We start from the raw sequence: 71247 nt of genomic DNA on the forward strand, positions 1-71247 counted from the left end.
TATAATATGCAGTGAATACATATTTAATATTGTAACTTTAGCAGTCTATTATAATTTACACAAATATTGTATAGTAATTTCATGCATACATACACGTAATAATATAAAACTGTATTTAATTAGCAAAAATAGCACAAAACAATTAGCATTGTTATTACACTTAAATAATAAAGAAAATGAAAAAAAGCAAAATTTTCCACACAATTAGCACAAAATATGCACTTTTATAATATATAGAATAAATATATAAGAGCGAAGTTTCCACACTCTAATGTAATTTGTACATGTATACATTTACACACACTCAAATCCACAAATACACGTAAAGAAAAAAACAAAACTCAACTGAAAAATAAAAGCATACACATGCAGAAAACAAAAGCAAACTTATGAAAAAGAGTATGCACACACGAAAGTCCAGCCCAAGAAGGAAATTGACTGACCCAAAATAGGGGCCAGTCAAATCTAAATAGCCCAGTACAGCAGCAAACCAAGACAGAAAAAAAAACTACACAAATCTAAAAGCACGATCCAACAGTCAGAAAATCGATTGACCACAAAACTAAAAGTCAGCTGACTGAAATCTAGCTAAAGTGATTTCAAAAGTATAAAAATGGTTCCTCAACTTCAAAATCAGTAAATCTTAGTCTTTTGAACCGGATAAGTTTAGTCCTTTGTACCCCTTAGGATGGTTTGGTGTTGACGTGGACACGATTTTAACTATGTTTGACCGCCATGTTACATAGGTTTGACCGCACATCAATATGGACAAACTCGCTGTGGCGCCGTCATTGAGCCACTAGAGGATTTTCGTCGGATTGGAAAACGCACACAAGCAACACATTTAAGCGACTCGTCGAAGTAGCGGAGTCGGTCGTGAATGTTGGGATTGTTGTAGTCGTCGTCGCCATTATCCGGCACGCCTTGACTCTCGCCGGGAGATGAGCTCGTGCATCAGCCGTGTACGCCCGGAGCTTGAGAAGCGCCTCATTCATTTGACGTGCGTGATGGTATGCCTCGATAATTTGGCAGGACGTAGCTGCATCATTCTGCTTTAGGAACCCTCCAAAAGTGGATATTGGCCTTTAGGGACAGTTTGTTTCAAGGCTACTTCAGTATGACTAGGATGACGAGCACCGCAGCGACCGCGGGCACCGTGCGCGGCGCGGCGCGCGGCGCGGCGACCGTGCGGCTCGGCGCGCGTGGCCAGCGCCCGTCGAGGAAGGAGGGCGACGCGGGCGATCCCGACGACACGAGATGGGAGGTCTCGTTTGCCCCGGATTTCCGATCCCGTCGCTCGATCTCGTTCCAACCTGGGACCCTGCTCCTTCGACACGAGGCGCTCCGGCTGGTGCGACGCCGACGGATGGACGGTGGACGCGCGGGCGCTTCGGGAAGGAGAGGGCGTGTATGACGGTGATGCCCTCTCCCTTCCGTGCCACCTGGTCAGGGTTGACCGGCGGTTTCCCCAGTCATGCATGCCCCCGACTGCTCCTGGGTCTGGCTTGCATGAGGGTGGGGCATGGCGACAGACAGCCTCTCGGTGCGCTCCACCTGGCAAGAGTGCGGGAGAGAGAGGGCCAGATCCATGGCCGTCTGACCGCCATGAGGGCCCAGTGGTACTGTTGGGCACGGGGAGGATAAGAGGACGCGGGCGGATCACCGACCACAGGGAGCGGGCGGATCACCCACCACAGGGAGCGGGCGATTCGCATCTCCAACATCTCTTCTCCCACCTCTGGGCCAGATCTAGGGTCCCCCCCCATTCCACCTGCTGATTCGTTCCAGTGGTGGCCAGGGAAGGTCGCCGGGGACGCGCGGTCCTTCGCTCAAGTGGCGGGCGGCTCGGCTGCGTCTCAAGACGACGAGATGGCGGATTGGGGCGGCGGCAAGTTTGGGGGTTGCGAGGGCGCGGGCCGCGGCAGCACCGGAGGAGCGCGCGCCCAGGCTCCATCCAACCAGGGGCGTAACCTGGTGTGGCAGCGCACAAACCCCCCGCCGCCGCCCGGTGGTGCCAGATCTGGAGGTGCGGCGTCAGGGAATCGATGGGATGCGGCGGCGAAGATGCAAGGCGGGGGCCCCAGGGGCCAGTGGCCTATCTACACGAACAAGACGGCGGCGAAGGACGGAGATCTGGCTCCCCCACCAGCTTCGCATGTTCCTGTCAACAAGGGCGCGGAGGAGCGCTGCCTCAACTGCAACCTCCCAGGTCACTTTGCTCCTCGCTGTCCTACCATTCGTTGTGAGAAATGTGGCAAACTTGGACACATGGCGCAACTATGTCAGATCCCTCAACCCTGGGAATGTGTTCCTTTCATGTGCGGTTTCCAGTCCCCTGGCTAGGGTTTCTTCTTCATCCCTGATTGTTGTGCGGATAAACAGGCCAATGAGAAAACTAACACGGTGGTGATTACCTTGGTGGAGGGTATGGCATCTGTGAAAGAAATTGAGACTGAGTTCAATGGCTTCTTTGCCCAAAAGCCTAAGAAATGGCGGTGCACTGCACGCCAAATCAGCCCCACGCAGTTTGTGATGAGGTTTCCTAATGCTCGTGAAGTTGAAAGAGCTTGCTGCTATGGTAAAAAACTTCCTATTCTGGATGATTCAGTCATGGTCTCTATCTCACCTTGGTCAGCGTCAGTGGGTGCCAAAGAAGACTTGCAGAAAGCCTGGGTTTGTGTTCGCAATGTTCCTTTAGAGAAACGATGTGTTCAACATGTCTCATATGCGGGGGCACTTGTGGGGGTCACTTTGGAGGTGGATAAAGCTACTCTACATAAACCTGAGTATGCTCGAATCCTTCTGGGGTGCAGGGAAGTGGAAAAAATCCCACCGTCTGCTGAGGGAATGTTGGGTGAACAATTCTATGATTTCTATTATGAAGTTGAACGTGTGGTGGTGGGTGCTCCTGGTGCGAGTCAGTATTCCATTCCTGTTGACAGTAGTTCTCCTTCTGTTACAAAAAAAGCCAGATTTGAATTCCAGGCTTCCACCTCATATGAACAAGGAGGGACAAGTACTTCTGCTGTTGGGGATTCCTTTTGCCAGAACTATTCTGCTACCACTCGTCTGTCTGCCGTTTCTGAAAATGAAGAGGAAGAAGAGAGTGATGAAGGAAATCATACCGAGCTTCTGATTCATACCATGGCTGAAGAGCATGAGGCTTTGAACTCCTCTGGACAGAATGATGTGAGCACAGACAGCAACCTTGACAGGAATGAAAATGTCCCCTTGGGTGGTTCTCCGAGGCATGATGAGAAGCTGAGCCCAGGTGCTTGGGCCTTGACTCCTATCCCTCCCTCACCTGCATTTCTGTGTTATGATGGAAAAAATGATGTGAGTACTATTCCTCGTTTGTCAGACTATGTGGCGTGGCCTAATATGCCTCGGGTTGTTGAGCTCGAGGAGGGATCGAAGGAAGGCAGTGAGACTCGCAGTCTGTATACTGTTGAATCTCCTACCGGATCTCCTATCCGTGAAATGCTACATGTGTCGTCTAGGCCTGAAGGTCGCAATCAGTATCAAAAGCTCGCTAGGGTGGAGGAGAGGGCTACAGATCGCATGAAGAAGCGTAACTTTGAAGGTACTCTCCCACCCCCTGTTGGCAACCAATTTTCTGTTCTGTCTGATACTACTATCATGTTACGTGCTTCGCTCATGGGAGTCAATATTCCTGATGATAATTTTAATACTGTTGATATCCTTTGTGAACTTGAAATATCTAGGCAATTGCTGCATGAGAAAAAAACTAGTCCTAGGGATATTACCATCAAAGATGGCTTAGGCAACGCTGCTCCTCTTTCTTTAACCTGGGATGATCAGGACATGGAAGATGATGCCCCATTTATTACGGTGTGCTCTAGGAGAAAAAAGAAAAAGTCCCCTAAGAAAGATAAAGTGGTGATTTCGTCTCCTAACATCACAATTAGACCTGTGACTCGGAGACAGAAGAAAGAGGTTGAGGGTAGGTCTACTCTGAATCCTAGTAGACCTACCAGGGTAAGAGAGAAACCTGGACGTTATAAATTATAGGGGTCTTTTGGAACTGTAGGGGGGCGGGAAAAAGTGGTATGGCTTCCTGCCTCACTGATATCATTAATGCCAACAAAGTGGACTTCATTGGTTTGCAAGAGACCATGAAAAAGAATTATAAGCCTTCCTTTTTTAGGAGGTTCGACACCCATTCTAAATTTAGATGGGAATGGATCCCATCAATTGGGAAGTCCGGTGGGATTTTATGTGGCTTGAGGATAGAAACACTTGAGGTTTTAGATGTTGTGTGTGGTAAATATATATTGCAGATCAACCTTTTTGATAAGGTTAAGAGATGCGAATGGGCTTTGTTGGTGGTTTATGGTGCAGCCCATGATGAAAATAAACCTGAGTTTTTGGCTGATTGTCTTCCTTTTGTCATAAGATTAATACTCCATATTTGGTGGGTGGTGATTTTAACATCATTAGACACTGTGGGGAAAAGAATAAAAAGACCCCTTTATCCCATTTCTCAGATGTTTTTAATGTTTTCATTCATCTACCGGGCCTGAGGGAGATTTTCATGACCGGTGGCTACTTCACATGGTCTAATAAACAAGACCATCCCACTTTGGAAAAACTTGATAGGGTCTTAATGTCCTCTGACTGGGAAGACTTATACCCTTTAGTGTCGGTTGTAAAAATGGTCAAGGACTTATCTGATCATAATCCTTTGCTGATGGATGGGGGTGTGGCTCCGTCCAGGGCCCCGGGTAATAGGTGCTTTAAGTTTGACAACGCCTGGTTGTGCAATCCAGAGTTCCTACCTCTTGTTGCTGAAATCTGGGCGAAACATGTGTACACGGACGACCCTATTGATGTTCTGAATATTAAGTTGAAGAGGATGAAGAAGTTTTTTAAAGGGTGGGGCTCAAATAATTTTGGCAATAGTAGGATTAAGAAGAACCTACTTAGACTGGAGCTTCAGGAGTTGGAGCTTTTAGAAGAGCAATCTGATCTGTGTGGGGAGGCATATATGAGGAAGTTAAGTATCCTGGTAGAACTTAATAATATTTACATGGAGGAGGAGGAGTCATGGCACCAAAAGTCTACCAAAAGGTGGCTTCTGAAAGGTGATAATAATACCGATTTCTTCCATAAAGTGGTTAATGGGAGACGTAGGAAAAATACGATGGGTTCTCTTGAATGTGGTTCGACTACTATTGAGGGGACTAAGAATTTATTATCCCATGCTACTAGATTCTATAAGGAGTTGTTTGGACCTGCACCCGGCAATATGTGTAGTATTGATGCCTCTTTGTGGTCTAGTGAGGAGAAAATATCCTCGAGTGATAATGATGAGTTAACCAAACCCTTTTCCCTTGAGGAGATTAAAGCTGCTCTTTTTGGCATGGAGCCTAATCGTGCACCTGGCCCTGATAGTGTGCCTGCTGAATTCTACCAGCACTACTGGGATGTTGTTTGCATGGATCTCTTTAGACTTTTTGAGTGGTTTCATGAAGGCAAGCTAGATGTGCAGCGTTTGAATTATGGCATTATCACCCTTTTGCCCAAAACCTCTGAGGCCAATAGAATACAACAATACAGACCTATTTGCTTATTGCGCTGTCCTTATAAGCTGATCACCAAGGTCATGGATAGGAGAGCAAGTGTATATGCCTCCAAGCTGTTTAGTATTCAACAGAACGCCTTCATAAAGGAGAGCGACGTTATGGATGGGGTCCTATCATTACATGAAGTCATTCATTATACTCATGTGAAAAAGAGGACGGGAATTGTTCTTAAGCTTGACTTTGAAAAGGCCTACGACAAGGTCAATTGGGATTTCCTTCTTGATTGTCATAATAAGAGAGGTTTTAATTCTAAGTGGTGTGGGTGGGTGTCTCAGATTCTTCGCGATGGCATGGTTAGTGTCAAGATTAATGATGAACTTGGGCCTTACATTAAAAGTGCCAAAGGGGTGCGTCAGGGTGACCCTCATTCCCCTTTTCTGTTCAATATGGCCGCTAAGTGTTTGACCAAGATGGTCCTGGCTGCCCAAAAAAAATAAGTTGTTCGAGGGGCTTGCGCCTGATCTTATTGAGGGGGGAGTAGGGATTTTGCAGTATGCAGACGATACAGTAATTTGCTTCTCCCATGATGTGGACAAGGCAGTGAATGTTAAGCTGCTACTCTATTTGTTTGAAATGATGTCTGGACTAAAAATTAACTTTGATAAAAGTGAGGTTTTTTCGATTGGAGGGGATAACGGTATTGACCAAATTTATGCTGGGATGTTTGGTTGCCAGATTGGCAAGTTCCCCATGAGATATTTGGGGGTCCCAGTGACGTATACTATGCTTAAAACTGTGGACTGGGATTTCCTAGATGCTAAGCTCCTGAAAAGATTAGCTGCCTGGATTAGTTATGTTGCTTCGTCTGGTGCTAGATTAACTTTGGTTAACTCTAGCCTAGATGGGATTCCATCTTATTTCATATCTATGTTCCTCCTTAACAAAACGTTTATTGAGAAGATGAATAAACAATCGTAGGCGTTTCTTTTGGAGGAAGAAGAAAGATAAGCGAGCCTATCATTGGGTTAAGTGGTCTAGAGTCTGTCGCTCTAAGAAAAAAAAGGGGAATTGGGTATTAAGGATCTCCATAAAAAGAACATTAGTCTCCTTGTTAAATGGTGGTGGAAATTGGAGTCAGGTGATGGGCTGTGGCAAAAGATTGTACAGGCCCGGTACTTTAAGCGCAAGACGGTGGCTAATGTGCAGACCCGATTTAACGACTCCCCTGTTGGAAAGCTATTATGAAAGTTAAACAGGTTTATATGGAGGGCAGAGGGATTCGTGTTAATATGGGCGACCTGGCTAGGGTCTGGCACGACCCCTAGCTATCTGAGAATCCTTTGAAAGCCTGTTACCTTTCTTTATATGATATTTGTCAAGAGCAAGAATGTACCCTAGTAAATTTTGCTGCTAATAACTTTGTGATGGGATTCCGGCGTAATCTCTTTGCCGATCTTTCTGATCAGTGGGCTGATGTGGTGGATGGGGCCAAAAGGCTATCTTTGAATGGTTCACCAGACCAAGTTGTTTGGAAGTTTAATAGCAAAGGAGTTTTCACAACAAAATCTGTTTATGAGTGGCTTGAAAAAGATTTATCAGGTCCTGATTACAAGTGGATCTAGAAAGCTAAGATTCCTCTGAAGATTAAAATCTTCCTTTGGCAACTGTTCCAGAATGCCATCCCTACCAGGGATAACCTGCGCAAAAGAAACTGGTCTGGGAATCCAATTTGCTCATTTTGCCATGATATTGAAACTGCAAATCATCTTTTCTTTGGGTGTGTGTTTGCTTGTTCTGTTTGGGGGGTGATTGGGACTGCTTTAGGAGCATCCTGTACTCCTAGATCTATTTGGCAGAGCTGGGCATGGCTCTATAAATATCTTCCTGGGGGTAAAAAACATTACATGACTATTGTTGCTGCTATCTGTTGGGGTATTTGGTGCACCCGCAATAAGGCAACCTTTGATAAATGTGTCATTCACTCTCCGTTGGAGGCTGTTTTCACTGCGTGCTCCTTTTTGATGTATTGGTCAGGTCTTGTGAAAGGGATCGACAAGGAAAGAGTCCAGGCTGGAGTGCAGAAGATGGTGCGCGTGGCTGCGTCGTTGGCGGATCGTTCTACTCCTAGGGGGAGGCTTATGCTGGGGAATGGAGCGGGAGCTTGAAGATGCTCTGGCCAGTGATCTCCGTTGTTTATGATCTCACTGGGGTTTGATGCCCGCTGAGATGTTTTGTGGCTCCTTTTGGTGGTGGCGTCTCGTACTTTTCTCCTGATGCGTGAGGTGCTCGTAGTGTTGTTCGTTTCGAGGATGGGATGGTCGGTGTCAACAGGTTTTCGCCCCGTGGTAGATGACTCGTTTTAGAGCCATTTGTTGCGGGTTTCCTGTTGATGCCCCAAGTCGCTCTCCCCTTTCGGTCTCCTTTTGCTTAGTCGGTCGCTGGTAGTTGAGTGTGCAGTGGCTTGATAACAAACTAAGACTGTTGTATTTCTGTTAAGCAATTAATGGAAAGGGGTGTGAGCCCGGTTGGAAAAAAACTAGCTTGCTGGGACCGCAACACAAACAAGCCCGAAAGAAAAAACGAGAGAAAGAAAAAGAAGCAAATGCCGACGCCGGCAGATCAACAAATCAAAGATGGCCGACACCTGCTGCACCCTCCGAAGAAGTTCCACCGCACTCCTAGCACTCCGAAGCCTCGCGTATCAAGCAACACCTTCAGGAAGGAATGCGACGCTACTGCCCGGACAAGTCCTAGGGTTTCCCTCGGTACGCGGATGGCAGTGGGGAAGGGGTATCACCGACACCCGTCAGGAAGATCCAGCGACGTCCGTGGGCGTACCCGCGCCGGTGACGGACAAGCCGCCAGGGATTTCTCCCGCCCTGAAACAACCACCGCCACCCCGAACAATTGGAAGTGCACCGCCCACCAGCATGTGCCACCACGGTCACCGAACCAACTTCGCCGTCTCACTGAGGCCAGCAACACGAAACCTGGAGGGAGGACGAGGAGACAACGTCCCTGGGAGAAACCACAACGTAGCCGACAGGAGGGGACAGCCTCCACCGCCGTGCGGCGGCCATGTCCTTGAGCAGCCTCGACAATGTAGAGCACGGAGACGAATTGTCGGAGTCAAGCCCGGACGTGAATTGTTTGAGTAGCAGCTGATAGGGTTGTGCACAAAGTTGTCCATGGACATGCTCCGTTCACCTCAGGACGCACCGGCGATCCTCGAGTGGTGACGGTCGTAACCTGCAACGTGTCTCCGTTTCGCCTGCTGTGCAAAGCCGCTCAACGGAGGCACCACGGCGCTGGGCGGGGTGCTGGGCATGGCCTTGCCGTCGAAGAAGGGAACGTCGGAGCCTGCTGTGCGGCACTCGACGCCACCGTCCAAAAATGTGGCAGACGCACGATAGTATTCGATAAAATGACAATGAAAACCATGCCACGTCATCAATAAAACCACTCAAAGCGGGACGAGGGACAGTTTGCTGGTTCTGGAGTTGAAGAACCATTTCTATACTTTTTTGTTATTCTAAAAAATACTTTTTTCCTTAAGGTAATGGCAGGGGCAACTGCTATTAATCCTGAACTAGTAGTTGGTCAGCCCAAGGTGCTTGTTTCAATAGCAAATCTTACCGTTGAGTAGATAGAAAACAAGTTTTTATCCGATTTTTGGTAAACCAGTTTAAATATTTGAGCCAACTGGAAAGGAGGATTGGTGATACATAATTAACGACAAACATGGCAGTTCATTATTGTATGCAAGACTTTTAGAAAAATAAAAGTAAAAACAAAATAATTGGGCCAGCAATGATGTTCCAAATAGAGATAGAGTATAAATTCCCCAATTTTTCTGCGATGAATCTAGCATACATTTTCAATTGTGCTCCATTGCATACCTATTCAATTCCACGGCGGGCGGGCTGTGCTATGCCGTCGCGACCCTTTATGGACTTGGTCAGAGAAGTCTGTGTGAGTATCACCATATCTCTTCGTCCTTCACCACTTACGCGCTGAGTAAAGCTCACATATGTTGACGAATTCAAGAGACAAAAAAGTACGTAGGTCCAAACATATTGACAACCCACTCTAGAAATCACCAACCTGTAGCTCTCAAACAGAAAATACTCTTATAAACGGTGATCAATATTGAAGCTTTCTCGCATCTACTACTACATAGCTAGCTATATATACCTTGGCTTGGCATGTCACATTCCATCATTCACGTCTAGCTAGCTCTCCCATCCCGCAAGATCGTCAACACCGCATTGCAGGAGATATAGCCTCGCCTGAAATGGCATCCAAAACCATCGAGATCCATCGCGTCGGCGCGGAGATATTCCGGGGCGACGATGCCATGTGCAAGAAGAAGTGCGTGGAGGTGCTCGAGGAGCTGGGCCTCCCCACGGGCCTGCTGCCGCTGGAGGAGATGGAGGAGTTCGGGTACAACCGCGCGGCGGGCTTCATGTGGCTGCTGCAGAGGAAGAAGACGGAGCACACGTTCAAGAAGGTGAAGCAGACCGTGTCGTACGCCGGCGAGGTGACGGCCTTCGTCGAGCCGGGGAAGCTGAGGAAGATCGCCGGCGTGAAGACCAAGGAGCTGTTCCTGTGGCTCAGCGTGGTGGAGGTGTATGTTGATGAGAGCGTGACGGCCCCTGGTAACAAGGTCACCTTCAAGACCGGCACTGGTCTATCTGAGACCTTCGATGCTGCTGCTTTTGCCCTTGGAGAATGAATAACTGTGTTGTGATATAGTTGCAGAAGTTTGTGCCAGTACTGCCAGATACTTATAAACCCTTGCGATGCTTGTAAGCTGTCCTTCTTGTTCCATACCTGAATTTGAATAAAAGTGTCCAGTTCCTGCCTCCCATGCTATTCAGCACTGCGAGACCAAAGGCAAATCCTATTCCCCCGAGCAAATGCACCCCTCAGGAGCTCTTTGTGCCGGCCGACTGTTGGGCTGCCGATGTTATTTTTATTTTATATTTCTTTTTCCTATTTTGGTTTTCTGCAGAAAAAAAACATCCTTCCTGTCTTTTTCTTTCCGATTTCTACCAGTTCATTTCATTTCATTTTATTCTATTTTATTTTATTTTTTCATTATTTCTTATGTTATGTTCAGTATGTTCTCTTTAATATATATTCATGACTTTCCAAATAATACAGGATGAAGATTTTTTACAGTATTAGATGAACATTTCTGCGATGCAGGACGAACATGTTTCAATGCACCATCCACATTTCCCAAATACTCAACAAACTTTTTTTTATTATGTGCAAAATTATTTCAAATACATGAAAAACATTTTCTAGATACTAACAAACATTTTTAATACATTATTACATTTTTCAAATATGTGATTAACATTTTTTAAGTACATGGTCAACATATTTTCAAATATGTCATGAAGATTTTTGTAAATATGCAGTGAATTTGTTTTTCTAAAATTTGTCACGAATGTTTTCTCACTCATGAAGATGCACATTTTTTCATAAACTGTATTCAACTTTATTTATTTATTTATTAATAAAAAATTGTAATCTTTTTTTCAACACGTGGCATGGCCCCAGCTCTCTCAAAAACTGCGGAGTGCTCGTTGGCTCGCTATCCCCCGCCCCTATGTGGGGAATATAGGAGCTGTCGAGACCGAAGGTACCTCCGTGCTCTCGTTTCACAAAAAAAAAAAAAGGTACCGCCGTGCAATAAATTGGGCCCTAGTTGATCATGAACTCTGCCGGCAGCAATGGCCGCATGTGCTTCCAGCCAGTACCGCCCAAAGAAAAGAAAAAAGGGTCAAGAACGGCAACCTAATTTGTTACCCAGGAATTCCGTTGTGACCATAAGTTTCCTCAACCTGGAACCACCACCAGCAGCAGCAGCCCATGAAGGAGCACCACTCGCTATGCTCATAGGTGTAGGAACCGTGGAAGCAATCCCTCTGGATGGCAACAGATTAAACCGCATTTTACAAGCAAAAAGACATTAATTGGATGAGGAGACGATCAATGGATTCAGGGAGGTGACAATTGCAGAGAGGGCAAACTAGAAAATGGACCAGGCCTCCACTTGGGAGGCGATCTGATGTAAAGCAACGATTACGCATCACCAACCGACAGTAAAACAGAGATGTTCCGCATACTGTCTCTCCTCCATGCCAAGGAAAAACATCATGTAGGCCGGTCGGGACGACTAAGCATGTTTGATGTAAGAGCAACTCCAACGGGCTGACCCAAACGGACGGCGCATTTGTTTGTTTTTTGTCCGTTTGGGTCGGCCGCCCGCCCGTCGTCCGCTCTCTTTTAGATTTGGGTCGGCAGCGCGCCCAACGCGCCGTCCCATTTCATGCCCGCATTCAACTTTTAAATAAAAAGGACCCGCGGCCGATCATTCCAGCGGCCGTGTCTCATGCCGGCATCATGCCAGCGCCGGCGTACAATGCCGGCTTCAGAAAATATCACCACAATTCATGCTGGCGCACTCGCCAGCCGGCCGGCACACATGCTAGCACACAAAAAAGGGGACTTGAGTTCGACCACACCATCTCGGCTCCCGTGGTCATGCCGGCATACAAAGAAGATGGCCCTCGCCGCCATAGATCGCTCGTCGGCGAACTTGAGCATGTCGGCCTGCATCTTCTCGAACCACGGCCTCTTCCTTGGCGACACGGTGTTGAGATCCACCTTCATAATCTCCACCCCGGTCATCATGCTCGCAAGAGCCACTTCTTTCGCCTTGGTCTTGGCGTTGGCGGCCTCGATCTCTAGCATCCTGGCTTGCTTCTCCGCCTCGAGCTCGAACATCTTGGCTTGCTTCTCGGCGTCAAGATCAAGCCTCCTCCTTTGGATCTCCATGAAAGCATCCATTTGCTCCGCCTTGAAACGCCGGCGCTCCTCCTCCCTTGAGTCCTTCTTATTCATCATGCAGTCCACGCTTGCAATCAAGGCGTTGGTGGCCGCATCTCGCTTGTCCTCCTTCTTGGAGTTTGTCTTTCCCCGCGACCGTGCCGGCTCGCCCTCCCCAACGTCCTCCACGACTTTCTTCCCCCCACGTGCCTTGAGTGCGGCATATTGTGCCTTGAACTTCTCTTCGTCCTTGATGACCCGATAGCAATGGGAGAGGTTGAAGCACTTGCCATTGTGTTGAACCTTGAATGCCTCCAAAGCTTGAAATGCCTACAAAATGTTTCCATGCAAGCACATGGGCAAGTGATAGCAAGGATGATCTTGATGACACAAAAGAGGGTGGCTTGCTTGCTATCATACCATGTCTTGCATGCCGATGCCGCTCACGGGGCGGGCCTTGACGCTTTCAAGGGTGGCGCAAAACATGTTGCACTCTTGTTGGATCATCCTCCACATCTTGGAAATGGAGACCCACCCGCCGTGCTCACAAATTGATAAAGTGGAAACTTCTTGCGCTCATGGAACTCTCGGTGCACACGAGTCCAAAAGGTCGAATGCTTTTGCCCGACGCCCGTTTTCGGGTCTTGTCCAATGTCTCGCCAACACTCGCAAAGAAGCTTGTCTTCGGCCGCCATGTACGCCTTCGTACGCTTGCTCTTGCGCTTGGGCTTAGGACCGGCGGCTTGGTTGGCGAGCTCGTCCTCGAACAAAGGCTCCACGTCGATGTCGCACTCGTCCTCTTCCTCTAGCACGTAGTCGTCCGGGAACTCGTGGTCGAGGGGGAAGCCGTCCAGGTCGACGCCGACTTGATCACGCATGAAGGTTGCCTGGTCAGGATAATAGCCAGCGGCCGGCGTGAACGCCCCGCGGCCGTCCTGGCTTTGTGTCTCGTCGGGATCGTAGCCAGCGCCTGGCGCACCGCCCTCAAAGATGAGGTTTTTCATGAATTCCTCATCAACGGCGGACGGCATTCCCTCGAACAGGTTACGGGCGTCTGGGAGCGCGCGGGCGGCGTCTGCCGTGCGCGTTTCCTCGTGCCGCCGGACGACGAGCCACCAACCACCGGGGTGGCGTTGAGGTCGATGGGCGCTGGCGCATGCGTGGAAAGCGCGACCACGCTCACGTCGGGTGAGCACTCCCCGGAGAGGTGGGAGGCCTGCGGGTAGACGTGGAAGCCGGGGACCGGGTTGCAAGCCGACGCGCGGGGTGACTCGGGCAGCACCATCCGAGGAAACGCCGACGATCCGGTGCTGGCCGCGGCGACGGCGGCTTGGACGAGGCTGTGCTGGCTAGGGTTTACCCCTAGCATGTAGAGCGCCTTCCTCGTTGCCGCCGCGGTCGGACGAAATGGGTCGCCCCATTGGAGTTGCTCTAAGTGTCCATTGGTAAAGATTATATTCTCATAAGTTCTGGCAAAGACAAGATCATCCTTATCAGAGGTAGGAGGCAAGTCATCTGAATTCCGTGCCAACGGGTTAAGAATTCAGCAGTTGACTGCGTTTTACTGAATGAACATGGCCAGCAAGCACTTTCCTGTTCATCACGAACACATTCTACTGATTATGAACTCTTGCCTCCACGACCGAACGGAGCATGGCACCATGGGCCCAACCTAAAGGGTGCACCGGTGTGATAGATGGCAATGGACCGAGAGCATTTGATAGATGGCAATGGACCGTTTTGATTAGAACAACCCGGTGGCTACATTCATGCCTAATTTGGGAAAATTTTCATGCAGGTTCATGTATGAACTTGACTAGTTTGTTGTAAAACCTCAAGTTAGTAGGAATGAGAGACCCCCCGCAGAAGAAAAACAGGAATGACAGGGATGAAAATCAAGCAATGCATTGCCTTCCTCAGATTATTAGGGCAGCAGCAGCGGTAGTTGTTGGAAGACCGCTGTCTAGGGAATGCTTAGAGCTCCTAACTTTGGACTTACATGCACGCAAGATCGGTATCATGAGCGAGACAGTGGCCGGCCTTGGTTCCATTATGCAACACCAATGGGCCTATATTTTGAACCAGCTCGCTAGCTGGTACTCTTGTAAGTTTCAACTCCCCGTCGGCATCAGTAAGGATGTGGATTGCTATTCAGATTAGCTTCTAATCTGACAACCAAGCAAATTAAGCCATATACTATACATCCATTTGCACGAGCACCCGCAGACCGATCGACGTGGAGTACACGGTTAGTCAACGTCTTACGTGGCCAATTATCAAGCACTTGCACAATTACATGGACCTAAACCCACTCTTTATGCATTCCTTATCCTGTCTAGCTATGCTTCTCCACCCAGTGGCGGAGCTTGATGAAGATTCTTGAGGGGCTAATCAGAGTTGAGAGGACGAAAAAGATAAGTTATGCATTAACTTTGAAAAATCTTTGATATTTAAGCCTAATAATTAGGTGTACACTCAAGAGTTTTCATAGGGTAGGGGGGCAATAGCCCCATGAAGCCCCCGTGATAATGCTCGTACTCCCCTGGAGGTTGTCTTCACCGCTTGCTCATTTATGTTATATTGGGCAGGGCTGGTTAAGGAGGACAAGAAGACGAAGTTTTAGGTTGGGGTGAGGAGGCCAGCTCATGTGACGGCTGCTCTGGCGGGCAGATTGTATTCGTGCGCTCCCATTTAGTCTTGAAATGATTATCTTCTGCATCTTATTTAGTGTAGCCTTTATCCACTGGGGTTTGATGCCCGCTGGATTAATTCTGTTATCTGCTGGTCCTCTTTTACGGAGTCAGGTGTCGTAGTCCCATTCCCTAAAAACCGTCTTTGCTTGAGCAGTGGTTTGCAGTGTCGTCGGGTTTCCGCCCCATAGCTGACGGTCCGTTTTAGGATCATCATGCGGTGAGTTTCCTGACGATGCGCCAACTCGCTCCCCCCCTTTCGGTCTCCTTTTGCTGGTAGATGTTCTATGTGGCTTGGTGCTTGGTGAGTGAAGGTTGTGATGAACTAATACTCCGGACAGACTGATGTATTTTCGTTGATTGCAAAATTAATGTAAAGGGGTGTGAGCCCGGTTGGAAAATGATAAACATCTTTGTCGGAGCAACAAACTTGTGCATGTCCTCGTTTGACAATTGATGGGAGAAATTTTTTGCAACAGGTCAGCTGTGCATGTAGTAATAGTACTAGTATAGTAGTACTACTACCATGGTCATGCTCATCAGCTCATGCATAGAGAAAGTGAACATCCACCAAGTACGCAGGTGCGGAGGTGCCTTCTGTAGGTTGGCATCGGGTTGTAAAATTTTGGGTACAAACATTCACTGCAATTAAGAAGAAGAAGAAAATCCCGGGCCAATTGTGTCGGGAGAAAAAGAAAAGAGTAGACAAGTCACCAGCACCCGGGCCAATTGTGTCGAACTATCCATCAAACTTTGCTAAATGTGGCCCGCCTACACTGGCTAGCAATCTGTGTCACTCTGTCACCAATATTTTCTCCCATTACCACCATTAGACAACGGTACACTATCCTCCTACATACTCCCTCCGCTCGGAATTACTTGTCGCGAAAGTGGATACATCCACTTTCGCGACAAGTAATTCCGAACGGACAGAGTACCTACCATCACCAGGCACAGGCTTAACCCCGGCAAGTTTCCATAGTAGCAGCTCGCCACGAATTTTGGCCATCACCCTCGTGGTAGCAACGGCAACATGATAAAGACCCTACTGTTTCTTTCCAACCAAATGTGTCGTGCCGTGAGGAGGATTACCGAGCTGATTTCTTTTCTCAGAAGTCCAGGCACAACATCTTCTTGAATCCTTGCAAAAAGAAAAAAAACATCTTGAATTCAAGGTGAAGGAATCATTATAACACGCAATCTTCTTAAATCCCTAAAATAAAATAATTTTAGGTGAAAAATACAACATCTGATCATTTTAAGATATATTCTCGGCCTGTTCTATTCTTCTTTATTGGGCAGGTCTTCAGCCAAAGGAGGAGGCAGTGAAGCTACGCCAAGGAGCCAAAATGATCAAATCAATTGCTACTAGGCTGATGACGCTCTGCGAAGAATCCGGACAAGCGGTGGAAGATGTTGGGGAAGTCCTCCTGACTGATGATGGAGTGCGCTTGGTCCCATCGTGCTGATGGTGTAACATCTCTGAGTCGATGTATATCTTAGCAGTTACTCTGTTTGAAGGTCTATCAGGTTGTTTCATTTTGCTTTTGGTCTGTGGTCGAGATAAGACCTAGCTGGTGTTGTCAGGTTTTCGCCCCATAGCGCTCGTTTCGTTGGCGGACGAGTACAATGGGTTTTTTGATAGTGCGTTGAACTCGCTACCCGTTTTCCTTTCTTCCTGGTTATGTCTGAAACAGTTGTATTTCCGTTATTACAATGGAAAGGGGTACACCTGTTTCAAAAAAAGTGTTTAGTTAACACGAGAAAATTCATTTAGTATGATAAACAATCGTATATATCAATATTCAATGATATTGTTAATATATTATACAATTTCGTGTATTAGGGCAAAAACCGATGAGTCATTAAAATAAAAAAAGTTCGGCATAAATATTTGAGAACCTATTGATTCTCTATCTCAGCCCACAAAGTTGGTCGAAAAAACTGAGAGTTTTAAGTATCTCGACTAACTAAAATTTATAGGCACAAATCATGCTAAATATCATTACATTTCCTCTTCGGTAATAGTCATGCTCTATGAGAAAGAATTCGAATGGAGAATGGAGCCTAAAGGATTGTCTTGTTTATCCCACGATAGGACTTCCAGATGTGATTCTTGATTATCTACCCGGCCGTCTTCCACAACATCTTTGGTCCAACTATTTTTATCTAGGAGTTCGGGTTTACGCACTGGATTGATGTCCATGTCAGTACTGACGTGTAGAATTAACATCCAATGTGGTTTAGACTAGTGTAGGGAACATAAGTGATTTGGTTTGCGGGCATGTTTTGTGGTTATTTCCTTGATATAAAAATTCAAAATTCTTAGGTCACCTAAACCATCAAAAACAAAAGTGATACAAGCATTTTGGGTATTAGAGGTGAGTGATCTTTATTTTCTCTAGAAATTTTGAGATTTTTATCAAGTGGGCATAGGAGGATGAAATGGCAGAAACAATAGATTTATGTGAGCTTCCGTGTGTTTGATCTTGGATGAATAATGCATGACTACTTTGGAATCAGATAATGCTTTGACATATTACAATGTGAGACGAGCTATATAGAGTGTGCATTGGTGCTATCTCACGATAACTAATAATGGAAAACGCACAACGCGAGGAAAAACTACCATTTTGAACTGCACATAAATGGAACAGAAAATGTTGAGAACGAGTTAGAAACAAACATGCACATGAGATGCCTGTGCTCAAAGCTTCATCTTCACAAAGTCATAGAGACTTGCCTATGGTTTCCGACTACAAATAACTTGATTCGGTTGCATGTTTTTGGGCATAAGTTGCTCCACACCTTTATGATTTAAGACTCTCACAGTGGCATGTTGTGCTATCACAGGGGGCGGGAAGGGTATTTTCTTTTCTCTCAGAGTTTCGGCGTTTTGAGATCAGAATCATCTAGAAAGGGTCTATTTATTGATGGTGTTTCTGCACATAGGGGTGAAGATTTTTGTAGGCTAGAGAGCGTGATGTCAGTGGGAATTGTAGCAGAGATAATGTGCGGGCCAGTCCATCTGGATTGAAATGAACTGACCTTCATGTGGCGAACAGGTTTGTGCAGCAACATTACTCTCACATATCCTTTCCTCTACTTCCGTCTCCTCTACTTTATGGCGTAACCCTATTTGGTGCTTCCGACTTCCCCTGTTCGAGCCCACTGGAGAGGAGGATCGGTTGCGATAAGAATGATGCTCTTGCGCATGTGCTTAGCTCTTCCCCGTCGGATGTATCATCTGGGTGGATTTGATTGTCTTCCGTCTTATGTTATGGTATCATCTCTTAACCCATCTATATTCAATTGGCTTAGACACAAAGACAGGTTGCTGGAATCTAATTACACCAAGGTCCTTCATAGTCGACTCTATGTACCATGCTCTCATGCAGTCAGAGATCCCAATGCAAAAAAAGAAAAATGAAATCAAAGATACCACTAAAAGTGAAGAACTTCATGTGGTATCTTTGGAGGATAGTTGTGCTAACTAAAAACAACCTCGTCGCCAATTGGCATGGAAGTCAGAAATGTCGTATATTTTACTAATGATGAGACAATCAAAGACCTCTTCTTCCAATGTAAGTTTGCACATTCTACGTGGCCATCAATCCAAATAGCATCAAATTTATATCCTCTGTCAAGTGTTGCCAATATATATAGTCACTGACTTGACGGAATACCATATAGGTTTTAACACATAATAAGTGTTTGAGCGTCTGTCTTATTATGGCCGCTTCAGTTTTGTAGGAACGATATTGTGTTTAATATAAAGTTATCTTCACCTATGTAGGGCATCCATTGTATGCACTGGCTCCGTACGTGGTCTATGCTCACTGAACATTGTTTCAACTGCTCTTCAAGGCGGTGTGTACGTGGTTGAAGTGGGTGGCCAAGAAGGTTATTACACAATATGAGTGACAACATAGTCTCCGGATCGTTCCACCACCTCCTTTGACTATGCATAGTCGGTTTCATATGACTTTATTGTTGGATACTCATTTAGGAAAAAGATTCAGCCGAATACCCCTAGCAACGCTTGCCAGGCGATGCTAGGAGCTAACCCTAGGGTTGTCGTAGCCAACCCTGACATGGATCCTCGTTCCGCTGCTATCGTCGGCTTGCGTTGCAGTGACGGCGGGCCCCACTGCCAAACGGTGGTGGGGTCTTTTCGATGGTGGTGGTTGCATCGTGTGGGGCCACGGTGGCTCAGAACATGGAAGTCGTGGTGACATGTTGCGGTTCTCTCCCCCATGTGGAAAATGACGCATGGGTGGTGACCTAGCCCACAGCCGCGACATGGGTAGTCCAGGGTATGGCAGCACTGCTCAGCCATATCCAGTCTGGGCATGTGCGGGCGTCCTGGAGGCGCTACCAAAGGGTTCTCGAGTTCTGGCAATGTCGTCCCCTGGGGTCCACGGGCCTGGGAGATCTCTCTCCGACGAGGTGGTAGTCGGTGGTAATGTACTCAGTCGTCGGTGTTTGTCCTTGTGGTTACAACTCTGGTGTGAGGCAGCGACCTCGCCGAGGATTGCGGTGGCCACCGAAACATCTTTGTGAGGGTTTCTCCCTCCAGATCCGGTTTCAATTCGTGACGCCTTGACACGGAGAGATGGTTGTGCAGCAGCGGCGATCACACATCACATGTAGCTGTTGGGATTACGGAGAGGTGGTAGCGACAACACATGAGTGGCTTCGATGGTGGTGCTACATGGGCACCTGGTCTTGAACTCCGGGTGAAAGCCTAGGTGTAACCCGAATTGGTTGTATCTGGCAGTGACGATGTTTTTACATTGTTACCTTGTTGTGCTTGGATATGTCTGGACTGAATTTTCAGGTTGAAAAGTTAGAAAAGTTAGAATTTGACTTTGGGTGGTTGGATCCGATAGCGGTGCTTGAACGTCGCTCCCTTCCTAAAGGCGTTACCGTCAAAGAACCTCGTCAATAAAATTCAGCCTTTGTAAAAAAAATGCGACTTTATTTTTGTGAATATGTCCTTTTCTTTATTTATGATAGACTCTAAACAGGTGTGCCTCATTTGCATTATATATCCTCTTGATACTGAATTTTAAGTTAGTAAAAATTGACCGGATAGTAAACACAAATGAAAAAGATGGAAATCACGCAACGCTTATTTCTTCTTCATACCGTATTTCTTACACATCTTTACGAAACGGTCCTGGCAAGTGGCAAACCTCCAAACAGGAAATGAGCCCCCACAAGTACACAATCGTTAGGGCGGCAGCTGTTGGGAAATCGCTATCAAGGGAACGCTTTCAGCTCCTAACTTCGGACTTACACGCACGCAAGATCGCCATCAAGGGAATGCTTCCAGCGACGTAGCGGCCCGGCCTAGCCTTTGGTTCCATTATCACGGCAACACCAACGGCCTACCTTCTGAACCATAGCATTCTCTTCTAAATTTCAACCTCCGGTTGGCATCAGAATGCATGGAGATTTGCTCTTCAGATTAGTTTTTAACCTGACAGCCGAGCAAATTAAGCCTACACACTACATCCATTTGCACATGCGCCCGTTTAGTCAGAGTCCTACGTGGCCAATCATGCATCAAGTGATTGCACAATTGCATGAACCTAACCCACCTAGCATACATTCCTTGTCCTGTCAAATGATTAGGCATCTCTGTCGGAGCAAGCTTGTGGCTGTTTAGCAGCGTATGTCCTCGTTGTCAACTACTCCTACATATATTAGTGCTAGTGTATATAGTCTGTTCCCCTAAATGTCGTGCCTTGTACGACCAGAAACACATGGTCATGTTTCCTGAAGGAGTCCATGGCTGCATGGAGAAAGTGAACATCCACTAAAGTGTTATTGTCATGGAGTTTGGAGGCAGCTTCTGGATGTTGGGTCGGTAGCAAAATTTCAGGTTAACTGCATTGCGTCTACTCCCTGCCGTTCGGAATTACTTGTCACAAAAACGGATAAAAATAGATGTATCTACAACTAAAATACATCTAGATACATTAATTTTTTGGACGAGTAATTCCGAACGGAGGGAGTACAGCATTCGACAAGAAACAGTTTAGGTCTCCTTTGGTTCGAAGGAATAGCGGAGAAAACACATAGGAATGGATACATTTTCCTACGATGACAATATTTAGGCCATGTCAAAGGAATGCATCAAAGGAAAAATAAAGAAAATATTTCGCGGTCTCGATTTCAAAGGAAAAACACATGAATTTTACTGTCCGTTTAGCCCCTTTTCCTTTTCTTCAAATTTCTATGTGCGAAGAACGAGACTGACGTCCTCAGTGGTATAATAGCATGCTAATTTCTATCCAGCATTTTTAGAATCATGTAAAGCAGAGGAGAGGCCGTTTTAGTTCAGCTGAAACAGCAGTCAGTATATATATGCGGCAGCGTGGACAAGAATAGACAAGTCGCAGTGACAGGAACTGGAACCGAAACGAGAGGCACGCACGATCTGGACCAGGAGCGTCTGAACCTGATCGAACTCTGCTGCTGCATGTGTGTGCCTGCTACAGCTACGCCGGGTAGCTGCTGCTAAGGCGGTGTTTGGTTCAGAAGTCCTAGGATATTTTCTAGTCCCAGGGACTAATCAAAAAAGATTCTTCAATAGAGTCTTTTTCTAGTCTTTGTCGAAAAAGTCCCTCCCGTTTAATTTCTAGGAACTTTTTGTAATCTCTGGGACTAAAAAGTCCCTCGACCAAACACCCCCTAAGCTACCTCTGCATCCAGGTTCATGTGTGGTGATGCGTCTCCTCCTCCTCCCGTCACGTCCCGTCTGCACGCCCCGTCTCTCGCTCGCTCAGAGCTACCGACCCGTCACAAACATTTCCCACTCCTCCCACTAAAATAGGGCTTTCCCCAACCAGTACTAACACAGTACACGTGCGGCCCCTGACACCGCCCACTCACTGTGCCACACGACCTGGTACGTGTCACTCCGTACCACCGTTGCTCGTTAAGTAGGATTACCAAGTGAGTTCCAGCGAGTGATTAGCACGAGAATTAACAGTAAAAACAGCGCCTCTGACTTTCACCTTTTTGTTTAACCTGACTTTCGACGGACCTGTTTTGAAATGGAGTTTGAATAGTGTTTGTTGCGTCAGGGGAGGAGAGCAGACTGCGGCGCACGTAACGTAACCGGCGCCGCGCTCGCTGCCGTCCCGTCCCGTCCCTCTGCGGATGCGTACTGCAGTGGCAATGGTGAAGGGCTCGAGACGGCTTCAATTCAGACAGGATCTATCCTTTTCCCCGTCCGTCGCCGTGCGGCACTGATCTACGAGTACCATTTATAACGTGAGCCGGTACCGCTGATCCATGATTAATACTAGTACTGTACTGTCCTACCATCTGCATTTCTCCTCAAAATGCAGTACAATGGTGTTTTTGTTCATGACTATATACCAACTACGTTCTAAGAGCAACTCCAACGAGCCGACCCAAACGGATGACGCTTTTGTCCGTTTTGGTCGGCCGCCCGCCTGGCGTCCGCCCTATTTTAAATTTGGGTCGGCAGTGCACACAACGCGGCGACCCATTTCATGACCGCGCACGCTTTAGATTTATGACAGCGGCCATGTCATCGCCTTGGTTTTTGTGCTCCAGCGCGCGGGAAAGATTCGCGCTCGGGGGTGGGGGGGGGGGGGGATCGGCCTAGTGCGCGCGCTGGTTTTGGCGCTCTAGAGCGCAGGAAAGGTTGGCGTGCTTGTTTTGGCACGCCGCGGCATGCACTCGTTATAAGAAGGCGCTCCCTCCCCACTTGTCCCGCCCCCTCTCATTAGCCTCGCCGCCTCTGCGCCACCATGTCGATGCGTCGTCTGGGCGCTTCAGCTTTTAGCGGAGTCCGCGAGCGCCGCTCCGTCGCCTTCTCCTCCGAGATCTTGTTTGGCGAGAAACGCCTCATCCTCGGCACCTTCGACACCGCAGAGGAGGCGGCCCGCGCGTACGACGCGGTGGCGTGGCGCCTCCGGCGGCCTAGTCGGGAGATGAATTTTTCAGACGTGTCGAGCCAGCGGGCGCAGGATCTCGCGCCTCTCGCGCGACTTTTCACCGACGAGGATCGTCGTGTTCACCGGAGGCGGCAGCGTCGCCTCGCCATAGCCGAGATGGACGTGGAAGCCTTCATGATGTGGCACGAACGCTTCTCGCACGACATCGTCGACGAGCGCCAGTTCTACAAGCAAAGGAGGATGGAGAGGGAGGCGAGAAGGACGGAGCGAGCCGCCTATCTGGAGGACAAGCGTGCGCGGAAGCAGCCCGCTCAATTGAAACTGAAGCTACGAGAAACGTCGGGGTGGGACTTCGAGGACGAGCGGGCTGCTGACGCCTACATTCAGACGTCGGAGGAGGACATTACCGAGTCGAAGTCGGAAAGCGACGAGTAGTTGACCTTTTCTTTTATCTGTGTACGCTAGAACTATCTATGTATCCTTTTTCTATCGGAAAAAATGGCCGGCGGCGACGGCGACGAAGCAGGCGGGCGAGGGTGTGCGCCACTGCCAAGCGGGCCTGGGGAGGAGAGAGGGCGAGCGCGCGCGTCCGTCTTGTGTCCGCGCCGACGTAAATCCGGCTCATAAAATGGACCGGGAATGAGTCGGCAAGCAGACGAAAACGGACGCGCGGCGCCGACCCAAACGGACGGTGATGGACGAAATGGGTCGCCTCATTGGAGTTACCGTAATGCTGTTGCTTAGGGCATCTCCAGCCGCGCCCCCAGAAAGGCCTCCCCAGGCGTTTTTTTCGCGCCGGCGCTGAAAAAATGGCCCAGTCGCGCCCCCAGCTGCCCGATTTTCGCCGGCTTGGGCCGAAAACAGCGCCGGCGGACCCAGCCCGAACCCGGCGCGCTGGGGGGCGCCCGGGGCGCCGGGCGAACTGTTTTGGCGCGAAAAAGCCGCGGGCCCGCCGCGTCAGCGACACGGCTCTCTTCTCGGCCCTTCGTCGTCCTCATCGCCTCGTTTCCCGCGGCGAATCAATGCCAAAGCTGCCGCGCTGCCGCGCCGGTCAGCCTGCACCGTTGATGCCTCACGGGCGGCGCAGTGAAGACCGGACGACGCGCGTCCCTCGCCCTCCCTCGCTCGCCACGCGTACACACGGTGACACGCGCGCCTTGGCCTATATATGAAGCGCCCCGGCGCACTCGGCGACTCACACTCTCCCGCCGCCGTCGTTTCCTCCCTCTCCTCTCCTCTCTTTCGCCGTCCCTAGTTCACACCCATGGCCGAGCGCTTCCCAGGCGACGGCGCAGCGGCGAACGGCTTCGGCCGCCGCCATCTTCACGAAGACGAGGCTCGCCTCCTTTACGAGGCCGAGTACCCGGTCCCGCCGGACATGCGGGTGCCCGGGACGTGGAGGATCAGCGCGGCCGGCGTGACGGTGCCCCCGGTACCGACCGGCGCGGCGCGGCGTGCGGAGATTGCACGCATCCGCTCGAACCGGCCGTTTGCAGCGAGGGAGGCGCCACGGTACGCCCCCGACAGCCCGCTCTGGGAACCTTACTTCCGCCGCCGTCAGGCCGAGCAGCTCGAGGCCACCAACGGCGTCGTGCCCTCCGGCAGGCTCAACGCCGCCGGCCGGCCTCTGTGGTGGGGCGTGCCCGGGCGCACGTTGGAGGTCGTCCTCGAGTACATCGAGGGCGGCAACACGCCGCGCCTGGAGTACCCCGCTCCCCCTTCCTTCTCACGCCGCCGGGGAAGCTCCTGAACCCCGAGGCGCATGGAGACCGGGGGGTCCTCCTCCTCGTCCGGCGGCTCGCCTTGCCTCCGCCCTGTCAAGCCGAAGCCCCAGGACACGCCGGTCAGCGCGCGCACCCGCAGCTCCGGCGGCGCCAACGCCTCTCCACCAACCGGCCGCTTCGTCCTCGCCGAGCCCAAGCCGGAGCCCGTCCTCCCCGCGGAGTACGAGGAGATAGCCGACGCGGCTTCTCCGACGAGGACGCCATGCGGTGGGCGCGGGACGACTACCTCCGCGACGAGATGGTCCGGTAGCGCCGGGCCCTGGAGGAGATCGCCGCCCGCAAGCGTGGGCGCGAGGACGAGCACGGCGTCGTGGTCCTCGACAGCGACGACGACGACGACGCCCCCGGACCGCCCAACCCGCCGCGCCAACCGGGGGAGGGATGCAGCAGGGACGGCGGAGGCGGCGACGACGACGACGACGATGATGACGACGACGGCGGTGACTACACGCGGTTCTACCGCCTCCTCGGCATGTAGAACCGCATGGGCGGGCGGCGAGGGAGACGGCGGGCGGTGAGGGAGACGGCGGGGGTAGCCCGCGGTAGTTTTTTTTCTTTTTTGTAAAATATGTTAAAGTTTGAATGAACTCGCCGATGTTTACGTTAAATTTGAGTTGTTTTTGCGCCGTGTTTGACTTTTTCGACTAACCCTGGGCGTCGTGACTGAGGAGCATCACGCCCCAAGTGCGCGGTTTAGCGCCGGTGCGTCCCGGGGGCGTTTTTTTGCCCCTCCTGGGGGCCAACGGCTGGAGATGCCCTTAATCAAGCGAGTCTTGAGAGAATGAGATGCGATTGACAAAGTCACCAGCAGAGCAAACAAATGCAAATGCCCGGAGAAGAGGGGGAGCGGATGAGGATCCCGCGAGCGAGCGAGCGAGTCGTGCTCGTGTGCTGACAAACACAAGCGCGCGCATGGATTCAACACGGGAGAACGGGAAAAGGATCCAACCGCACTCCCGATTCTCCTCGCAATCCTCCAAAACCCAAACGCAATCCCTCCCATTCTCCTCTCCTCTCCTCTCCTCGCATGTCTTAATCGCCTAGTAGATTGATTAGGATTTACAGGGATCGTGGGAGGCAAATTGTTTTGTTAATCAAGCAGGCTTGATTCACTAATCACCCCCACCGGCCACCACCCACCACTCGCACGCTCGCACGTCCCCACTCCACGCTCGTTAATTAAGCTTCCCCTCCCCTTCTTCTCCCCACTCCTCTCGCCCAGCCCAACCGGGACCCCCAACCAACCCCCCCACCGTTGCCGTTGCAGAGCCCGCCACGCCGCCCATGGACTACGAGCGCATCCACGACCCGCCCCACCGCCAGGTTCGTTCGCCGTCTCCCCCCCTCCCCGCCGCCGGTTTGCTTTCCTTCTCATTCGGATCGGATCTTCTCGTGCTGCTCGCCATGGTTTCTTGCGGTACTGCTTCCTCCCTGCTCCTCCCATGGCGGGAACGATTGGGTGCCTTGGCTGCCGCTTCTGGCGTTACGCGCGGTTTGCAGGGCATTGGCAGTTCGGCGCCAGCCTTCTTGGCTCGATTCGGCGATTTCGCTCCTTATCCGTAGCATAGGATTCCCTCGTCGCGCAGTTCGTGGGTAGCCATCGCGAGGTTCCCGCCGCTAGCCCTACCTCGTGAGATTCCTTCGTCGCGCAGTTCTGTATCCTTCTTTTAACGACCAGTTCTTGGAAAGCAGGCAGGCATATGCCTGCCCGCCGTCGCTGAATTCCATGCGCTTTCCAGCGACTGGTCCACATTTGACTGACTGTTCCCCTGCGTCGCCCGGCCTCTGTTCTTCTCCCCTTCTTCCCCCAAATCCACCCTGCATTCTTGGCGTTTCCGCCCCGAATTCGACGCTCGCTTTGCTGAAAAGCTGCCGCTTTCACTATCATGTTCAGTCGATGCTACTGCTCTGCTCTGTTTTGTCTTGAATTCGGCGACGATGTCAGTAATATGCGCCGTTGCTTTCAGCGGGTGCCTGTGGACGCACGGGATTGGGACGGGTCTTGGCCATTCGGGCGCACGATTTTCTAAAAAGCTGGCGATCCTTTTGTCTCCGTTCTCCCGCGATTCCGTCAAATTTGGCAATTTCTCGGTTCAATTCGCCGCGGAAAGCGCTCTACAAAACGGTCCCGATCCCTTCTTTCAGTCTCGCTGAATTCCTCTGCTCTTTCTGTCTTCTGCAATGCAGTCAGGCGGATTCTCCCCGGCCAAGCTGCGAGCCATGCTTCTCGGGCTGGAGAAGCACCAGCACTCCGGCGAGGACACCTCGCCCGAGGCCAACGACTCCGGCGAGCTCGACGACCGGAGTAAGTCCTACTTACACTTCATCAAATAGTATCATCTACAGTTTACTGAACACTAACTCTTTGGGTACCAATGATCGTGTCCACAGGGAGCCTGGAATGCTCCACCTCCACCGAGATGTCCAGCAACAGCGGCCACAGATCAAGGAACCGGGCTCCGGACGACGACAGCTTCGACTCCGAGAGCAGCTCTTCAGGGCCGACCACGGTGAAAAGGCCTGCGGCGGTTTCTTCTCTGCTGCCGCCTTTCTCTAGACCGACGCCGTCGAAGTGGGACGACGCCGAGAAGTGGATTTCGAGCCCGACGGCGAACCGTACTGGCCGTGTGATGAGCGCCGCCGGGTTTGCGCCGAAGAAGATGACATTTGCTTTACCTGAGCACGGTGCCTGCCCACCGGCCGCTGCTAAGGTGGTCGCCGAGGTGCCGAGAAACACCGGAACCTTGACTGGTAATTCAGTTGGTAAGTAAGGTTTTGTCATTCTTTTGATGTTTTGATCTTGTCTTACTCTGTTTTACTACTTGATAACGACTGTGATGTGATCATGAGCTGAAAAATGCTTCTGTGGACACTTCAGAGCAATATGTTTGCTTCATGTGTCTGAAATATCCTAAGATGTGTGTCTGAACTTTGGAGGTTCAACTAGCATGTTTCATGATTGTTTATGATGCAGCATGCTGAACTGAGTCAAGGATTGTTTGGAAGTGTTTGCGCGGCAAATTTGAAGTTGTTATTGTCAGCTGAATCGGGGACAAGTAGAGCATAACATCATGATACATCAGTTGGTGGTGCGAAAAGGCCTGGCTCTGATGTTATCATTGTAGTAGGCCTGATGTTTCCTTTAACAGAAAAGCCAATCTGCCATTATTCACCACTTATTTTCTCTTTATTCAGCAAACAGTTCCAAGTGGGGTTTCCAGCTAAACCAGAAAGGAAATCTGTTATCTCTGTTTTTGTTTTGTTGATACAGTTATAATGTGCTGCTGACTTTGTTTTGGGTAATCTATATTTGCAGGTTCCACGCAGCCCGTTTTACTCAAACCTGCAGAAACTGCCCCAATAGTCGAGGAACCAGAACATGTAATTCGGTCTGTCTCGATGAGAGATATGGGAACAGAAATGACTCCGATTGCCAGCCAGGAGCCCTCTCGGACTGGGACTCCGATAATAGCATCCAGCCCTACCTCCACTAGGACACCAACTCCTAACCGGAGTGTAGAATTTGGTGTCGGTACAATTGATTCCAGCAAGATGGGCATGTCTGAGGAGGAGCTACAGTTGAATACCAGGAAGGAAATTATGGATCTCGGCGAACGGCTGGGCAAGACGACTATAGCTGCATGGGCAAGCAAGGAAGAGAGGGCTACGGCAAATTTCGCAAATGTTCCAGCTGATAAGGCTCTAGAAATCGACAGAGAGACCCGTGCTGCAGACTGGCAGGAGGCAGAGAAAGCAAAGTATCTTGCAAGGTATATTTTCTCCTTCTTCACTATCTGCTAACGCTAATGGATACTAGCTAAACTGTAATGTAACAATCCTCAACTCAGTACTGAGTTAAGCTTGCAGTGATGACATTCTGGTCAGGTCATTTGGTAGAAGTATACACATGTGCAAAGAGATAGACGCCATCTAGCTTGACCCATTTGAAGATTTGCACACTTGTATATATCATCTTGATTGCGCATTTCCCCCCGTAACGAGATTGATAATTAATCATCTATATTCATGCAATTCTTGTAGGTTTCAGAGGGAAGAGGTAAAGATCCAAGCTTGGGAAAATCACCAGAGAGCAAAAATTGAAGCTGAAATGAAGAGCATAGAGGTATATCATGAGATGTTGACTAAATATTGATATTAGCACTTGCGCTTGGAGTATAAATGGAAGGAGTTTAACGAAGTGTTACTTGATGATCTGATACAACTGAAACCTCTAATATGAAGCACATCGTGCAATTTCGTAGGTCTGATCTGTAATCACTGACACTACAGCATAGAAGCACAGCTTAGTTTCTCTGAATTTCTGAAAAAACTGTTTAGTTCCTCTGAATTAACATATGAAACCATCTCTAAATAGAACTGTACGGCTCATAGCTGATAGCCAAATAGATTGCAAGAAAACTGAGAGAAAAGTCAAGCGTTCAGCATCTAAAGAAATCACTTTCCTCTGAATCGCAGGCGAAGATGGAAAGAAAGCGAGCTCACGAGCACGACAGGCTTGCTCGGAAGCTGGCGTCAGCGAGGCGCAGAGCAGAGGCGAAGAGGGAGGCCGCGGAGGCGAGGAGGAGCCAAGAAGCGGAGCGAACGGATGAGCAGGCGGCGCAGATCCGTAAGACCGGGCACATACCTTCCTCATTCTCTTGCTGGTGCTGGTGCTGGTGCCTATGATAAATCTCATGCCTCCGAGCATATGGTAGAAATGTTTCTCCTGAAAACGCCCATTGTAAAAATGCTACTGGCTCATCTTTTACCAGCAAGGAATGCAAAGTGTGTCGCCGTTTTCGTCCTCTCGAATTTGCCAGATCGGATAATATCTGCCTCTTCATCATTTACATCGCGAATTAAAACCTTGCCATGACCGCCTTTCGCGAGGAAAATCGACATTATATTTATAGCCATTGGAAATCCAGTTTTAATTAAGAAGGATAGTAAAAATAATATACAATCCTTCGTATAAAAAGGAAAAATGATATCCCATTACAGTACTACTTTTTTTGATGAAAAAATGTACTACTAGTACATTAATAATGTAGGGAAAAAATAGCACGGCGCCATTAATTTCTTATGAGGATCTAGATAATAATGGTGGAATTAGTGAGCGGTTCGTGATGCCCCATGCGTCCGCCTCGGCCGCATCGGACGGCTGGGAATCACTCCTTGCCAAAATAGGATAATATTTATCCAAAAAAAAACCTTCCCGTTCTGTCTTGTGTCTCCACGGGCGGGTTGGATCCAAGTGTCCAGTATAAATAAAACGGCTACGAGAAATCTCTCTCTCTCTCTCTCTGACTCTGTCTCTCTCGCCGCGATCGACCCAAACCCTAACGCGAACGAGCGGATCGGCCGATCGGGATGATGGAGGCGCCGTCGTCGCTGGAGCAGCGGGTGCCGGCGGAGGAGCGGCACTGGATCGAGCGGGTGGCGCGGTTCGTGGCGCGGGACCGGGACGGGGACCTGGCGGAGGCGCTGCTGCTGCGGCTGCTGAGGATCACGCGCAACGGCCGGCGCTGGGGGTTCCTGGCCAACGACCACCCGCTGCACCCCTACTACCTCCAGCAGAAGGTCTCCGAGCAGTGCCGCATCCTCCGCCCCCGCCACGCCGCCGACCGCTGACCGCCCCCCCTCCGCCGCGCGGCTGCATGCATGCATGCATCTTGCCGCCTCTGCTCTGTTGTTAATTTTCCTTTTTCTTTTTCGTCGTCACATCACATTTTTTTTTGTAGGATTGTAGTAGTATGTGATTAATTAATGACGTGCCGTCGTTGTGAGATCGGCTGAGGATTCAAAGGAGGCAGCCGCTGGTTCTAATAAGAAATAACACTGTATTAGGCCAGATGGTTTCTTTTTGGATAAGATTGATGATTGATTATGTGCTTAATTAACTGTTTCCGAAAAAAAAGGTGTGCTAACTCACTACCGGACTCGCCGCCTATGCCGTCGGCTGACTCTCTATGCTGGGAAAGGCTGGGATAATGTCAGTGGCCTGGGCTCCAAGCTTCACTGGGGTTTGCCTGAGCCCAGTTTCTGTAGGCCGCTTCAATTTTTTTTTTGAGATGCTGAATTCTGTTTCTGCCTTTGCTAGTCCCTTTTTTGTCTTCGCAAATTGGATTAATATGACATAATGTGGTTTATTTTTTGTGTGTTCAATTATTATGTTCTATAATACCTCCAACATTGCTTGGTTGAGATGCATTTGCAGTCTTACTGACCAACATGCCGATTACGGCTTCTCGCCGCGGTTCCGTCTTCCATCCGAAGGAGAAACCACCACGAACAGAAGTTCCCCTGCATTCAGGCAACTAACAAGTTTTTCAAGCAGACTGGACAGACAGATCATTACAGGAGAGCAAGGCACCATCCACCACTGTCAAATTACAGGACAGACAGAACACACTGCTACTACCACCAGGCACCAGAACTTACTGAACAGCGGCAAAACGATTGCACGACCAGGCATCATACCAAACGGTCGTAGTCTTCCTAGTCGTTTGATTCACGAAATTCGAGGGCGATGCTACATTTGCTGACAAGATTGTATTCGGCAGCGGTGCACGAATCCTCCAAAATTTTGATACCATAGAACAATTCATGACGAAGACCTTCTGGAATGGGCACCTGATCCTTGATCCTGCTCTTGACGGTGGCAATGGTGTCGAATCTCGAAACCTCCACGGTTATGATCTTACCTGCAGGGAACTCCACAGAGATCTGCATTTTTTGCAGGGAGGAGTGTTCCTCCAGCCTGTTATTGAACACGTCGGTCAGCGGTGTCCTCGAGGTAAGCATGGCTTGCAGCAGCTGAACAGCCTGCAAGACAACAAATTAAATCTGGATCTAGTAATTGTTCTGCACAATTCTAGGCTTCTAGCTACCTTACCTCTGGTTTCCCGATGGTGATCTCCATCTCGACAACGTTAGCGTTGTCTCGCCTGCACCAGTGCTTCGCCACGGACATCCCGGAGGCCTGGTGCAGCAGTAGATCATCGTCCACCACATAGTTTCGGTCTTCGACCAGGTCATGACAACAGCCAGCACACCAGCTATATGGTACCAGACCCATGAAGTTTTCCGGTTCCACTTGGTGTTCTTTGAGAGTGGCGCACTTAGGGCGCACGCTGAACGGGCTAAGGGGTGGATTCAGCAAAGTCTCAGCGGGCTTCCCACCTGTTATGAAGCCTGCTGCGTCGAGTTGGACGACACTGATGTACAGATTGTCGAAGCCACCACCATTGCCCAGAGGAGAGGTGACGCCATTATCATACATGTTCTTGATCACACAGCCCAGTGGGTAAGCCAAGAAACCAAGGAGCAGATCAACAAACTCATGCTTGCATTCAGCATACATCACCTTTTTCTTTTGCCCGTCATAGAAAAGCTTGATCTTGCATTCTAGTGTAGCATGAGGTCCGGAATCTTCATTGGGAGCTACTACGATTTTCTTGTTGTTGCTCGGTTTCACTGTGGCAAGAGCATCATGATCACTGGTTCCCATGGGCAGAAAAATATCGGTGAATATCGTATCGGATGACAGAGAAGCCTTCAGCATGGCTACAACCTAAAATAAGGATCCAAGTTAGTGGAGAAAACGAATTGATGAGTGAACGGCCCTTTTTTTTTCGGAAAAGGAAGGTTTCACCACCGGCCTCTGCATCATACGATGCACACAATTAAAGTTCAAAGCACGCAAAAATTACAATGAAAAAGAGAGCGGAGCTCGAAATAAGCAGTGCTACCTCCGTCCAGCCGATGCACACTTCCAGCTCCTCAAAGTCATTGAGGATGGCACCAGGGCCGAAGTTGCGAGCCAGCGACTGCATGGTCCTGGTGGATGCTGGCATGATTGTCAAGTCATCGCTGACCATAAACTGTTCTTTACACCTCACGAACATGCCAGACCCAGAGCTCGCTTTGTTGTAGACATGCACAAGTCTAGCCATGACTTGCCAACACCTGCAGAAATCGCCATCTACCTGTAGGTTCGGCTGGTTCTTGACAAACGTATCATGAGAATCGCAGAAACTGCTCCTGAGGATGGCATGGCACGGTAAGATGTAAGTAAATTTTAACAAAACCAAGGATTCAAGGTCAAGAAAATGAATTAAGAATAACTATCATGTATTCATGTACTAATCCGTATCCGTAATTTCATATAGAGAAGAGAGGGAAGAGAAGATGCGTACCCTCCAAACTCATGGGCGGTCGAAGGCGTGAGAAGCATGCCATGGCAGGCCTCAACCTTGAGCAGCTTACCTCCGGTGAGGCGGCTGACGCTGTCGCAGAGGTTGGAGAGGCATCCCGGTGATGACGCCGCACAGAACTTGACGGCAGAGAGCGGGAGCGTGAGGAAGCTGAGGAGGACGTCGACGAAGTCGGAGCCGGCATCAGCGAACAGCACGCGGTTGCGTGACCTGTCCACGGCGAGCTTGATCTTGATGGAGTCCATAGGTGCAGACTATTCGCACAAGTTCAGAGGACGTCCGTCCAAGAACGACGCAATGGATTTGCAGGTGGTCGAAATCTGTGGAGACTGGATTTGGGTGTTGGGGATCGATGGTACAGTAAAGCAGAGGGGCCAATTTGGAGGCTTTTGTCCCCAATTCCAGAGCTCCTTTACTCCGAGCGAGTGCGATTACACTGAGGCTCCTTTACTCTTTATCCTTTACTGCTTTTCACTATTTTTGCTCTACTATATGGTTTAGTCCATCCACAGCTATATCTTCACTTATTCAGAGATTGATGCAAAGATTAAAATTGCGGGAGACCTCTCCCAACAGCTGAGTGAATAGTATAAAACTACCATTTTTCCGGTTAGGGTTTCATAAAACCATTATATTTTCGTTTGTCGCAGATACCTACCAAATGTGTGGTTAGTTGTTTCAAAAAATCCAAATGGCCGAGTGGTTAACATTTGATTAGGTTTATGACAACTGGGGCCCGCTCATCATGTCCAAATGGCAAAAAATGTCAACGCCACCGGTGAACTATTGTGGGGCCGCGTCTTAGGTCTTTCCCTATTCTCGTCCCTCCCTCTCTCATCTCTATCTCTTCGCTGCACAGGGAGCCGCCGCCCACCGGGAATTCTTCGACACCGCCAGGAACTTGCGCAAACACTGTAGCGCCGAGATTTCGTTTGGTACCTCCCTCAGACCTTGTTGAAAAACCCGTCCACTGAGCCCACATCGCTAGCACAACCTTACTAGGACCACTCTCCATTACCCACACAACCAAGGAGATCAATAAACCGCCACGAGGCTCGCCCGAGAGCTGTCCGAATAGTGTTTGACTAGTTCACCATCCCAGACCGTACCGTTGCCCATGGTTCCAAATGCCCCCATGCGGGGACACACGAGATCACCATCTCCGCTGCCAGGAGAGCCAACATGACTAGCAACCATGGATACAGGACCACCACCACCCAAGAGTTGGACGTCTTCCACTCCGAGTGTCAAGGAGACACCTCCTCGCCGGGGAAGAACCCGCCAAGCCATAGCCTTTAGCAACACAAGGGTAAAGAATGATGAACACCTCTTAGCCTCCTCCTGGAGGGGGCAACCGCACCACCGCAGCATGCTCCGCACAAGGGCTCCCCTATTGAGTATCCAGCCTCGGAGCTATATCTATCCTAGGGATGCTTTGCCTACATGGGATGACATTGAGCCGCGTCGACAACTCCATGTGGATCAGATCTAAACCACCGAGCCTCTTATCAGCAGGCGAGGGGGCGCCTGACACCATGGAAATGAGTAGCTGCCGGAGGGAGCCTCGCCGCCGCCCTCCTCGTGCTACACGGGCTTGCCCAATGACAACGAGGGCATGATGGAGAGAGGAAGGGGTGGTTTGGGCCTAGGGTTAGCGGCCACCCTTGTCTCTCCGGTCAAAGCATGCTTCATTTAGCTCATTGAAGTCAATTATGCCTAAAAGAGTTCGTGTTGCTGTTCTTTCATATGAATCCACCTTTTCCAGACACCCCAACATCTAATATTTTGATAACTCATTCCCTGTTTAGGAACCATGAATTTTATTCTGGACACTCATCCCCCCTTCTCTTGTTCCGTCGATTCCTTTAATTATACTCCGGCGTTAACTGAACAAACTCTTGATGTTCTTCACAAATTATATATTTAAAAAATATTGTGGTTTTCTTCTTGCGTGTTGCATTATCCTAGATCTCCAACACTACGAGATGCATTTCCAGTTCTTTCAAAACTATAGAACGGCCATGTGGCAGTTGCTTTGCCGACACTTACGTGTAAGCCAAGTGTATTTTGTGGAATATGCCGAGATTTCTGTTTATGCCGAGAGTTGTTTTGTAGGTACTCAGCGTGCTAAGCCGAGGGCCCTGCATTTGCCGGAGTAATGCTACATCAATGGTTTTTTTTACAGGGTTTCACGCCCTGGTTGACGTGGACCATTAGAATTAAGGATTGGGGGAGGAAGGGCCCACACCCCCTGAAAATCAAGGAGGCAGAGAGATTTGTTAGAAGGTTGCCCTGTAAAATGCCCGTAATCATCCGTGCGTCTAGCATTTTCGCATTTGCGTGTATATTTTGGATCATACTCGGCTTACACTGGGGTAAGTTGAGTACTTGATAAATTACACGCGGCTTATGCCGTAACATTAGGCAACACATGTTTTTCCTATAGTGTTTTCTTGATATTCCTTCTTTTTTTTGCAGTTAACTAAACAATTTGTTCCCTCGCAAAAAAAAAACTAAACAATTTGTTGATGTTCTTCACAAACTATATATTTGCAAAATATTGTGGTTTTCTTCTTGCGTGTTGCATTATTTTAGATCCCCAACACTACGGGATGCGTTTCCAGTTCTTCCAAAATTCTAAAAAAAACATTGAAAGAAGAAACACTCCCACAGAAGCGTTTTTTCTTTGAAAAAAAAAAACCAACATCGCCTACGAGCTTAGTTACCAGGTCAATCATATCTCGGACACCCTCGCAGAAGCTTATATAGTTACAGAAAGCAGAAACACCCTCACAGAGCGCCCTACTAGCACTCACATCTCGGACACCTGATCGTCTGTAATCGCACTAGCTGACTGACCATCACAGGAGAGTCCATACCACGTAGCCGTGACTGGATGGAAAGGAGCTAGATGCCCAGAACAAGTACCAGACTTCGTCGCGGCCGTCTGTATAATGTATCATTTCTTGTAGAATTCGCAGGTGACGGTACATTCTCTGACGAGGTTGCATTCGGCAACGGTGCACCGGTCTTTCAGATATCTGCTACCGTAGACCAACTCATGACGACATCCTGCTGGAATGGACACCTTATCCTTGATCCTGCTCTTGACAGTGGCAATGGTGTCGGCTCTCGCAACCTCCACGGTTATCGTCTTACCCCTGGGGATCCTAGCGAATATTTGCATCTTCTTGGAGAAATGATCCTCCAGCCTGTCGAAGAATACGTCGGTGAGCACCGACTTCGAAGTAAGCACGGCTCGCAGCAGCGCAACTGCCTGCAAGACCACCAAAATTATTAATAGAAACCCTAGCAAACTGAATTACAAAATGTTAGTTTGGCAATACTAGTTCACAAGCTAGAGTACCTCCGGCTTCCCGATGGTAAAGTCCATCTCCACTACCATAGCCTTGTTTCTCCCACACCAATGCTTCATCAGAGACACGGCAGAGGCCTGATGTATAAGTAGATCATCGCCTACGACGTACTTCCGGTCCTCCACAAGCTCAGGATGGCAGCAACAATATGTGAGCTCTGGCACCGTGTCTTTCCGGCAGTGGCAATCTAGCGGCCGACACAGGACGTTGCTGAAAATGTCGAACGGTTTAAGGCTTGGATCCAGCAAATTAATCTTGGGGATGATACCTGTTAAGCACCCAGCATCGTCGAGATCGATGACGTTGCGGTAAAGACTGTCCAAGAACCTGCCAAGATGGCAAGTGCCGACTCCCGTGTGCTTGATCACACAACTCACTGGGTAAGTCAAGAAACCGAGGAGCAGGTCCACGAACCTTCTTCTCACTGGTGTCGTAGAAGATCTTGATCTTGCTTTCTGGTGAAGAACCTGCAGAATGTTGATCGGACGGTAGAATTTTCTGACCGATGATAGGTTTCAAATTATCAGTCCTTTTTGATAGGAATGCATCAGTGAGTACGGTATCTGAAGAAAGGGAGGCCTTCAGCATGAATAAAACCTAAATCAAAAGCAAGTGCAGAGTATTAGAAAACAAATGACTCTGCTACAATCCAAACAAAAACAACGTCGTATATACTAACCGATCATCTTACCCTCTGCCAGTCGACGCTAGCTAGGATCACCTCAAAGTCATGGCCGATTCCATCAGAATCGAACGCCTGAGCCAGTGACTGCATGCTGCTGGTGGATGCCAGTTTGATTGTCATGTCATCACTGATCACAAACCGTTCTTTGCCACTTACAAACGCCTCTCTGATGCCTGCTTGGTTGTAGACATGCAGGAGTCTGGCCATGGCTACGCAACATTTGGAGCCCTTGATAAGGACTTCGTTGCAGTAACTGTTAGCTGACTTGTAGAGCCTGACAATGAGATTTAGTCAAGTAAAAATCAAGAAGAATAAGTGAAAGCGTACTCAGATTGTACGGAGTAGCATATACTCCTGGGGGTAATGCTCCAGAAGTAGTTATAAACATACTTGAACTCATCGGTATGAGCAGGGGTGAGAAGCATGCCATGGCAGGCCTCAACCTTCAGCAGCCTACTGTTCCTGAGGCGCTCTACGCTGTCACAGAGGTTGGAGAGGCATCCTGGCGATGGCGCGCCTGCTGAGCAGGACTGGATGGCGGAGAGGGGAAGCGTGAGGAAGCTAAGGAGCACGTCGACAAAGTCGGAGCCGGCGTCGGCGAACAACACACGGTTGCAGGATCTGTCCACGGCGAGCTTGATGTTGATGGCGGCCATAGTTCAGGTGGAGTCCAAGGGGCGAGGTGAGGACATTCCGGTGGCCTACTACGGCTTGTTTTAAAACCGAGGAGAAGGAAATCTCGCACGCACGCATGGGGAACTGATCAGCAAGTGATTAAAGTGCCTTCGGAATATGGAGAGGTAGTAATTCACGGTGCTCGTCGAATCCGATGAGGCCAAAGCTTTAAAATGCGAACAAACCGACCGTTGTACACACTTGGCTCTAGCGTGCCAACCGTCTCGCGCTGCGGTCTCACCACACTTCTTTGCTTCTTTTTGATCCATTTGATGAAAACAATTTTTTTTCTACGGAGCATATGCACGTGTCGGTCAGCCACTGTCATAGGATGTACCACAAACTTCACAATGTTTGTAGCAATGCCATGGAACTTGGTGCCATGAAGCCACGATGGAGTACAATATGTCTCCAGCTTTTTTTAGAGAAAAGGCTAAGGCCGCGCCCGAGAAAGGCCCGAACCAAGTCCGACTTTGAATTAACAAAGCCATCAAGCGGCCAGGATTATAAGGGTGATGACATTACAACGGGAAGAAAGAGAGAAAACGGCGCAAGATACAAGGTGCTGGGTCACCTTACAACCAAACGGCAAGACAAGCGGAACGAGAAAAACAGAGGAAGGAGTCGCCAACATCGGAGGGCAGCCTCGAAGCCCACTCCACGAAGATCAAAGCACGGTCGCCATGCCATCCGCCTGCCACCGAAAGAGGGCCACTACCCTCTCGCCCTGGCTCGAAGGGCGCCGAACCGTCAGAAGGCAAAGCGCTCACCACGAGTTTGGATGAGCAACGATGACCGAGTTGGCAAGGTGGAGGAGATCGAAGGGCCGCAAGCATATGCATGCCCTTCCACGACCTCTCGGACCGCCACAGCCAGACCGCACAAGCGCAAGCAAAAACGCGTCACCGTATGACAAAGGTTGGCATAGACGAACGTATTGCCGGCGAAGATGAAGAAGAGCGTGAAACACCATTAGCCATCCCAATCCCTGCAGCAGAGTGCCCACATCACACCTGTGTCCCCCAGACGATGCCTCCAAGAAGGGTAGCGACGACGCAACACTGCCGCCGTACACAAGCGGAACAGAGTTTTCACCCATAGCAAAGTACGAGGGTAGGAGGTAGGAGGGGACTTTGACAAGGCGTCAAAGGCGTCGCCAACATCGTGGCCTCTACCGACAACGAAGGATCCCCCCCTCCCGGTCGCCCTCCACAACACCTGACTCCTAGGCCAAAGAGGTCCACTTGGACCAGATCCGTCCAGGAGGGCCGCGGGAAACCTAGCACACCACGACACACGGACACCGCAACCTCGCCGCCCCGCGCGGCTGAAGTCATAGGACAACACCCTCCAACGCCGCTTGCCGCAAGCCGATGCCATCCACCAAGTCCGAGGCCGCCACCCCGACATCCACCCACAACGCATATCCCATCCACAGCTAGCCACCACGCCGACCACCACCAATAGGAGCACTTCTGTAGTCACCACCGAGCACCACGAAGGAAGAGGAGGCGCCTGCAACACCCCCTCCCCCACACACGCAGATCCGACCAGATTTTTTTTGTCAACACCCGCCGGGGCACCAAATCCAGCGACACAAGGGCGGCCGCGACAACGTGAGAAGGTACGGGGCCACGCCCCTGTCATGACACGAGGTGGATGGATCGAGAGGCGTTCCGCCACCAGGGCCTCCACTAACACCAGATCCGGCGGGTAGAGTAGCAACAAGATTCATCCACCAAGCACAAGGGCTCAGGCCAGCACCAGCGGCCATGACAGGCTCTGTGACGGGCCGACAGTAGGGAAGGGCATCGTCGCCGGGTAGGGGTCGGAGGAGGACCGAAAGCATCGACTAGGGGGGCGGGGGCGACAGGGGCAAAACCAGCTTATGGCGCGTGGGGAAGCCCCACCGTCGCCTACCACCACACGGGCCAGGCCCGGTGGCAGCCACCGACCATGGCGGGGGGAGAGGCGTCAGGACGTGGGGGTTGGAGGCGGCACTGGGGTTTCACACCCGAGTCGCTCGAGCGGACGACGCGAGGGATGGGGAACACATGTCTCAGCTTTTTTATTGAATACAATAACAAGTTCGTTACAACTTGGACAACAACAAAGGACGCGTTTGGTTGCTCGCATCATTTTTTGCCACTTTGCATACTTGTCCCAGCTGGGCCTAATTGAGATAATGCACACAAATAACCAACATCTGTATATTGTTTGGTTGCTTCACTAGTAGAAAACAAGGCTTTGGTTCGGGCCTGGCCAGCCCATTAGTCCCGGTTCTTCATGAACCGGGACCAATGGGGGGCATTAGACCCGGTTCATGAGCCCAGGGGGCCTGTCGGGGCCTCATGGGCATTGGTCTCGGTTCGTCTGGATCCATTTGTCCCGGTTCTAGGCATGAACCGGGACCAATGGTCCACGCTCCTGGCCCACAACCATTGGTACCAGTTCGTGCCATGAACCGGTATAGAAGGGGGGGGGGATTTAGTCCCGGTTCATGCCACGAACCGGGACAAATAAGTTTCTTATATATACCCACCGCCGCGGCATAGCACTCTGTTTTTTCTGGCCGGCGAGGGGAGGGCATTTGGGTGCTCTAGCTCACCTCCTATGCACATGAGGTGTTCGATGAAATGCCCGAGCCACACTAGTTAAGCTTTCTCCTCTCGAAGCTCGACCTCGGAGCTCCATTTTTCCCGAGATTTGTCTAGATTTAGCGGTCCGTCACGCCCCATCCCCGTTTTCACCGCCGTTGATCGCTCGCGCCGATCTTGTCGCCGGCACCACCGTGGTAAGCCTCTTGTTCTTATCTTCTTCTGATTTTCTTATTTAGATTGAGACTTGTCTGATTTTCTTACTCTACATAGATACTTGTCTGATTTTCTTGCTTTTGACACACATAATTATATATAATGCACGCAGATGAACCGGCAATGGATGTATGGTGACAGACACACCTCCGAGTACATTAAGGGCGTGCATAATTTTCTCAAAGTGGCTGAGGCAAACAAGCAGAATGGTTTTATGTGTTGTCCATGCCATTAATGTGGGAATACGAAGTCTTACTCTGACCGTAAAATCCTTCACACCCACCTGCTTTACAAGGGTTTCATGCCACACTATAATGTTTGGATGAGGCACGGAGAAATAGGGGTTATGATGGAAGACGACGAAGAAGAAGAGGACGATGACAACTATGTGCCCCCTGAATACGGTGATGCTGCAACGGGGGGAGCTGTTGAAGATCAAGAGGAACCAGACGATGTGCCCGATGATGTTGCAACGGGGGGAGCTATTGAAGATCAAGAGGAACCAGACGATGTGCCCAATGATGATGATCTCCGCCGGGTCATTGCTGATGCAAAGACGCAATGCGGAAGTGAAAAGGAGAAGCTGAAGTTCGATCGCATATTAGACGATCACAAAAAAGGGTTGTACCCCAATTGCGAAGATGGCAACACAAAGTTGGGTACCGTACTGGAATTACTGCAGTGGAAGGCAGAGAATGCTGTGCCTGACAAAGGATTTGAGAAGCTACTGAAAATATTGAAGAAGAAGTTTCCAAAGGATAACGAATTGCCCGACAGTACGTACGCAGCTAAGAAGGTCGTATGCCCTCTAGGATTGGAGGTGCAGAAGATACATGCATGCCCTAATGACTGCACCTCTACCGCAGTGCGTACAAGGATTTGAACGCATGCCCGGTATGCTGTGCATTGCGGTATAAGATCAGACGAGATGACCCTGGTGATGTTGACGGCGAGCCCCGCAGGAAGAGGGTTCCTGCGAAGGTGATGTGGTATGCTCCTATAATACCACGGTTGAAACGACTGTTCAGAAACAAAGAGCATGCCAAGTTGATGCGATGGCACAGTGAGGACCGTAAGAAAGATGGGAAGTTGAGAGCACCCGCTGACGGATCGCAGTGGAGAAAAATCAAGAGAGAGTACTGGGCTGAATTTGCACGTGACCCAAGGAACGTATGGTTTGGTTTAAGTGCGGATGGCATTAATCCTTTCGGGGAGCAGAGCAGCAATCACAGCACCTGGCCCGTGACTCTATGTATGTATAACCTTCCTCCTTGGATGTGCATGAAGCGGAAGTTCATTATGATGCCAGTTCTCATCCAAGGCCCTAAGCAACCCGGCAACGACATTGATGTGTACCTAAGGCCATTAGTTGAAGAACTTTTACAGCTGTGGAATGGAAATAGTGTTCATACGTGGGATGAGCACAGACAGGAGGAATTTAGCCTGCACACATTGTTGTTTGTAACCATCAACGATTGGACCGCTCTCAGTAACCTTTCAGGACAGACAGACAAGGGATACCACGCATGCACGCACTGTTTAGCTGACACCGAAAGTATATACCTGGACAAATGTAGGAAGAATGTGTACCTGGGCCATCGTCAATTTCTTCCGACCAACCATCAATGTCGAAAGAAAGGGAAGCATTTCAAAAGCGAGGCAGATCGCCGGAAGAAGCCCGCCATGCATACCGGTGATCACGTACTTGCTATGGTCAATGATTTACACGTAATCTTTGGAAAGGGTCCTGGCGGACTAGCTGTTCCAAGTGACGCTGGGGGACACGCACCCATGTGGAAGAAGAAATCTATATTTTGGGACCTACCCTACTGGAAAGACCTAGAGGTCCGCTCTTGGATCGACGTGATGCACGTGACGAAGAACCTTTGCATGAACCTTCTAGGTTTCTTGGGCGTGTATGGGAAAACAAAAGATACAGCTGAGGCACGAGAGGACCTGCAACGTTTGCACGAAAAAGACGGCATGCCTCCAAAGCAGTATGAAGGTCCTGCCAGCTACGCTCTTACCAAAGAAGAGAAGGAAATCTTCTTTGAATGCCTGCTTAGTATGAAGGTCCCGACTGGCTTCTCGTTGAATATAAAGGGAATAATAAATATGGCAGAGAAAACATTCCAGAACCTAAAGTCTCATGACTGCCACGTGATTAGGACGCAACTGCTTCCGGTTGCATTGAGGGGGTTTCTACCGGAAAACGTCCGATTAGCCATTGTGAAGCTATGTGCATTCCTCAATGCAATCTCTCAGAAGGTGATCGATCCAGAAATCATACCAAGGCTAAGGAGTGATGTGGTGCAATGTCTTGTCAGTTTCGAGCTGGTGTTCCAACCATCCTTCTTCAATATCATGACGCACGTCCTAGTTCATCTAGTTGACGAGATTGTCATTCTAGGCCCCGTATTTCTACACAATATGTACCCCTTTGAGAGGTTCATGGGAGTCCTAAAGAAATATGTCCGTAACCGCGCTAGGCCAGAAGGAAGGATCTCCATGGGCCATCAAACAGAGGATGTCATTGGATTTTGTGTTGACTTCATTCCTGGCGTTAAGAAGATAGGTCTCCCTGAATCGCGGTATGAGGGGAGACTGACTGGAAAAGGCACGCTTGGAGGGGACTCAATAATATGCAGGGACGGATATTCTTGGTGTCAAGCACACTACACAGTACTAATGAACTCTACCTTGGTGACCCCGTATGTCGATGAACACAAGAACAGTCTGCGCTCCAAACACCCGGAGCGGTGCGGCGACCGGATTACAAGTGAACACATCAGGACTTTCAGCAGTTAGTTGGAAACACGTCTCAGAGGTGAGAACACTGTTTGTGCTGAGCTGTACTCGTTGTCCAGGGGACCATCTTCGACTGTATTGACTTACAAAGGATACGAGACAAATGGGAATACATTTTACACGATCGCCCAAGATCAAAAGAGCACCAACCAAAATAGCGGTGTCCGCTTTGATGCAGCAACTGAGAGGGGAAAGGACACTATTATGGTTACATAGTGGACATATGGGAACTTGACTACGGACATGATTTTAAGGTCCCTTTGTTTAAGTGCAAATGGGTCAATCTGTCCGAAGGCGGGGTACAGGTAGACCCATAGTACGGAATGACAACAGTGGATCTGAACAATCTTGGGTACACTAACGAACCATTCATCCTAGCCAACGATGTGGCACGGGTTATCTATGTGAAGGACATGTCTACCGAACCGAGAAAAAGAAAAGATAAGGAAGTGAATACATCATACGATGAGCCAAAGCGCCACATAGTTCTATCAGGAAAAAGGGACATCTTGGGAGTGGCGGGCAAGACAGACATGTCTGAAGATTATGAAACGTTTCATGAAATTCCTCCCTTCAAAGTCAAGGTTGACTCAAGAATCCTGATAAATGATGAAGATTATCTATGGTTATGGCGCAATAAGGAAAGGACACAAGCGAAGAAAAAGTAAAGACTTTCTCCACAACTATTATGATGATACCATGCCAACTTTCATTTGAAATGCCTGTTGTAATAGATGAGTTTCCATATGAAACCCTGATACTTCGAAAGAGATTGTCCGTTTTGTACACGAAGTGTATCCAGTTTTTCCCATAACCCTCTCAACTTTTTAGCACATGCTATGTGGGTGAAATGATGATACCATGCCAACTTTCAACCTTTTCAGAGTTCATTTGAAATTCTTTTCAATTTCAAGGTTTTATAGCTCAAAAAAACCAGTAAATGCTTTCATAAAACTCTAATAGCAAAAGGAAGCAACTAAAAAGATTTTATAAACCTCTAGTATTTTTTAAACTAAAATTTTATAAAATGTATGCAACTAAAATTTCCAAAAAATGAAAAGCAGAAAGAATTATCATAAATAATTTTTTTGTTAGAAACTTTAGTAGCAAAAAGAATTTTCATAAAGATTTTTTATAGAAACTAAAATAACAAAATCTGTTTTTGAATATAATGATAAAACGCGTTAATATTAAATAGCAGGAAAAACAATCACTCAAAATATATTTTTATGGTGAAGTTATTCACAAACTAGTGATTCACACAAATTTCAAAAAATTAAAATTTAAACTATTCAAATTTGGAAACTAATGGAGTAACTGAAAGATTATAATTATTCTGAGCTAAAAGAAAAAAGAATAAAAAAATAAAGAAAAAATCAAAAGAAAATAAATAATTCAAAAAACAAAAAAAGCTGGAAAAAATAAAAATGCCACCCAATGGGCCACACGGACTGCATACGACTAGAAACCCATCTGTACATGGGCCAGGATGCAGGCCTGCAGGCCCAATAGGCCCAACACGGCAGTGACAAGGGTAGGCAACTAATGCCTGCATATTAAAGAGGAGCTCAGCACCTGAGCTGCACCGCAGCTTATAAACAGGTGCTGAGCTCCCTCAGCTAGCGAGGTGGGACTAAACTTTCCACCACACCGCGCCAGCACAAGGCCTTTGGTCCCGCCCTTTGGGCTGCTGAAAAGAGGCCTTTGGTCCCGGTTGGTGGCACCAACCGAGATGAAAGGACGCATTAGTCCCGGTTTGTCTCACGAACTGGGACCAAAGGCCTCGTCTATATAACTGGCCCTCATGCAAATTTCGTTCAGTTTGTTCTTCCCTGCCCCGACGCCGCCAGGCTGCCCCTCTCCGCCTCGTCGTCGCCGTCACCGCCCCGCGCCCCGTGCCCCGCGACACCGCCGGCCCTGCCTCGCTCGTCGCCCGTCGCCGTGCCGCCCCTCACCATCGCCCGTCGCCGTGCCGCCCCTGACGCATCGTCGTCGTCGCCGTCCCCTGCCCGTCACCCTCGCCGCGCTCCTCACGCCGTCGCCATCTCCGTGAGCTTATATGAATTTTGCTAATTTAATTAGATGTGTAGTTAATTTAGATGTGTAGTAATTTAGATGTGTATAGTTAATTGAGTTAGATTTTGTTCATAGATTTTTATGTTAGATTTTTTTTCATATTGTGTTAGATTTTTTTTCCGTTCATAGATTTTTTTGGTGATATTATTGTTGAATATGCATGTTTGTATGTTCATATATATGCAAAGATCGAATATGTCAATTTCTTATGATTTTTTTCTGTTCATAGAATTTTTATGGTTTTTTTCTGTTGTAATTTTGTTCATAGAATTTTCTTTGTCAATTTATGTATATATATGTTCATATTGTGTATGTATAGGAAAATTGTGTATGATCAAAGTCATTTATATGTATATGTTCATATTTAGAAGAAAAAGCAGGAGAGGAAAAAGGAAAATAAGAAGAGAAAGTGTTTAATATAATTAGTTAGAAAAATAATAGAACTAGTTAAACTAGTTTATTTTTAGTAAGTACTACTTTATTTTATTTATAGTAAGTGCTTAGTATATAGTTGAACTAGTTGATTTAATAAAACTACTTTATTTTACTATAGAAGTAGTATATTTTTAGTAAGTACCACTTTATTTATTTATAGTAAGTGCTTTGTAGTTGAACTAGTTGATTTAATAAAACTACTTTATTTTACTATATATAGAAGTAGTTTATTTTTAGCAAGAAAATTAATAGAACTAGTTTATTTTTTTAGTTCAAGCAATTAATCCTGCGTCGATGTCGACGATGCCTATCCCGCATCCTCGTCGTCGACTCGGCGGAGGAGGCCGGCTTGATCAGAGGGGCCATGTCCGGGACTGGGCTCCGTCGGGCTGATATTGGGAGGTGCTACTTTCCGGGGTGTTGGAAATATGCCCTAGAGGCAATAATAAAAGGATTATTATTACATTTCCTTGTTCATGATAATTGTCTTTTATTCATGCTATAATTGTATTATCCGGAAATCGTAATACACGTGTGAATACATAGACCACAATACGTCCCTAGTAAGCCTCTAGTTGACTAGCTCGTTGGTCAACAAATAGTCATGGTTTCCTTACTATGGACATTAGATGTCGTTGACAACGGGATCACATCATTAGGAGAATGATGTGATGGACAAGACCCATTCCTAAGCATAGCACAAGATCGTGTAGTTCATTTTGCTAGAGCTTTTCCAATGTCAAGTATCTCTTCCTTAGACCATGAGATCGTGTAACTCCCGGATACCGTAGGAGTGCTTTGGGTGTACCAAACATCACAACGTAACTGGATGACTATAAAGGTGCACTACAGGTATCTCCGAAAGTGTCTGTTGGGTTGACACGGATCGAGACTGGGATTTGTCACTCTGTGTTATGGAGAGGTATCACTGGACCCACTCGGTAGTGCATCATCATAATGAGCTCAAGGTGACCAAGTGTCTGGTCACGGGATCATGCATTACAGTACGAGTAAAGTGACTTGCCGGTAACGAGACTGAACGAGGTATTGGGATACCGACGATCGAGTCTCGGGCAAGTAACATACCGTCTGACAAAGGGAATAGTATACGGGGTTGCTTGAACCCTCGACATCGTGGTTCATCCGATGAGATCATCGAGGAGTATGTGGGAGCCAACATGGGTATCCAGATCCCGCTGTTGGATATTGACCGGAGAGCCGTCTCGGTCATGTCTGCATGTCTCCCGAACCCGTAGGGTCTACACACTTAAGGTTCGGTGACGCTAGGGTTGTATGAATATGAGTATGCAGCAAACCGAATGTTGTTCGGAGTCCCGGATGAGATCCCGGACGTCACGAGGAGTTCCGGAATGGTCCGGAGGTAAAGAAAACTATATAGGAAGTGCTGTTTCGGCCATCGGGAAAGTTTGGGGGTCACCCGGTATTGTATCGGGACCACCGGAAGGGTCCCGGGGGTCCACCGAGTGGGGCCACCTATCCCGGAGGGCCCTGTGGGCTGAAGTGGGAGGGGAACCAGCCCCTAGTGGGCTGGTGCGCCCCCCCTTGGCCCCCCCTATGCCTAGGGTTGGAAACCCTAGGTGGGGGGGGGGCGCACCACTTGCCTTGGGGGGCACTCCACCCCCCTGGCCGCCGCCCCCTTGGGAGATTGAATCTCCCAGGGCCGGCGCCCCCCCTGGGGGCCTATATAAAGGAGGGCAGGGGGGAGGGCAGCCGTACCCTAGTCATTGGCGCCTCCCTCCCCCTGCTACACCTCTCCTCCTCCCGCAGCTGCTTGGCGAAGCCCTGCCGGAGTCCTGCTGCATCCACCACCACGCTGTCGTGCTGCTGGATCTTCATCAACCTCTCCTTCCCCCTTGCTGGATCAAGATGGAGGAGACACCACGCTGACCGTACGTGTGTTGAACGAGGAGGTGCCGTCCGTTCGGCGCTAGGATCTCCGGTGATAGGATCACGACGAGAAGGACTACCTCAACCCCGTTCTCTTGAATGCTTCCGCATCGTGATCTACAAGGGTATGTAGATGCATCTCTCTCTCTCGTTGCTAGATGAACTCATAGATGGATCTTGGTGAAACGTAGGAATTTTTTATTTTATGCAACGTTCCCCAACAGTGGCATCATGAGCTATGTCTTTGTGTAGTTCTCTATTGCACGAGTAGAACACAAATCTGTTGTGGGCGTAGATCTTGTCAACTTGCTTGCCGCTACTAGTCTTTTCTTGCTTCAGCGGTATTGTGGGATGAAGTGGCCCGGACCGACCTTACACGTACGCTTACGTGAAACAGGTTCCACCGACTGACATGCACTAGTTGCATAAGGTGGCTAGCGGGTGTCTGTCTCTCCTACTTTAGTTGGAGCGGATTAGATGAAAAGGGTCCTTATGAAGGGTAAATAGAAGTTGACAAAATCACATTGTGGTTATTCATAGGTAAGAAAACGTTGTTGCTAGAACCCAATTGCAGCCACGTAAAAGATGCAACAACAATTAGAGGACGTCTAACTTGTTTTTGCAGCAATTGTCATCTGATGTGATATGGCCAGAAGTTGTGATGAATGATGAATGATATATTGTGATGTATGAGATCATGTTCTTGTAATAGGAATCATGACTTGCATGTCGATGAGTATGACAACCGGCAGGAGCCATAGGAGTTGTCTTTATTTTTGTATGACCTGCGTGTCATTGAAGAACGCCATGTAAATTACTTTACTTTATTGCTAAACACGTTAGCCATAGAAGTAGAAGTAGTCGTTGGCGTGACAACTTCATGAAGACACAATGATGGAGATCATGATGATGGAGATCATGGTGTCTTGTCGGTGACGAAGATGATCATGGAGCCCCGAAGATGGAGATCGAAGGAGCTATATGATATTGGCATATCATGTCACTACTATATAATTGCATGTGATGTTTATTATGTTTTATGCATCTTGTTTACTTAGAACGGCGGTAGTAAATAAGATGATCCCTTATAATAATTTCAATAAAGTGTTCCCCCTAACTATGGACCATTGCTAAAGTTCGTCGTTTCGAAGCACCACGTGATGATCGGGTGTGATAGATCCTTACGTTCACATACAACGGGTGTAAGATAGATTTACACATGCAGAACACTTAGGGTTAACTTGACGAGCCTAGCATGTACAGACATGGCCTCGGAACACAGAGACCGAAAGGTCAAACATGAGTCGTATGGAAGATACGATCAACATGGAGATGTTCACCGATGATGACTAGTCCGTCTCATGTGATGATCGGACACGGCCTAGCCGACTCGGATCGTGTAACACTTAGATGACTAGAGGGATGTCTAATCTGAGTGGGAGTTCATTAAATAATTTGATTAGATGAACTTAATTATCATGAACTTAGTCTAAAACTTTTTCAAAATATGTCTTGTAGATCAAATGGCCAACGCTCATGTCAACATGAACTTCAACGCGTTCCTAGAGAAAACCAAGCTGAAAGATGATGGCAACAACTATTCGGACTGGGTCTGGAACCTGAGGATCATCCTCATAGCAGCCAAGAAAGATTACGTCCTAGATGCACGACTAGGTGAAGCACCCATCCCAGAGAACCAAGACATTATGAACACTTGGCAATCACGTGCTGATGATTACTCCCTCGTTCAGTGCGGCATGCTTTATAGCTTAGAACCGGGGCTCCAAAAGTGTTTTGAGAAACACGGAGCATATGAGATGTTCGAGGAGCTGAAAATGGTTTTCCAAGCTCATGCCCGGGTCAAGAGATATGAAGTCTCCGACAAGTTCAATAGTTGTAAGATGGAGGAAAACAGTTCTGTCAGTGAGCACATACTCAAAATGTCTGGGTTGCACAACCGCCTGTCCCAGCTGGAGATCAACCTCCCGGACGAGGCGGTCATTGACAGAATCCTTCAGTCGCTCCCACCGAGCTACAAGAGCTTTGTGTTGAACTACAATATGCAGGGGATGGTGAAGACCATTCCTGAAGTATTCTCAATGCTGAAGTTAGCAGAGGTTGAAATCAAGAAAGAACATCAAGTGTTGATGGTCAATAAGACCACTAAGTTCAAGAAGGGCAAGGGTAAGAAGAACTTCAAGAAGGACGACAAAGATGTTGCCGCGCCCGGTAAGCCAGTTGCCGGGAAGAAGTCAAAGAATGGACCCAAGCCTGAGACTGAGTGCTTTTATTGCAAGGGGAAGGGTCACTGGAAGCGGAACTGCCCCAAATACTTAGCGGACAAGAAGGCCGGCAACACTAAAGGTATATTTGATATACATGTAATTGATGTGTACCTTACCAGTACTCGTAGTAACTCCTGGGTATTTGATACCGGTGCCGTTGCTCACATTTGTAACTCATACCAAGAGCTGCGGAATAAGCGGAGACTGGCGAAGGACGAGGTGATGATGCGCGTCGGGAATGGTTACAAGGTCGATGTGATCGCCGCCGGCATGCTACCTCTACATTTACCTACGTGTTGGGGATATAATTACTGAGTATAAACTGCCCCAGGAGGGGGCCGGTTCACACTCAACCGTATTGAAGCCCACGAAGACCCGGAAGGTGGCGCTTTACTATGAAGCTTAGAGGCCCAGAGCCCAAAGGCGAATTAGGGCCCATAGTGGTAAACCACCATAATCATATAGCTTGTATTGTAAGATAAGGAAAGGAGAGACCGAGCCGAACACTTGTATGAGTCGGCCTCGGGACTCTGTAAACCGGCTGGGCGTCAACCCTTGTATATAAGGGGACGACCCGGCAGCGGTTCAAGGACAAGAAACAGCAACTCGAGAGCCAGGCATAGCGTGTTTTGCCCCCTAATTATCGAGATCCCAATAATCCCATCACAACTAGACGTAGGCTTTTACCTTCCTCGAAGGGGCCGAACTAGTATAAAACTCCCGTGTCCCTTGTCCGGTTTAACCCCTTCAAGCTAACCCGTTGCGATGGCTCCACGACTAAGTCCTTTCACAAGGACATCTGACGTGATAATTCCACGACAGTTGGCGCCCACCGTGGGGCTATCGCACGATGGTGTCGAGTTCTTGAAGGGCTGCTCTGAAGGACTTAAGGGGTACGTGATCGGCCGGATGACCAAAAGTCGTCGCGGCAAGCTCTACATCGACGACAAAGGATGGGGCCCCGAAGCCGGCTCAATCGAGTACGGGTACCGGGTTCCCTTCGGCGGAATTCATGTCTTCATTGGCAAGATCGGCGAACCGGGCCCTGAGCCGGACACCTGCACCGACCTCGTCGAGACGGCTCAGCGTGCGAGTCCAGCCCGGGTTACGCCCGCCGTGAAGCGTGCGTTCGTAGGATGTGTCCATGGGATCGGATCTGAACCGGTGTCTGAGGACGAGACGGCGGTATACTCCGATGGCGAATCATCCACTGGTGAAACTGAGTCCTTGTACCAGATTCATGACGGCATGCCCGAGGGGTATTCCGATGGCAACAGTATTCCGGATCTCCTTGAAGCACCAAGCCGGGTTGCTATTTACATGGCCGGCACACAGCCCATTTTGCAGTCTTCATCTACCGCGGCAATAGATACCGGATCAGCGGCCGGGGCAGGTACTTCGGCGCGCCGGCCGGCGCAGGTTCTCGCCGGTTTAATGGATGCTTGGGAGGCCTTGTTAACTGCGACAGTTACCCCGGAAACACGAAATCAGCATGATGCAGAGGTTGCAAGACTGAAAGAGCAAATTGCGCAGGCTAAGGAGGACTTGGTGGCTGAGGACAATAGGATGGCCGAGGAACAGGCCGCTTTGAATGCTCAATCACAGCAGATACAAGCACAGAATTACCGACTCATGTTAGATCGGACTGCGTCAGAGGATGTGATGCGAAGGAAATATCGGTCACGATCGCCGTCGGTTTACGAAGGGGTAAATCTCTTTCAGACACCAGGCGCTGGGCCGAGCAATCCGGCGGCCGCAAACCGAGCCGAGGCGCCTAGGATCGCCCCGGATCAGCCACAAGCAATGGAGTTGCCCCGACGGACGGTTAACCCGCCACAGTATATGCCTACGCCGCCGGGTCACTTTTCAAGCCCCCTGGATAACATGATTGCTGCGGCCTCACGCCTGGCCGCCATCCCGATGGAAGGTGGTTCAATAGAGGCAGTTTATACAAGGCGAGCAAGAGACCTCCTTCAAAACGCCGTAATGCAGCAGCAGGCTTATTCATACAGCCGGGATAGAATTCATTCAACTCCTCGTCCGAGCCCAAGCTATAGCAGGCGGATGGACGAACCGGAAGTATCTAGCAGCGCGCGGCGTCGCAATGCTCAGGAAGTAGTGGATCATGGCAGGGCACGAAGGGATGGTGTTTTGGGTCGTCATCAACCCGCCCCGGTTCAGCCAGCAGTATCGGTTGACAGAGGCACCGGGCTTGCTTTCAGTTCCTGGGGAGTGCCGTGCCTCATTCCGGCCCTCCGTAACGTGCGTCTGCCCAAGGATTTCAAGGGTCCGCGCAAGGTGCCTAATTACACGGCGGATCAGCCGCCTGAGGCGTGGGTCGAGACTTACGAGATGGCAATGGAGATGCTGGATGTAGATGAGGCAGCTTGTGCAAAATACTTCACGATGATGTTGGAAGGAACAGCCCGTACCTGGTTGAAGAATCTGCCGGCTAACTCCATCGAGTCATGGGATCAGTTGAAGGCCCGGTTTATAGCCAATTTTAAGGATACGTGCAAACAGCCCATGTCCATTGTAGATCTGGATGCTTGTGTTCAGGGCGAGAACGAGTCCACAACTCGTTGGGTGCGCCGGGTCTCAGAAGTTTTGCACTCGGCCGACCGAATTAACGCCGGCCAAGCGATTATCACGCTGGAGCGTAATTGCCGGTTTAAGTCACTGAAGGAGAAGTTGGGACGAATCAAACGTCACTGCAATGACCTGGGAACCCTCATGGCAGCCTTGGTAAAATATGCCGATTCTGATAATACCAAGGATCCCGATTCTGATAATGAGAAACCGGAGAAGGGAAAGAGGAATGGCGGTGTGAAGGGACAGCAGCACAACCAGGGAGGCCATGGGAATAATGGTAAGCGTAAAGCGGATTCAGATTTTGTGGCTAATGCTAATGTGCAGCGTCGTAAAGGTAAACCGCCCCAGCGTGGTGGATCGATGAATCTGGAGCGCTTGTTGAATCAGCCCTGTCCAAAGCACGGAACCAAGGAAGCCCCCGCAACTCATCTCTGGAAGGATTGCAATATTATGAGGCAATTCAAAAACTCTGATCTCTTCCGATATGATCAGGGCCCGTCGGGCGGTTCAGGTCCAGGTTTTCATGGTGGCGGCGGTTCAGGCTCTGGATTTCAAAACAATCAGAATAACCAGAACAACCAAAGCGGTAATAACCAGCAGGGCAATCAAGGGAATCAACAGCAGTCAGGTTACCAGAGTAACCCGAAGCAGCTGAATGGTGGACAATATCATGTATTCACCACTAGTCTGTGCAAGCGAGATCTGAAGCTGCATAAGAGGGCAGTTAATGCGGTTGAACCGGCAGTTCCACGCTATCTGCGCTGGTCGGAACAACCTATCGTGTGGAGTAGGGAGGATCATCCGCCCCGGGTTGACAATCCGGGTCAGCTAGCTCTGGTGGTGGCACCTCAGGTGGGAGGTTACAAGTTCACCAAAGTACTTATGGATGGAGGAAGCAGTATTAATATTCTGTATTATGAGACATTCCGTCGCATGGGGCTGACTGATAAGAATCTTAAACCGTCCAATACGGTTTTTCATGGTGTAGTACCAGGAAAGTCGGCGTATCCAGTGGGCAAGATTGCTTTGGAAGTTGTGTTTGGAGATGAGCATGATTCCCGGTCTGAGACATTGACTTTCGAGGTGGTGAGAATCCAGAGCCCGTATCACGCACTGTTTGGGCGACCGGCTTATGCAAAATTCATGGCGAGGCCATGTTATATTTACTTGCAGCTCAAGATGCCGGGTCACAAAGGAACCATCACAGTTCATGGAAGTCGGAAAATCGCTTTGGATTGCGAAGAGAGTGATGCGGCTTACGCTGAGTCGGTTTGTGCTACAGAGGAGTTAAAATTTTACAAGGAAAATGTTGATCCGGCAGATATGACCCCTCTGAAGAAGCCCACCACTGAGCACGACCCAACCCTGCACTTCAAACCGGCGGATGAGACGAAGCTTGTTGACTTTGTCCCTGGCGATTCGTCCAAACAGTTCAGCATCAGCACCAATCTGGATCCGAAATAGGAAAGCGCGCTCATCGAGTTCATCCGTGAGAACCGGGCCATCTTTGCATGGAAGCCTTCTGACATGCCAGGTGTGCCGAGGGAACTCGCTGAGCACACCCTTAACATTGATCCGAAGTTTAAACCAGTCAAGCAATTCCTTCGTCGCTTTAATGAAGAGAGACGCAAGGCAATTGGGGAGGAGGTAGCCCGGCTGTTGGCGGCTGGGTTTATCGTTGAAGTTTTTCATCCTGAATGGTTGGCTAATCCGGTGCTGGTTCTTAAGAAAAACGGGACTTGGCGCATGTGTGTGGATTACACGGACTTAAATAAGGCTTGCCCAGCTGATCCTTTTGCTCTCCCGCGTATTGATCAAATCATTGATGCGACGGCGGGTTGTGAGCGCCTGAGTTTTTTGGATGCTTACTCAGGGTACCATCAGATCAAAATGGCAGTTAAGGACCAGGAGAAAACAGCCTTCATCACTCCCTTTGGAGCCTTCTGCTATGTTTCTATGCCCTTTGGGCTCAAGAGTGCTCAAGCAACCTATCAGCGTTGTGTGCAAAATTGTCTTCACACGCAGATTGGGCGTAACGTTCATGCCTATGTGGATGACATTGTGGTGAAATCCAGGAAAAAGGAGACATTGATAGCTGATCTCAAAGAGACGTTTGACAACCTCCGGGTTTACAAAATGATGCTTAATCCGGATAAGTGTGTCTTTGGTGTTCCGGCAGGCAAGCTGCTCGGTTTTCTGGTGTCTAACAGGGGCATTGAGGCTAATCCGGAAAAGATCAAGGCAATCACATCCTTGGCCAAACCGACATGTATCAATGATGTTCAGCGTCTCGCAGGCCGGATCGCAGCTCTCAGCCGGTTCATCAGTCGTTTGGGTGAGAAGGCCATTCCCTTGTATCAGATGCTAAAGAAAACGGATAACTTTGTCTGGAGTGATGCAGCCAATGCGGCCTTTGAGGAGTTAAAGCGGCAATTGGTTGAACCGCCAGTTCTGGCAGCCCCAGTTGATCATGAGCATTTACTATTATATGTGGCTGCTAATGCCCGAGCAGTCGGTGTGGCTATCGTTGTAGAGCGTAAAGAGGCTGGGAAGGAATATCCGGTTCAACGTCCAGTGTATTACATCAGTGAAGTCCTGATCGAGTCAAAGCAACGCTATCCACATTGGCAAAAGTTGGTGTATGGGGTTTTTATGGCCAGTCGGAAACTCAAGCAATATTTTCAAGGTCACCCCATCACAGTGGTTAATTCGGCTCCCTTGGGCGATATCATCCAAAACAGAGAAGCAACTGGCCGGGTGGCAAAGTGGGCAATTGAGCTTGGTCCACATGGTTTGAAGTATGTGCCTCGCACAACCATTAAGTCACAGGCTCTTGTGGACTTTATCAATGACTGGACCGAGTTACAAGCACCGGAAGAGAAACCGGATAATACGTACTGGACCATTCATTTCGATGGATCAAGGCAGTTGGAAGGCTCGGGGGCTGGAGTTGTCCTTACTTCCCCCCGAGGTGATAAAATTTGCTACGTCCTCCGCTTGATGTTTCCTTGTACTAACAATGCAGCTGAATATGAAGCCCTACTTCATGGTCTCCGCATGGCTAAGGAGATGAACTTAACTCGAGTTTGTTGCTTCGGCGATTCTGATCTGGTGGCTCAGCAAGTTTCTGGTACTTGGGATTCTAAGGATCCACTCATGGCGGCTTACAGGCGTGAGGTAGATATGGTGGCGGGTCACTTCAAAGGTTACCAGGTTGAGCATATTGATCGGCGCAAAAACGAAGCAGCAGACGCTTTGAGCCGACTTGGATCTCAGCGTAAACCGGTACCTCCTAACACCTTTCTGGATATATTGCATAACCCGTCTGTTAAATTGCCTACAGAAGCGGATCTGGCTATTCCTGGTCCGGAGGCACAGCTGGTGGCTGCTTTACACATCGTGCCGGATTGGACGATTCCATATCTGGCATATATGAACCGGGGTGAGCTACCAAATGATCAAGTCCTAGCCCGACAGATAGTCCGGCGTTCTAAATCCATGGTTATCCACAATGGCGAGTTACACCGCTGTAGCGTTTCAGGCGTATTTCAGCGTTGTGTTTCTCCGGAAGAAGGCCAAGCGATCCTCCGGGAAATTCATGAAGGGGATTGTGGTCATCACGCCAGTTCAAAGTCCCTGGTTGCAAAAGCTTTTCGTCATGGGTTTTACTGGCTGACAGCTCATGCTGATGCGGAGGATCTGGTAAAGCGATGTGATGCTTGTCAAATTTTTTCCCGCAGAGCTCATGTTCCGGCTCAGGAGCTACGGATGATTCCAATCACTTGGCCTTTTGCTACTTGGGGGCTTGATATGGTGGGGCCTTTTAAGCGTTCCCGAGACAAGAAAACCCACCTGTTGGTGGCAGTTGATAAATTCACCAAGTGGGTTGAAGCGGAGCCTGTCAGCAACTGTGATGCAGCGACGGCGGTTCAATTTCTCAAAAAGATTATTTTCCGCTTTGGTTATCCACACAGCATTATCACGGATAATGGTACTAACCTCTCCAAAGGTGAGATGGAGGATTTCTGTCAAAGAGAGCATATCCGCTTGATCTAGCATCTGTAGCGCACCCTCAATCAACGGTCAAGCAGAGCGAGCTAATCAAGAAATCTTAAAGGGTCTTAAACCCCGGCTCATGATCCATTGAAATGGGACGCCGGGTTGTTGGGTGGAAGAATTACCTTCTATGTTGTGGAGCATCAACACCACCCCCAATCAAGGTTGTCAGAATCGCGATTTTGTTATACGATTCTACGACTTTACGATCCAAACAAACCACTCTGATTCTACGATTTTAATTCATAGAATCTACGTTTTTACGATCCTGATAGTGAAAATTCTACGATTGCGAACCTACCATCGGAGCTCCGATCCGATTCAAAATCGCGATTCTAACAACCTTGCCCCCAATCGATCAACAGGATATACGCCTTTCTTCATGGTCTACGGAGCAGAGGCGGGTTCTCCCAAGTGATATACGTCATCATTCCCCTCGGGTTGCTAATTATGTGAAGCGGACAATGAGCAAGCTCGCCAAGAGGCACTGGATTTACTAGATGAGAAGCGGGATATGGCTTTGGCACGCTCGACGGTTTATCAACAAGACCTGCGGCGCTATCACAGCCGTCGGGTTAGGACAAGAGCGTTTCAAGAAGGTGACTTGGTGCTCCGGCTTATCCAGGATCAGACCAGTATACACAAGTTATCCCCGCCTTGGGAAGGACCCTTTGTGGTTAGTAAGAATCTGCACAACGGATCATACTACCTCATTGACGTTCGAGATGACTCACGCAAATCTGAGGAGGAGACCCGGCGGCCCTGGAACATAGCTCTCCTCCGGCCTTACTACACTTGAGCCATAGGCTCTCTTTTATGTACATATTTTGACGATGTATATATTATCATCAATAAATAAATCAGCATCCTTGCTTCAAAGCGGGGCCTCTGCTGTTTTTTCTCAAACATTCTTTGAGTTACATGGGGGCTTCAGCTGACCAAGCGAAGTATTATCCCTTGAACCGGCTATCACGCCACAGAGCTTGGGAGCTTCACACCCAAAGGGCCAAAGAGAGTTTCGATGCTATGCACAACTCAAACATAGGCACCTAATGAGCACCGCTCATCACGTTACTTGGGGGCTCCTTGGTCCAATACCAAGAAGTCTGAATGGACCCTTGTAGCTGGGTATCGACCCACGGCTTGGAAGCCTGGTATATTTACCTAAAACCCCGGGTTAACCTGCCTTCATCAAGTAACACACTCCTATCCAGGTCATCCTGGCACGGCCCTCCGAACGTTTGACAGTTACTCTCCTTGAGACCCTGAACTTGTCAAAGTTAAAACGGTGATTGGCTAGTTGGAGGTCTATCTTAAAAGGCTTTGTTAAATGGTTCAACTCAGTGGCCTGGCAGCCCACAAAAAGCCTCGCATTTGGGCCTGGCAGCCCCCAAAAAGCCTCGACTACACGGTTTCCATTTGAACTTTGGCTGAATTTTAAACCGATTTTTTGGCTTGTTCAACCGTCTTCTAAGACCGGCATTTCTTAAACCGGCTTGGTTTGCAACTTTACGTTGACAGACCTTTATTTTAAACCGGAGTTTTCTTAACCCGGCTTGGCATTGATTTCCTGTCAACGGCCCGGATCGTCTGGCGTGAATCATCACCCGGCATGACTTAATCTACGACATCAGAAAATGATGGCGATACAAATACTTCAGATTTGGGTTTTTCACCCTTATCGCAATTCAAGTTGGCTCGCCAACTAGCCAGGGATCTTGTACTACCGGTATGTATAATTCATATTATTATGATTTGATTATCAATCCGGCATATTTTGGGCATTATGACCCGTCCGGCGGTAAACCGCCAGGACCCTTTGTCTTTTTATGCATACAGGAAATGCATATTATGATACTTGGAACAAAAATTGATATTGATATGGCGGATCAACGCAAAATATCTCTTGCACGATGGCAGCAGATCAGCATAAGTTTCTTGCTATCCTATTACACGGCACTCCAAGGCCCAAAATATGGAAATATTCATTGATCGTTCCTGATGTACCAACCGCCTGGACGGATTAAGCTTCGTCACCGGGTTGACGTGAGGTAGATGGATCATCTGGCGTCGGTTCAACCTCCTCTTCATCCACTGACTGGAAGTCATTGGTGGTCCAGTCAATCCGGGTTAAGGCCTGAAAGACAACCTCTTCACTTATAAGCTCAGCCGGATCAACGTCAGGAGCGTAAGTATGCTTACGGATTGGTGGAATGAGGCTCTGCACTTCAGGAATCACAGCTTCAACCCGTTTGTTGTCTGCATCATAGAACGATCGGTGAACCGTCAGGTTCGCCTCTTCGGCTAGTTGACTCGCCAAAGGACGCATCTCCCTTGTTACCCGTTTCAGGGCGTCATTGTCAAATTCTTCGCCATTTTCTTGGGCACTGGGGAAGCCTTTGGATATATCAGCCGGGTCAAGGTCAGCTATCCATGCCTTGGCTCGAGTCAGCGCCAGCAAAGCGCCGGCCCGAGCAGCGGATCGCTTTAGCTCTTCTATTTGTGCTGGCGTCATTGAAAGACGGTCCAGCGTATCTTTGATAAGTGTTGGTGCCGCATTATCATATGACGTTGCGCATATAACCCGTTGAGCGCCGGTATACAGCTGCTCAATCAGTGCATATGCCGCTTTAAGCTTCTTCCGCATGTCAGAACCCAGGTGAGCGATGCGATTTCCTATATCGGTTCAAGAAATACATGTTAAACCGATGAAATTTCAAAGGGATACAACTTTTGGCAACCACTACTTACCAAATATGGCAAAGGCCATGGCATTGATTTGGCGCTTCAGTCCAGATAATTCTTCTGCCACCGGTTTAAGAGCCGATTCAGCAGTCTCTGTCCGCTTCACCAGTCCGGCCTTCTCGCTGTCCCAGTTGGCCTGCTCAGATTTAAACCATTCTTTAAGTTGCTCCATGGTGGTCAAAGCGGTTCTCAGCTCATCCTTGGCCTTGGTGGTTTCTGCTTGTTGGGTCTCAAGGTTTGCTCGAAGATCAGCAATTTGTGAGGTTTGTTGATTTATTTCACTCTGCAACAGAAAGAGAGCATGTTAATATTTTTCTTCAAAGTCCCAAGCGTATAACCAGTTATACACTCAGCACTTGGGGGCTAATGCGGATCGTTTTTTATGCGGATACTTCAAGTCCCAAGGATTAATACAAGTTTTAATCATGGCACTTGGGGGCTAATGTGTATTTGATCAAGACAAAGAACAGTTCACAAGGTACAGCATGAAGAATATAAAGTACCGGTCTGACTTTCTCAAGACAAACCGGCCCTTGGGGGCTACAATGCAATGAAGGTGCAGAAATTCTAAAGTGCAATGTTTACCTCATAGCGTTCCTTCATTAGATTTACTAAACCGGCTTCATAATCACGGCTTGTATATAGCCGGTTCAGAAAGCCGGAATGAAGGTCTTGAGCAGAGAGATCGGTGTAAGCAGACAAATCAGTCTTACCCTTCCCTTTGTTCACGGCAGCAAATTCATCTTTAGCAGTATGCTTTGACAGAGCAACCGGATTACCAGGGGCGGTGTATCCAGTGCCTGTAACAACAACATCATCATCCTTGGCCGGGCTGGAAGAGTCAAGGTTCTGAACAGGGCTTGGCGGTTTGTTAGCTGGACTTGGCGGATCAGCAATTGAGTCCCGTTGTTCCATTGCCGGGCTCGGGGGAGCAAGAGGATTTAAAGTATCAGCCTCTGCAGACGGTTCAGCTTCTGGCGGGTTAGCATTACCATCTTGATTCGGCCCAGCAGAGCTGTCCATGGCAACTTCCGGGTTTTCGTTATGATGCTCGGGTGTCTTTTCTGGATCAACTTCAACAGTAGGGTCGCTGGTCTTGGCCTTCTTGCTTAATCGAGCTTTGGCGCTATAACACCAAAGGTTAGAGTATGACAAACCGACAAAATAAAGTTATAAATCAGGTAACACTTACCCAACAACTACTTTGAGAGGAGGCAATTGGGTGGTCGACGAACCGCCAGACGAGCTAGAAGAAGCCTGGTAATTCGGGTCAGACGGATTGAGAGGGCATCGGAAGAAACCTTTAAAAGGGTATTGTTTTTCAGGAGAACAAATCACCTCTGGACGGCGTTTCCGGGGGGGGGCGTATCAGCTAAACCGGACGAAGTGATCTGTTGACCACTATGCCGGGTTGTGCGACGTTCTTCTGCTTGCCGTTTCTTCAAAGAAAATTTTGGATCCAAATGAGCAAGGGGGTGAGATTGTTTTACTTTCCGGACTGTACGGCGAGTTCTTTGAACCGGCACAGGGTCCGAGTCGGAAGAAAGAAGAATTACCTCAACATGATCTGCATGGCTGGCTTCAGCATCATCCTGAAGATGATCATTGTCAATAAGATGTATAAAAAGGAGCCAAGTGAGTCAAGTTCTACCTCAGCATCTGATTCTTCTTCCTCCGGCGGTTCAGAAGAATCGGCAGCTTTCTTCTTTCCGGCCTTCTTGGTGACCTTGGTTTTTACACGAGGAGCACGGGCCGGTTTATTACGTTTCCAGAAAGAGCTGTTGGCCTGAAATTAAGGCAAGGAAAGGTTAGTAAACGGTCGATGTGGAAATCAGTAAAGTATGTACATGAACTTACCGCCGACGGTTTATTGGAGATGCAAAATGGAGCCAAACCGGTTTGGTTGCATGCAGCGACCGGTTCATCAAGCATCCTCTTTACACATTCAGTGATTTCAAGCTCGGTCATTATTACTTCATGATGCCGTTGAGGATCTTTTACACTTCCGGTATACTCATGCATCAATCCGGGGCGGCGGCTCAAAGGCAGAATGCCCCATGAAACCCAGCAGCGGACAAGATCAATGCCGGTTAAACCGTTGGCCATCAGAGCCCGGAGCTTGGCGAGTTGAGGAGCGAAATTCTTCCGTTCCGCGGCGGTTAGACGCGGAGGCATTGGGTGGCCGTTGCTAAGCCGGTGAGGGCGGTAGCCCGGCAAGGGATTTTCTCCATCAGGAGCAGTATTCCGGCAATAAAACCAGGTCTGGTTCCAATCTTTAGGATGGCTATGGTGTTTGGCATGAGGGAAATCAAATTCTTTCCTCTTTTGAATTGATACGCCACCAAGCTCTGTGTTGGGGCCATCTGAGAATTCTGTGCGGCGGTTCAGATGAAAAATAATCCCAGAACAGCTCCACGGTTGGCTCTTCTTGAAGGTAAACTTCGCAAAATACTTGAAAGTTGCATATGTTTGATACAGAGTTCGGACCAATATCTTGCGGATGGAGTTGGAAGCTGGCAAGGACATCCCGGAATTTTTTTGATCCGGGCGGACTAAATCCCCGGTCTAAATGTTGCATAAAAACAATCACCTCTCCCTCTTGAGGTTCAGGTGGACATTCCGATTCCGGAACTCGCCAGTGGAGAATGTTCTTTGAAGCTAAAGCGCCAGTGATGACGTAACCATTGATCCGTGTCTCTGTGATCTGGGATGGAACCCAATTGCAAGCAGAAACTTGCTTCGACATTCCGGAATGAGGAACTGAAAATAAAAAGTGCCGGTTTAAGGCGTCTAATTCAGTGTTAAACCGGAGAAGGATACTGTGCGAGTTCAGTTGGCGGTTTAAGAGAGGGATAATGTTGTATGGCAGATTGACTTTTAAGGAGTTAAACCGCCTATAGGCAGGATGGCCAGAATTCCAAATTTCTGCTAAGTGTTACAAAAACAGGTTTCACAATATGGCAGTATAATTTTGGATCTACCATGGATAATCTAAGAAAATGTTCCCGAGCCCTACAATGGCGCCAAAGAGGAACAGAGACGAACCAGACAGAGTCTATTCAGAAACAGTAAGATACTACGGTACGGTGAACTAACAACATGGATCTAGCCGCAGTTCAAAACTATCAGGCACACATATGTATATTCAACAGGAAGACCAGAAGGAGGAACACAAAAGAACTAATGAACGGCGATGAACATGGATGAACTTGAAACCCTAATGGAGATCTAGGGTTATAGGGAAGCGAACTTACCAGGGTCACACAGCGGCGGAAGAGCGCGGCAGGGTCTCTGGAACAAACAGGGTGATGCAGCGGCCTTGGTCGGTGCAGATTCGAAGATCGACGGCGGCGGCGGCGCTGGGGTTTCTTCCGGTCGCGAGGAAGAAGAAGAGAAGAAAGGGGAGAAAATGAAAGTACCCGTCGGGTGTATTTATAACAAGGCAGGGAGATAAGTGACAGGCGCGAGAATCGAGGAGTCCAAAGCGGCAAGTGGCGCGGCTGTCGCCTCGATTTCCGGGATGGCATTAAATAAAGGGAATCTTTTTATTTATTTTTTACAGAAATGACGTCATGATAATCCGTTGCTGTATCCAGAGGATGACGTCAGGGCGGTTTAACAAAGTTTATAAAAGAAGGCATCATGGCGGTTTACGAGAAATGAAGGAAGGCGTTCACATGATTCTGCTAAGTATCAAAGATTAACATGAACAGGTTCAAATCAATCTGGGGCCTAATGTTGGGGATATAATTACTGAGTATAAACTGCCCCAGGAGGGGGCCGGTTCACACTCAGCCGTATTGAAGCCCACGAAGACCCGGAAGGTGGCGCTTTACTATGAAGCTTAGAGGCCCAGAGCCCAAAGGCGAATTAGGGCCCATAGTGGTAAACCGCCATAATCATATAGCTTGTATTATAAGATAAGGAAAGGAGAGACCGAGCCGAACACTTGTATGAGTCGGCCTCGGGACTCTGTAAACCGGCTGGGCGTCAACCCGTGTATATAAGGGAACGACCCGGCGGCGGTTCAGGGACAAGAAACAACAACTCGAGAGCCAGGCATAGCGTGTTTTGCCCCCTGGTTATCGAGAACCCAATAATTCCATCACAGCTAGACGTAGGCTTTTACCTTCATCGAAGGGGCCGAACTAGTATAAAACTCCCGTGTCCCTTGTCCGGTTTAACCCCTTCAAGCTAACCCGTTGCGATGGCCCCACAACTAAGTCCTTTCACAAGGACATCTGACGTGATAATTCCACGACACTACGGGATTAGTTTTAAACCTCAATAATTGTTATTTAGTGCCAAGTTTGAGCATGAACATTCTATCCGGATCTCGTTTGATATGAGATGGCTACTCATTTAAATCTGAGAATAATGGTTGTTCTATTTATATGAGAGATATGTTTTATGGTCTTGCCCCGATGGTCAATGGTTTATTCTTAATGAATCTCGAACGTAATGTTACACATATTCATAACGTGAATACCAAAAGATGTAAAGTTGATAACGATAGTCCCACATACTTGTGGCACTGCCGCCTTGGTCACATTGGTGTCAAGCGCATGAAGAAGCTCCATGCTGATGGACTTTTAGAGTCTCTCGATTATGAATCATTTGACACATGCGAACCATGCCTCATGGGCAAAATGACCAAGACTCCGTTCTCCGGAACAATGGAGCGAGCAACCAACTTGTTGGAAATCATACATATCGATGTGTGCAGTCCAATGAGCGTTGAGGCTCGCGGAGGATATCGTTATGTTCTCACTCTCACTGATGACTTGAGTAGATATGGGTATGTCTACTTGATGAAACACAAGTCTGAGACCTTTGAAAAGTTCAAGGAATTTCAGAATGAAGTAGAGAATTAACGTGACCGAAAGATAAAATTCTTACGATCGGATCGTGGAGGAGAATATTTAAGTCACGAATTTGGTACACGCTTAAGAAAATGTGGAATCGTTTCACAACTCACGCCGCCTGGAACACCTCAGCGTAACGGTGTGCCCGAACATCGTAATCGCACTCTATTGGATATGGTGCGATCTATGATGTCTCTTACCGATTTACCACTATCATTTTGGGGATACGCTCTAGAGACAGCAACATTCACTTTAAATAGGTCACCGTCTAAATCCGTTGAGACGACACCGTATGAATTATGGTTTGGGAAGAAACCTAAGCTGTCGTTTCTAAAAGTTTGGGGATGCGATGCTTATGTCAAGAACTTCAACCTGAAAAGCTCGAACCCAAGTCGAAAAAATGCGTCTTCAAAGGATACCCTAAGGAAACCATTGGGTATACCTTCTACATAAGATCCGAGGGCAAGATCTTTGTTGCCAAGAATGGATCCTTTCTGGAAAAAGAGTTTCTCTCGAAAGGAGTAAGTGGGAGGAAAGTAGAACTCGATGAAGTACTACCTCTTGAACCAGAAAGTAGTGCAGCTCAGGAAAACGTTCCTGTGGTGCCTACACCGACTAGAGAGGAAATTAATGATGATGATCAAGGTACTTCTGATCAAGTTGCTATTGAACTTCGTAGGTCCACAAGGACACGTTCCACACCAGAGTGGTATGGCAACCCTGTCCTGGAAATCATGTTGTTAGACAACGGTGAACCTTCGAACTATGAAGAAGCGATGGCGGGCCCACATTCCAACAAATGGCTAGAAGCCATGCAATCCGAGATAGAATCCATGTATGAAAACAAAGTATGGACTTTGACAGACTTGCCCGATGATCGGCGAGCGATAGAAAACAAATGGATCTTTAAGAAGAAGACGGATGCGGATGGTAATATTACCATCTAGAAAGCTCGACTTGTCGCTAAGGGTTATCGACAAGTTCAAGGGGTTGACTACGATGAGACTTTCTCTCCCGTAGCAAAGCTGAAGTCCGTCCGAATCATGTTAGCAATTGCCGCATACTATGATTATGAGATATGGCAGATGGACGTCAAAACGGCATTCCTTAACGGGCATCTTAAGGAAGAACTGTATATGATGCAGCCTGAGGGTTTTGTCGATCCTAAGAATGCTAACAAAGTATGCAAGCTGCAGCGATCATTTATGGGCTGGTGCAAGCATCTCAGGGTTGGAACATTCGCTTTGATGAGATGATCAAAGCGTTTGGGTTTATGCAGACTAATGGAGAAGCCTGCGTTTACAAGAAAGTGAGTGGGAGCTCTGTAGCATTTCTCATATTATATGTAGATGACATACTTTTGATGGGAAATGATATAGAACTTTTGGACAGCATTAAGGCCTACTTGAATAAGTGCTTTTCAATGAAGGACCTTGGAGAAGCTGCTTACATATTAGGCATCAAGATCTATAGGATAGATCGAGACGCCTCATTGGTCTTTCACAAAGCACATACCTTGATAAGATTTTGAAGAAGTTCAAAATGGATCAGTCCATGACGGGGTTCTTGCCTGTATTGCAAGGTGTGAGATTGAGCTCAGCTCAATGCCCGACCACGGCAAAAGATAAAGAAGAGATGAGTGTCATCCCCTATGCTTCAGCCATAGGATCTATTATGTATGCCATGCTGTGTACCAGACCAGATGTAAACCTTGCCGTAAGTTTGGTAGGAAGGTACCAAAGTAATCCCGGCAAGGAACACTGGACAGCGGTCAAGAATATCCTAAAGTACCTGAAAAGGACAGAGGACATGTTTCTCGTTTATGCAGGTGACGAAGAGCTCGTCGTAAAGGGTTACATCAACGCTAGCTTCGACACAGATCTGGATGACTCTAAGTCACAAACCGGATACGTGTATATGTTGAATGGTGGAGCAGTAAGCTGGTGCAGCTGCAAGCAGAGTGTTGTGGCGGGATCTACATGTGAAGCGGAGTACATGGCAGCCTCGGAGGCAGCGCATGAAGTAATTTGGGTGGAGGAGTTCATCACCGACCTAGGAGTCATACCCAATGCGTCGGGGCCGATCAAACTCTTCTGTGACAACACTGGAGCTATTGCCCTTGCCAAGGAGCCCAGGTTTCACAAGACGACCAGGCACATCAAGCGTCGCTTCAACTCCATCCGTGAAAATGTTCAAGATGGAGACATAGATATTTGCAAAGTACATACGGATCTGAATGTCGCAGATCCGTTGACTAAACCTATCTCGCGAGCAAAACATGATCAACACCAGAACTCTATGGGTGTTCGATTCATCACAATGTAACTAGATTATTGACTCTAGTGCAAGTGGGAGACTGTTGGAAATATGCCCTAGAGGCAATAATAAAAGGATTATTATTATATTTCCTTGTTCATGATAATTGTCTTTTATTCATGCTATAATTGTATTATTCGGAAATCGTAATACACGTGTGAATACATAGACCACAATACGCCCCTAGTAAGCCTCTAGTTGACTAGCTTGTTGGTCAACAGATAGTCATGGTTTCCTGACTATGGACATTAGATGTCGTTGACAACGGGATCACATCATTAGGAGAATGATGTGATGGACAAGACCCATTCCTAAGCATAGCACAAGATCGTGTAGTTCGTTTTGCTAGAGCTTTTCCAATGTCAAGTATCTCTTCCTTAGACCATGAGATCGTGTAACTCCCGGATACCGTAGGAGTGCTTTGGGTGTACCAAACGTCACAACGTAACTGGGTGACTATAAAGGTGCACTACAGGTATCTCCGAAAGTGTCTGTTGGGTTGACACTGATCGAGACTGGGATTTGTCACTCCGTGTTACGGAGAGGTATCACTGGGCCCACTCGGTAGTGCATCATCATAATGAGCTCAAGGTGACCAAGTGTCTGGTCACGGGATCATGCATTACGGTACGAGTAAAGTGACTTGCCGGTAACGAGACTGAACGAGGTATTGGGATACCGACGATTGAGTCTCGGGCAAGTAACATACCGTCTGACAAAGGGAATAGTATACGGGGTTGCTTGAACCCTCGACATCGTGGTTCATACGATGAGATCATCGAGGAGTATGTGGGAGCCAACATGGGTATCCAGATCCCGCTGTTGGTTATTGACCGGAGAGCCGTCTCGGTCATGTCTGCATGTCTCCCGAACCCGTAGGGTCTACACACTTAAGGTTCGATGACGCTAGGGTTGTATGAATATGAGTATGCAGCAAACCGAATGTTGTTCGGAGTCCCGGATGAGATCTCGGACGTCACGAGGAGTTCCGGAATGGTCCGGAGGTAAAGAAAACTATATAGGAAGTGATGTTTCGGCCATCGGGAAAGTTTCGGGGTCACCCGGTATTGTACCGGGACCACCAGAAGGGTCCCGGGGGTCCACCGGGTGGGGCCACCTATCCCGGAGGGCCCCGTGGGCTGAAGTGGGAGGGGAACCAGCCCCTAGTGGGCTGGTGCGCCCACCCTTGGGCCCCCCCTGCGCCTAGGGTTGGAAACCCTAGGTGGGGGGGGGGGGGCGCACCACTTGCCTTGGGGGCACTCCACCCCCTGGCCGCCGCCCCCTTGGGAGATTGAATCTCCCAGGGCCGGCGTCCCCCCTGGGGGCCTATATAAAGGAGGGCTGGGGGGAGGGCAGCCGCACCCTGTGCATTGGCGCCTCCCTCCCCCTGCTACACCTCGTCCTCCTCCCGCAGCAGCTTGGCGAAGCCCTGCCGGAGTTCTGCTGCATCCACCACCACACCGTCGTGCTGCTGGATCATCATCAACCTCTCCTTCCCCCTTGCTGGATCACGACGGAGGAGACATCACGCTGACCGTACGTGTGTTGAACGCGGAGGTGCCGTCCGTTCGGCGCTAGGATCTCCGGTGATAGGATCACGACGAGAACGACTACCTCAACCTCGTTCTTTTGAATGCTTCCGCTCGCGATCTACAAAGTGGTATGTAGATGCATCTCTTCTTTCACTCGTTGCTTAGATGAACTCATAGATGGATCTTGGTGAAACCGTAGGAAAATTTTTATTTTCTGCAACGTTCCCCAACACGGGGGGCGTAGGTTGGTGAGGAGCCAGCCCGTTGTTGACCCGATCCTTGTTTGGTGACGGTCGCGTGGGCCAGTGATGGTGCCGAGGCTTCCGGACATTGCGGAGGTGGTACGTCACCGTGTCAGCGAGGACGACGAGCACGTCCGTCGCTACATTGTTGCATTGGAGGGCAGGTTCGACAATACCTGGCAGGTTCTTCAGGGATCTCACTAGAGCTATGATCCTGTGATGGTTCCTTCTCTTTGGGTGTCCACCGCCCGCAACGATACCCGTCGGGCGCTACGATTCTAGCTGTATTAGCGATGCTATGTATGATAGTATTCGAGGAGTATTACTAGTGATAATATTCGACGATGTACGGACACAAGAGATGATGTACTTTTTCTAATAATTGAATGCATGCTAATTTGAATACTACTTTATTTTACGATTTGGTTTTGCTTATTGAATGCTCAAATTGGAAAAGTACTCCTACTTTGAATTCTAAAATTGGAGAGCACTATGCAGAAATCTAGGAGCCCCCTCCTACATCCACGCCATCGTCCCCGTCACCGACCCCCCTCCGACCTCAAGGTGAGACCAGCCAAATCTCCATGTCAATATATATGAGTCCTATAATATGAGTGCTCGGGTTGACTTTAAGTCTGTCGAGTCTCCACCTAGAGGAATCAGTGAGGGAGAGTCTCCAACCATATATATATATGAGAGGACGAAGAATCCCGACTGTTGTCGTGGAGGTAGCTTCTCCTTCATTCCCGTGTGCTAGACAATTTGGTGTAATGCACTCGGGAATGAAAGGAGGAGCTACCATCACCGACGGTCGAATATGTACACCACATGAGAGCTGAGAGTTTTTTTAGTACATATATTTAATTGTACAAGTTTAATATTTGAATTATGAACATAGGAAATGTCGTACTCGGATGACGAAAACTGCCCGGGGGAGTGCGACTGGTGCCACGACGACCAAGGTATGTGCGACAGGTTCCTTGAGCTGGCCGAAGATCGGCGCTTCAGCATTAAGCTCGAGGAGACCTTCGATGTTGTACGCAACAACGACTATAGTTTTTTTCGTAATTAAGCACGACTTCAACTTCCTTAACGTGTACTTTTCATCTTTTCCAATTCGACTAGCTTATCCCATGCTATGCAAGACGCTATGTATTGGAGAGGATGGGTTTTGAAGACCATGAAACAAAGAAAATTCACCTAAGGACCCATCATGGTGTGGATTTTGAAGTAAAGTTGTACAATTCTGAGAGTGTAACCCATTTTGGTTGCAAAAATTGGGAAGCACTTTGCAAGATGTATGGTTTTGATGAGGGTATTCTTGTCACCATGGATCTTGGTGATCCTGAAATCGAGCAAGACAATATGGACATTTGGGTCCTTGTTGATACGCTTCCAATTCTTCCCCTATGTGAGCTTCTCAAGCATAGTTATTAAGTAATTTATATTGTTTATTTCAAAATAGTTGACAGCTTATTTCCATTGACAACTTATTCTCATTCTTCAAAGAATGTGCGGAAGATGGTAGACAAAACCCACTACACCGATGGCTCCGAATTAACTTATAAGGAGAAGAATCATCTGATCACATTTTGTAATGATCTTGAGAATTACAATATCTACAAGCGAACTCCTCAACATTATGGCCAATACGTGCCACTAGTGCATGTGTTTAACTACGGTAACTACCATGGAGATACCCTGGTAAGATTTTTTACTATTACGACATTCATGCATCTTTTGAATACTTCTAAAACTAGTACATCATTGCTAACTACGAAGTTATTACTATGTTTTTCAACAGATAATCCCGAATGATTGTGTGCCTCATCTGATGTATACGCACGGTCGCCTTGATGTTTTGAACATACAACCAGGTCGTCCTACGAATCTCAACTGTCCATACCGGATTTCTAAAAGAAGTGGAGACATGACAATCAAAGAATGGAAAAAATGGATGGACAGTCGTAAGGAGGTTCTTGGAAGCAAAAGGAAGCGAAGCGCAAGAATTGGAGACAGGATGATCTCCATTCTCTATAATGGAGAGTCAGGGTCTATATTGTTTTATTCTATTTTACCTTAAAGAGGGTATTTATACCTCATAATGATGATCATGTGCTAATAACAATTAAGTAGGGTTGGTTCGATGACTATGAGGATGATGATCGTATGACTTGTTATTAATAACGAGTAGAAGTTGTATGATGATGATTAATTAGTAGAACTTGTTATTATATATGATGATGCATGACGCGAGCGGGTGAAATGAACATGGATTGGATTGAAGTGAAGGTAACATGCATGTGGTACATGTCGAAAGTAGTACAATCCAAACTTGATCAAGTTAGGATTAGTATTACTTTCGACATGCACCACATGTTGCCTTCACTTCAATCTAAGCCATGTTAACGTTAGGCATAGCAATAGCGTTGGTAAACCAAGCACGGAGATATATAAGAGAGGACACTTCTCTCTATTAGCTAGCTAATAACAACCTAAATTAACCCCCAAAACCCCTAACAACCAGCCATTTCAAAAAAAAACCTCAGCTCTAGCCAGCTGATGACGCGTGGATGCCTATTGGTCCCGGTTGGTGGCACCGAACGGGACCAAAGGCCCCCTGCCTGGGCTGGCCGCAGCTGCCACGTGGAGGCTCATCTGTCCCGGTTCGTGTTAGAACCGGGACTAAAGGCCAAGAGCATTAGTAACGACCTATTAGTCCCGGTTCAAGAACCGGGACTAAAGGCCCTTACGAACCGGGACTTAAGGCCCTTTTTCTACTAGTGCTTGTATCCCCTCTCCTTACATTGTTGCAACA

The 71247-nt window shown here is 48.5% G+C and overlaps 4 protein-coding genes and 1 pseudogene across 4 annotated transcripts; 3 read left to right on the forward strand and 2 right to left on the reverse strand.

The window, feature by feature from the left end:
* Positions 1 to 9783: 9783 nt before the first annotated feature.
* LOC123089534 (uncharacterized) lies at positions 9784 to 10392 on the forward strand. The gene has a single exon (XM_044511189.1). It carries the CDS (start codon positions 9841 to 9843, stop codon positions 10279 to 10281), a length of 441 nt encoding a protein of 146 aa, XP_044367124.1. The 5' UTR covers positions 9784 to 9840; the 3' UTR covers positions 10282 to 10392.
* A 15644-nt stretch (positions 10393 to 26036) lies between these two features.
* Positions 26037 to 29608, forward strand: LOC123093787 (microtubule-associated protein RP/EB family member 1). Its single transcript, XM_044515839.1, has 6 exons — positions 26037 to 26126; positions 26991 to 27108; positions 27195 to 27566; positions 28120 to 28573; positions 28845 to 28926; positions 29280 to 29608. Exons 1-6 carry the CDS (start codon positions 26088 to 26090, stop codon positions 29487 to 29489), a joined length of 1275 nt encoding a protein of 424 aa, XP_044371774.1. The 5' UTR covers positions 26037 to 26087; the 3' UTR covers positions 29490 to 29608.
* Positions 29609 to 30075: 467 nt separating this feature from the next.
* LOC123093789 (uncharacterized) lies at positions 30076 to 30699 on the forward strand. Its single transcript, XM_044515841.1, has one exon. The coding sequence runs from the start codon at positions 30174 to 30176 to the stop codon at positions 30432 to 30434; it is 261 nt and encodes an 86-aa protein (XP_044371776.1). The 5' UTR covers positions 30076 to 30173; the 3' UTR covers positions 30435 to 30699.
* A 394-nt stretch (positions 30700 to 31093) lies between these two features.
* LOC123093788 (uncharacterized) lies at positions 31094 to 33400 on the reverse strand. Its single transcript, XM_044515840.1, has 4 exons — positions 33002 to 33400; positions 32555 to 32846; positions 31699 to 32376; positions 31094 to 31628 (listed from the first exon to the last, which is right to left on the reverse strand). The coding sequence occupies exons 1-4, from the start codon at positions 33262 to 33264 to the stop codon at positions 31302 to 31304; spliced, it is 1560 nt and encodes a 519-aa protein (XP_044371775.1). The 5' UTR covers positions 33265 to 33400; the 3' UTR covers positions 31094 to 31301.
* A 2578-nt stretch (positions 33401 to 35978) lies between these two features.
* Positions 35979 to 37737, reverse strand: LOC123090321 (uncharacterized; annotated as a pseudogene).
* Between the last annotated feature and the right edge of the window lie 33510 nt (positions 37738 to 71247).

This window comes from Triticum aestivum, chromosome 4B (genome assembly GCF_018294505.1).
Source record: "Triticum aestivum cultivar Chinese Spring chromosome 4B, IWGSC CS RefSeq v2.1, whole genome shotgun sequence".
Classification (NCBI taxonomy): domain Eukaryota; kingdom Viridiplantae; phylum Streptophyta; class Magnoliopsida; order Poales; family Poaceae; genus Triticum; species Triticum aestivum.

Bases quoted from the DNA above. Each gene is read 5' to 3' on its own strand.
- LOC123089534 (XM_044511189.1), top strand. From the start codon at position 9,841: ATGGCATCCAAAACCATCGAGATCCATCGCGTCGGCGCGGAGATATTC.
- LOC123093789 (XM_044515841.1), top strand. From the start codon at position 30,174: ATGATGGAGGCGCCGTCGTCGCTGGAGCAGCGGGTGCCGGCGGAGGAG.
- LOC123093787 (XM_044515839.1), top strand. From the start codon at position 26,088: ATGGACTACGAGCGCATCCACGACCCGCCCCACCGCCAG. The intron at 27,567-28,119 runs GTAAGTAAGGTT...CTATATTTGCAG, and splicing joins CTTGACTGGTAATTCAGTTG to GTTCCACGCAGCCCGTTTTA. The intron at 28,927-29,279 runs GTATATCATGAG...TCTGAATCGCAG, and splicing joins CTGAAATGAAGAGCATAGAG to GCGAAGATGGAAAGAAAGCG.
- LOC123093788 (XM_044515840.1), bottom strand. From the start codon at position 33,264: ATGGACTCCATCAAGATCAAGCTCGCCGTGGACAGGTCACGCAACCGC. The intron at 32,847-33,001 runs GTACGCATCTTC...TGCCATCCTCAG, and splicing joins ACCGCCCATGAGTTTGGAGG to GAGCAGTTTCTGCGATTCTC. The intron at 31,629-31,698 runs GTAAGGTAGCTA...GTTGTCTTGCAG, and splicing joins TCACCATCGGGAAACCAGAG to GCTGTTCAGCTGCTGCAAGC.